This window comes from Hirundo rustica, chromosome 24, assembly GCF_015227805.2.
Source record: "Hirundo rustica isolate bHirRus1 chromosome 24, bHirRus1.pri.v3, whole genome shotgun sequence".
Classification (NCBI taxonomy): Eukaryota; Metazoa; Chordata; class Aves; order Passeriformes; family Hirundinidae; genus Hirundo; species Hirundo rustica.
In genome coordinates this window covers 2141554-2209368 of record NC_053473.1, presented here as the reverse complement: position 1 = coordinate 2209368, position 67815 = coordinate 2141554, and the positions used below count along the sequence as shown (strand labels likewise).

The 67815-nt window shown below is 54.9% G+C and overlaps 6 protein-coding genes across 8 annotated transcripts in view; 3 read left to right on the top strand and 3 right to left on the bottom strand.

The window, feature by feature from the left end:
- Positions 1–9342, top strand: part of KCNA10 (potassium voltage-gated channel subfamily A member 10) — an 11057-nt gene extending 1715 nt beyond the window's left edge. Inside the window, exon 2 of the mRNA XM_040085592.2 lies at positions 7490–9342. Coding sequence (XP_039941526.1) covers positions 7564–9114 — 1551 coding nt within the window. The 5' untranslated portion in view covers positions 7490–7563 and the 3' untranslated portion in view covers positions 9115–9342. The remainder of the gene's footprint in view (positions 1–7489) is intronic.
- Positions 9343–14011: 4669 nt separating this feature from the next.
- LOC120762834 (embryonic pepsinogen-like) lies at positions 14012–18459 on the bottom strand. Its single transcript, XM_040085646.1, has 9 exons — positions 18404–18459; positions 17939–18101; positions 17543–17660; positions 17019–17137; positions 15942–16141; positions 15487–15600; positions 14876–15020; positions 14334–14432; positions 14012–14149 (listed from the first exon to the last, which is right to left on the bottom strand). The coding sequence occupies exons 1-9, from the start codon at positions 18457–18459 to the stop codon at positions 14012–14014; spliced, it is 1152 nt and encodes a 383-aa protein (XP_039941580.1).
- An 8157-nt stretch (positions 18460–26616) lies between these two features.
- On the top strand, positions 26617–28756 carry LAMTOR5 (late endosomal/lysosomal adaptor, MAPK and MTOR activator 5). The gene is made up of 4 exons (XM_040085556.1): positions 26617–26692; positions 27148–27209; positions 27752–27869; positions 28434–28756. The coding sequence occupies exons 1-4, from the start codon at positions 26658–26660 to the stop codon at positions 28492–28494; spliced, it is 276 nt and encodes a 91-aa protein (XP_039941490.1). The 5' UTR covers positions 26617–26657; the 3' UTR covers positions 28495–28756.
- A 1334-nt stretch (positions 28757–30090) lies between these two features.
- Positions 30091–44348, top strand: SLC16A4 (solute carrier family 16 member 4). Of its 2 annotated transcripts, none has more exons than XM_040085393.2 (9): positions 30091–30301; positions 30756–30877; positions 31808–31940; positions 32645–32788; positions 33453–33614; positions 34162–34677; positions 37809–38020; positions 39491–39584; positions 43974–44348. In XM_040085393.2, exons 1-9 carry the CDS (start codon positions 30286–30288, stop codon positions 44126–44128), a joined length of 1554 nt encoding a protein of 517 aa, XP_039941327.1. In that variant the 5' UTR covers positions 30091–30285; the 3' UTR covers positions 44129–44348. The 2 variants fall into 2 exon arrangements, with proteins under 2 accessions (XP_039941327.1, XP_039941328.1); XM_040085394.2 differs by having other exon boundaries at positions 30759–30877; positions 43974–44347.
- On the bottom strand, positions 37995–42610 carry LOC131378699 (uncharacterized). Its single transcript, XM_058423435.1, has 2 exons — positions 41819–42610; positions 37995–39686 (listed from the first exon to the last, which is right to left on the bottom strand). Exon 2 carries the CDS (start codon positions 39156–39158, stop codon positions 37995–37997), a length of 1164 nt encoding a protein of 387 aa, XP_058279418.1. The 5' UTR covers positions 39159–39686; positions 41819–42610.
- Positions 44315–62389, bottom strand: RBM15 (RNA binding motif protein 15). Of its 2 annotated transcripts, XR_005703963.1 has the most exons (3): positions 53418–54125; positions 46184–46355; positions 44315–44606 (listed from the first exon to the last, which is right to left on the bottom strand). XR_005703963.1 is itself a non-coding variant. In XM_040085391.1 (2 exons), the coding sequence occupies exon 1, from the start codon at positions 62387–62389 to the stop codon at positions 59558–59560; it is 2832 nt and encodes a 943-aa protein (XP_039941325.1). In that variant the 3' UTR covers positions 46343–46355; positions 59495–59557. The 2 variants fall into 2 exon arrangements, 1 of the variants encoding a protein (XP_039941325.1); XM_040085391.1 differs by lacking the exons at positions 44315–44606; positions 53418–54125 and adding an exon at positions 59495–62389 and having other exon boundaries at positions 46343–46355.
- Positions 62390–67815: the final 5426 nt, after the last annotated feature.

Here is a 67815-nt window from a genome sequence, read left to right as displayed (position 1 = left end):
GCGGCTGCTTGGTCAGGTTCATAATTTGTTTCCTGGTGCAATTTCGTGGAATCCCAGGATGGTTTGGGTTGGAGAGGTTGATAAAGCTCATCCTGTCCCACCCCTGCCATGGGCACAGACACCTTCCCCTATCCCAGGCTGCTCCAAGCCCTGCCCAGCCTGGCCTTGGACGCTTCCAGGGATCCAGGGGCAGCCACAGCTGCTCTGGGCACCCTGTGCCAGGGTCTCACCACCCTCACAGGGAAGGATTTGTCCCAATTACCTCATCTAAACCTACTCTTTCAGTTTAAAGTCAATTTGTGTGTTTAAATGTAGAGGTTCATCCTGCCCCCCTACCCACCACCCCCCCACCTCCCCCTTGCCTCAGACAAACTTTAACCTCTGCTTTTAAAGGCAAAGAGGTTTCAGGTCTGGCTGCTCCAAAGCCCTGGGCTCTTCTGGAGCTGGAGGAACCCAGGGATTGCCCTGAGCCACGCTGTAATTTCAGTATTTTTTGGCCCCTTTTCCATTTCTCCACTATTCCCACAGTCAGGACTCGAAAGCAGAGGCAGCTTTTGCCAGACCCCGTCATTCCCTGGAAGATCTGAATGATTCTTTCCCATATTTTCATCATTCATAAACGACCAGCATCCCCCCCTCCTGCTTATTCCCTTACAGCTGCACACATTTGCTTGAAATCCAAAGAGTTCAATTTGCAAACGCCTCTCCCGAGGAGGAGGATGAGCCCCAGATTCTGGCAGGGTCTGCCCCTGCCTCTTGTTTTCCTTGCAGAGACGATTCCTGCCCTGCTCCATCGGTGCCAGATGCCCAGGGCACCTCACTAAGCCTCCAAGGACACTCCGTGCTGCAGTCAGAACTCGAATATTAATAACCCCAGCCCTAATCGAGGGCGTGGAAGGGTCTGGTTTTACATATTGCACCCCCCCAAAATCCAGCCCTCCTGATGCTGGGGGACTGCTGCTAATTGAGGGGCACCTCAATTAGCTGGGATGAGAAATAAGAAAAATTCCCTCGGTGGAGATGGCGCGGAGCCACCTGAGCTCCATCCCAGAGCCGCGGGGCTGGAATTACCGAACCCCAGGTAATTAGTGCTGCAGAGAGAGGGCAATTAGCCGAGGCTCATTAGTGCCCCGAGCTGCTCCGTGGCCCGAAGCCGGTGCCGGGCTCACGGCAGAGCCCGGCTCACGCAGGTTTCACAGGAATCTCTGTGGGGCGCCCTTTTGCTTGGGAATTCAGGAAAAAACAAACGAAGCGTCACTGCCTCGTTCCACTGCAGGACGGGACCTGCAGGACCCTTCCAGCCTCCTCCTCGTTCCCACTCTGCTCCTGCTCATCTCCTCATTCCCACCCTGCTCCTGCTCATCTCCTCATTCCCACCCTGCTCCTGCCCACTCTCCTCATTCCCATCCTGCTCATCTCTTCGTTCCCACCCTGCTCCTGCTCATCCTCCTTGTTCCCATCCTGCTCGTCTCCTCATTCCCATCCTGCTCCTGCCCACTCTCCTCATTCCCACCCTGCTCCTGCTCATCCTCCTCGTTCCCACCTTGCTCTTCCTCATCTCCTCATTCCCACCCTGCTCCTGCTCATCTCCTCATTCCCACCCTGCTCCTGCCCACCCTCCTTGTTCCCACCCTGCTCCTGCTCATCCCGTGTCAGATCAAAGGGGCAGGGGTGGGATGAGCTGCTCAGTCTCCTGCACTCTTTCCCACAGGGAAAGTTAAGCTCCCTGTCCAAACAATAATTCAGGGACCTGCTGCCAAAAAATTCCTGCTCTGCCAGCTAATCCCTCTCTGTTTTGGGACAGGCTCGGGGGTGTTTTATCTCCCCTCTGGTGTCAGAGCTGTGCGTGCAGAGCTGCTGAGCGGCGATCCCGTACCAGGACTTGCTGGATTCTGATCCATCGCGGGTGCAGGACACTCTCAGGGGCCGAATTTGTCTGTGGGATAAATCCCAGCGGAGCCGGCGATTCCAGCAGCGGGGGATTAGAGGGAAAGAAGTGCCGGAGGAGTGCCCGGGGCAGCCTGGCTGGAGGGGGCATTGAAATCCTTCGAGCCAAGAAGTTTAAAGTCACCTTGGCGGGATACAAAGGCAGAACTTCCCCGGGGGTGTCCGGGGTGCAGCCGGGCTCCCCAGAGATGAGGGAGTTGTGTAACTGTCCCGTCTCTCGGAGGCACCGCTGTTATTCCAGCCGTCTCCCCCGTACCCGCCTCCCCTGGACCACAAGGCTGCCTTCACTCCAGGGATATCCCCGTTATCAGTGGGGTTTTGCTGAAGCTCCTCAGCCCCAGCACAGCCCAGATCTGCTCCTCTGGATGCTTTTCATGCTCTGCATTTCCCTCAGCCACGCCCGCTCTTTGCCAGGGTGCAGGAAGTGACCCTGGTTGGTTCCAAATAGATTTTTGGAGGGAAAAAAAACCACCGGAACAGGTCAGATTTTGCCTACAGCCCCCATCACTCTATGGTCAAAGCTGAGTGTGGAGGGGAGATGGACACAAGCCGAATGGAGGTGCCAGGAATACAAATTAAATTATTTTTTGTTAATGGATGCCCTCACTGGGACGAGGGTGAATTTAAGGACTGTAGTCTGTAGGGGCAGAGAAATGGTGTATAAAATGATAAAACTGTCCTGAAGGACCGGATCAAAGGTCTGGGTAATCTCCTGTCCCCTTTCCATCGCAGAGGGCTGGAGATGTCTGTGAGATGCTCCAGGCTGGCTCCAAGCCGGGCTCTCCTCCGGGACAGGGAGGTTTAATGTGCTCATTAACGTCATGAGAGGAGAAATAGCTCAGAGGACAGAAAAGGATGCTGGAGGGAGGGAAATCGAGGTGACCGGGTCCCTCAAGAGCAAAGGAACGTCATCGAGGAGGAATTCAGGAATTCAGGCTGAAGCCTGCGGGTAGAAATGTGCCACCCCCTCCTCTGCCTTCCCCCATTGCCTGGGAGGGCGAGGAGGGCACGGGGGAGGAAGAGGAGGGTGGGAAGATAACCTGGCTGAAGGGAGAGGCAGGATCCAGCCCTGGGTGAGGCCAACAGGGCCGAAATCACTCTGGAGCACCCGAGGCCAGACGGCCGTGAGCAGCAGCAGGCTCCGGAACGGAAAGAAATTAAAAATGGGGAAAGAAAACAAAAATCCCGCTTATTTTAACGACTCGTGCCAACCTGCCCGGTCCCGTCCGCCCAGGCTGCTTCTTCCTTTATTAATTAATTCCTGGAGGTGACAGGCCGGGTGGCGCTGGGGTCGGAGCCAGCATCCAGCTGCGCCCAGGCGTGAGGAAGGGCCGCGTCCCTCCTCTCCCTCGTCCCCCACCGATGCCCTTTGCTGGGCTGTGCCAGCTGCACCCGCTGCCGCAACTGGTCCCAGTCACCCCGGGGCGGGGACGGAGATGTCCCACGTGGTGGTGGTGGTGGCACCGTGGCCGTCCCCTCCTGGAAAGGCGCCCGCTGTCCCCAGGGCCACAGGCGAGAGGTAGGTGGGCAGCGGGGGATGCTCCAACCCTCGGGCTTTCCCCTCCCCTCCTCTTTTGAAGGCCATTATTTTATTTTACTGCTAAAAGGCGCCCTTCCTCCTGCCGTGCTCCTCTCCCGGTGCCGGCGGCGTGCGGGTCCCTGTCCCCCCTCTCCGCCTCCCTCCCGGGGGACCAGCTCAGACCTCGCCACGTCACGGACAAGACTTGTCCCCGCTGGACCATCCGGAGCATTATTGGGGATTAAAGGTGGCATCCGCCAGAAGGACACGTCCTCCCCCGCCTCGCCCGCCGGCGGGTGGGGGCAGGAGGTGGGTGGCCGGGGGGCGTGGGGAGAGGGTGTCCCCAGCACGGCACCGGCTCCTTTCCCCATGGAGCCCCGGCTGATTTCTGGGCTCCCGGGGGGACGGCGGGGCCGAGGCTCCTGCCAAAGCCCGGCCCCTGCCAGTTCCCCGGGGCGCCAAAGAGAGGGGAGCCTCCCCAGTGACATTGCCCGCGTTGTCCCGAAGGCGCCTTTCAAGGGTATGGCTGGACTTTTTTTCTCTCATCTCCGCTTTCCCTGCACATCCCTATCCGTGTTTAATAACTCTCTTCCCAGATGCCGAGAGCGTTGGCGCTTCCATGCCCTGTCCAGGTAAGTCCCGGTGGGCTCCGGCGTGGTGGGAAGAAGCTCCTGGCTTCTCATCCCATTCGGGGATGGTGGGGAGGGGAGAGGACGGGGGAGAAGAGGTTCGACACCTCCAATCATCTGGAAAAACCTCGGAAATGGACTCGGCTCGCCACAGGAGCGTGAGGGTGCTCAGAGCAGGGGAGGAGTAGGGGACTGCAGGTGGGAAGATTTCACTGGATGTGGAGAGCCTGGTGGAAAGCACGGCCCCGAGTCCCTGGGATGTGCTGGGTAAAACACAACCTCTCCCTGGAAATGACCTTTCTCTTTCACCGTCGCTCTCCCTCGCGTGGGGGTTTTTTTGTTGTTGTTGTTGTTATTATTATGATTTTCCACGGGCAGGGATTTCCGCTGAAGGATATTAGTTAATCAGATTCTGAGAAGCAGATGTTGGGTGATTTAGGAGGAAAAAACGAGGCAACTTTCTAGTTCAAGCCTCGGAGCGTGGCGCAAAGCTTAGGGAGGATGTTTTGTGGCTTTGGGGTGCGCCGTTAATTTTGGCCTTAATTAAAAATGAGACAGATAAGGTGGTTTGGGGCCAGGTGGGGCACCTCCCTCCAGTGATGGGGTCAGACAGATCAGCATGCTCTGGGGCTTTAAGGTAAGGAAAGGAACCTCAGAGCCCTGCATCCCATGGGAAGCTGTTCCAAGGGCTTGAAATGGAGCTAAAAGCTCTTTTCCATGTCCCAGCAGGGAGAACGAGCCCAACGTTCCCCACCCAGCCCTGCCCGTGACATGTAAACTGTCCCGTCATAGCCCCGTGCCTCAGTTTCCCCAGGAGGGGTGACGCCGGGGGGGTCAGCTCCATGTTCACGGAGGCTCTGGGGCAAAGGCAGATTTCAGCACATCACAATTTCCCCTGTGACAAGAAATGAGATGTCCCCCCAAGCCGGGGCTGGGGACCCTCCTTGCCCAGAGTCAAGGCCTCCTAATGCTCCAAGGACTGAGATCACCTCACGGTGCTGCCTTGGGCTGCAATCTCCCCTTGTGGGTCCCTTCCAACCCGGCCTGTTCTGTGATTCTGGGGGTTTCACGGTCAGTTTTAGCTGCTCAGCTTTGTTCCACTGCCAAGAGAAGTTCCTGTACCTCTGGACCCCTCTGGGTCCTCCCCGTGGCTGGAGGTGCGGTGGGTCAGGTCGGCTCACCCTGCCACTGAACACTAAACTCTGATTCAAACTTTATTTTATTCTGATTTGAAAGTCAGCTTGGGATTTGTATTCAGAAAAAAACCCAAGAATGCAAGAAGGGAACGATGTGGGCTGCTCTTCCTCTTTCCTTTAATACTCATTTTCCCCTTGGAAGTGCTTCATCTGGGCCAGGTTTGTTGCAGTGTCCCTTTCCAGGCCTCCTGATGCTCCTGAAGCCGGGGTCATCCTCAGCTCTGGGTTGCTGCTCTGATGCCACGAATCATCCTGCCAGCACCAGCTACTCACAGAGCCACCCCATGGTCCAGCCTGGGCTGAATCCAGCCCCAAAGAGAGCAGCTGCACCTTGGGCACGTCCGAGCTGGACGCTGCTGGGGCTGGAGGACCCAGGTTTGGAGTCCTTGAGGGTCCCCAGCTTTGCCTGAGGTCACTCTGGGGACAAAACCACGCCGGTGCTGCTGCTCCAGGCATCGGTTCTGTCCCTTGCCCCAACGTGTGTCCAAGAGGGAAATTCGGGACAAACCCAGCCCGAAGCAGCTCTGTAGGCCTGGATTTCTAAGAATAGCCAAGCTTTGAAACCTGGTCTGTAAATAGCTTATGATAAATTATAGGATTTGTCCCCAAATCCAGAATCTCTTCCACTGAGGAGAGAGCGAGGTTGAGCCTTGTCTGGGATGTGGATGCTGGGTCCTGTGTCAAGTTCTGCTGTCAGGGCTGCAAAGCTGAGAGGAGGAGAGGGAGGATTTGTAACAATTCAAGACCTTAATGCCCATTTCTGCAACAGATTCGGGATTTTTGGCTTGTCCCGTCCCCTTTCCCAGCCGTGTGTCAGCAGGGATGGATCCTCTGCTTCTGGGGAGGGGAAACCTTCCGCGCCCCAAATTGCTCCAGTGAAAGAGGGAGCTCGAGGCGCCAGGAGCAGCTCAGACCCCACGGGGGACGGGTCCCTGCCCAGCACAGGGAAGCAAACCCTGTGCTGGGGACCATCCTCATCACAGGACCAGCCCTGGCGCCACTGCTGCTGCTGCTCCGTGGCCTAAATTGTGTTGCTATTCCTGGCAGTTGAGGGCATTTGGGTTTTTTGTCTCCCTCTCGCTGGAGCTGGCTGGGTAAGAAAGCCAGAGTGCCCTTGGTGAGCAGCAGTCACGCAGGGCAGCTCCACGTGTCCTCCTGTGGTGTCTCTTGTCTGGGAAATACATTTGGAGGGGAAATAAGTCAGGGCGCTGAATTTACTTGGGAAGTTCGTTTTGGGGAAAATCTCCACAGAACCTTTCTCTGTTAACACATAATTTCTCTTTGTGCTTCTCCCTGAGGCAGGACAGGTAATCTCCCATAACTTGGCCTGGTCCCCGGGCTCCTCTCTGACTCTGCTGAGCTCAGAATGATGTCGGTGTGTGGGGAGATGTGTGCCTGGGAATATTTGGGGATATGGTGACTGTTCCTGAGCACCTCACAGAGCTGGGCTGGGAAAGAATCCACCCCATGGCCTGAAAGGTGCTCTCCAGGTGATCCAAAGGCTTGGTCCTGAGCTTCTTCCTGGGGCTGGGAATATCAGGTCTGTTGTGGAGCTCTCTAGGATTGCTCTGGAGGATGTCACCCCATCGTCTGCCTGCCCCAAGGCAAAGGGTCCTGTTCCTGCCCCTCCTCCCAGATCAGAGGGGTTCTCCAAGGCTGGTGGACATTTCTTCTCCTGGCCTGTCTCCTCCTGGGCTGCAATCCCCAAATCCCAGTGTGGTTCCTGCTTTGGGAATTGTTTCCAAACAATGGTTGACCCACCTGCAACGTGCCCAGGACCTCCTGGGGTTTGACCCAATGCCTCTCCCCCCTGGATCAAGGGCTGCTCTTAACTTGGGACAGCCGTGTTTAAAACCTCCAAATCCTGCTCTGAGCTTTGGATCCGCACCTGGAAACGGATGAAACGACCCCTGGGGTCACTGGGGAGAGGCTGGGTGGGACTCCCGGATTCACCCCCACCCTCTGCTGCTGCCCGACCTTTCATCCTTGGGTTCTGTAGCTCTTTGGGGGAGGTTTAACAACGGCAAAGCCGTGCCGAGAGGGCGTGCAGGATCCAGAGAGGAACGACCAGCTGGAAGCCATCTTGCTAGTCAACGGCATTAACGCTCCGGTTAACGAACGGAACAGGTTCGTGTGGCCTCGGGTTTGTTTTAACCCTGCACACGCACGGTTCAGCTCTGTGTCCCTGTCCCTTGCAGATCCTCCTAGAGCGGGAGAGGCGCGGGCAGCCGGCGTCGGCCGCGGGGATTTCTGCTGCTGAGCTGATTAGCGTATGATGGACGTGGCCGGTTGGAAGGAGATGGAGGTGGCACTGGTCAGCTTTGACAACGCCGATCAGATCGTGGAGGATCCCTGCTATTCCAACGACCTCAGCCCCGCCGGGCAGTCGCGGAAAGGCCACCCCAGCTGCGCCAACCTCCTGTCCAACCTGCGGATCCTCATCAACAGCGAGAACGCCAACAATGAGACCATCTTCTCCAGGTTCTCCGCCGAGTTCAGCGACCACCTGGTGGGGGAGAGGGTGGGCATGGATGAGGGGGACCAGCGAGTCATCATCAACATCGCTGGGCTGAGGTTTGAGACGTGGCTCAAGACCCTCGACCAGTTCCCCGAGACCCTGCTCGGGGACCCGGAGAAGAGGATGCGGTACTTCGACTCCATGAGGAATGAATATTTCTTTGACAGGAACAGGCCCAGTTTTGATGGGATCCTGTACTATTACCAGTCCGGGGGGAAAATACGGCGCCCGGCCAACGTCCCCATCGATGTCTTTGCTGATGAAATCACCTTCTATGAGCTGGGTGATGAAGCCATGGACCAGTTCCGGGAGGATGAAGGGTTCATCAAGGATCCTGAGACCCTCTTACCAACCAATGACTTTCACAGGCAGTTCTGGCTGCTCTTCGAGTACCCTGAAAGCTCCAGTGCAGCCAGAGGCGTAGCTTTGGTCTCCGTCCTGGTCATTGTCATCTCCATCATCATCTTCTGCATGGAGACCCTGCCAGAGTTCCGGGAGGAGAGGGAGTTTAGGTCCACCCAGGAGCTTTCTAAGAACGTGACAGACACCTTGCTGGCCCACAGCACCTTCACGGACCCTTTCTTCGTCGTAGAGACCGCCTGCATCGTCTGGTTCTCCTTTGAGCTCTTTGTCCGCTTCATCGTGTGCCCCAGCAAGACCGAGTTCTTCAGGAACATCATGAACATCATCGACATCGTGTCCATCATCCCCTACTTCGTGACGCTCACCACCGAGCTGATCCAGCAGAGCGAACTCAACGGGCAGCAGAACATGTCCTTGGCCATTCTGCGGATCATCCGCCTCGTCAGGGTCTTCCGCATCTTCAAGCTCTCCCGGCACTCCAAGGGGCTGCAGATCCTGGGGCAGACCCTCAAGGCCAGCATGAGGGAGCTGGGCTTGCTCATCTTCTTCCTCTTCATCGGCGTCATCCTCTTCTCCAGCGCCGTTTACTTCGCGGAAGTCGATGAGCCGCAGTCCCATTTCTCCAGCATTCCCGACGGCTTCTGGTGGGCCGTGGTCACCATGACCACCGTGGGCTACGGGGACATGTGTCCCACCACGCTGGGCGGGAAGATCGTGGGCACCCTGTGCGCCATCGCGGGGGTGCTGACCATCGCGCTGCCCGTGCCCGTCATCGTCTCGAACTTCAACTATTTCTACCACCGCGAGACGGAGAACGAGGAGAAGCAGATGCTGCCCGGGGAGGTGGAGCGGCTGCTGGCCAGCGTGGCCACGGGCAACGGCAGCATGGAGTCACTCAATAAGACCAATGGGGGTTACCCTCGGGACAAGGCCAAAAAATGATGGTTGAGGGCCTGAGGGACTGGGCACGGTCAGGTGGGATTGGCTGGAAAACGTATCCAACATCTGCATGCTCTGATTTTTTTTTTTTTTTTTTAATTTTAATAATGTGCTGCTGCTTTTCTTTTCTTTTCTTTTTTCTTTTTTTTTTTTTTTTTTTTTTTTTCTAGACCTTTTTCAATCTCTGATTTCCTGTGGCTGTTCAAATAAATACCATCTTTCTTATCTCTCTGCCCTGCCCATCGGTCTGGTGTTTTTTATTTGATGCTCATCTGCTTGACATTTCTCTTCTCTGTCCCTGGTGTCAGAGTGGAATTCCCCACATACAGAGATTTCCCCGTTTACTGGAGAGGAAAAAGGGCAAAATGACATCAAATGCTTGGCTTGGTGACTGTCCAGGGACGAAGGTGGGTCCAGCTCCCTGCTTTGCTTAACCCATTCTAAATTGTTCCTCCCCACCCACCACTTCGGACAAATTCCCTGGCCTGCGACAGCCCTGACTGAAAAATAAGCTGGCAAAGAGAAATGAGAAGGGATATTTTTAGCTGGATGAGTTCCCTGGTCTGCCTGATTAATTAATTTTGGTGGCACAGCAGGGCGGGCAGCCACGGATGGACCCAGGGCAGCAGGTGGGGTTTAGGGGATGCTGACCAGGCGCTGCGGCACGGCCACACCAAAGGTCCAGGGCACTGCAGCTCAGAGCCCACCGGGGTTTCTGCTGGAAAACTGAGCTCTGAGAGAGGGAATGGGATTTCTCCTGCCACAAACGCTCGTTATCTGGTCTACAAACAACCCTGGGGACGAGCCGCTGCGACCTTGTCGCTTTTATCGTCACTTCTGGTGCTGCAAAGGGGGCACAGAGCGATGAGAGCCAACATTTCCCGACAGCTCCGCTCCCTGCTGTAACAAAGCGCTTCTGCTTTCCTAAAAATGCAAATTTCCAGCGGCGCTTTGGATGGGAGCAGCCAGCAACAGCTCATTTTGCCATTCTCTCCAACGCCAGCAGGTTTTCTGACAAAAACATTTTGTTCCCACTTCACTGCTTCACTCGACTTTTTTTTTTTTTTTTTTTTTTTTTTTGCCCTTCATTAAAATCCCGGCTTCTCGTGCAGTGTCTCATCTGCTGTGATGTCCCACACCTGCTGCACAGATGTCTCATCTCCTGACGGATCCCCAGGATCATTGCATTGCAGCGTGCCAGCATCCCTGGTTTGCAGTTTCATTCAGAAAGCAGCGCTGGAACGGGGATTAGATTTACTGCTCCTGCTCTGTCGGAAGATGTGGGTTTGGGTTTGCTGGGGTTTTTCCCTGCGGCAGAAATCCCACAGCCCTGGTGGGAGGGGGTGGTTATTTTGGTCTTAGGGGATTCTGTCTTTCTGCAATGAGATGTTTTGCGCCCCAGGAGATGGATCTGACACGTGACCTGTACAATTCCTTTTCCCTCTGGGACAAATCCCATTTATCACCTGCTCTCCCTGGTGGTTTTTCCCCATCCCTCCACCATCCTTTTCCCCTCCCTGGCAGCCCTCACACCATTATCTCAGACAGGAGAAACTGTCAGAGCTCTTTAATCTCCTTCCTGCTGCGTCCAAGTTCCGTCATCTGTGGGGGACGCTTGGAGAACGCACAGCTGGGCACAGCTGGAGGAGGCACAGCTGGGAACGGCACTCAAGCATTCCCAGCTCCTCTCTTTTCACCCCTCAATCCTCTCCAGCAGCTCTTTCACATCACTGTTTTTATTTCATAGCAGGTTCTTACCCCTTCTCTTCTAGAAAACTTGAATTTTCCCATTCTTTTGTATTTTTATTGCTCCCCTCCCCAAATTCTCTCCCAGCCTCTCTCATTGGAAGCACTTTTGGTGGTTTTTCCTTGGGAAATCACCATGAAAAACTCTGATGAGAAGGTTTGGGCTGGGAAATATTCAGCTGGAGCAGCCACGAGCACATTTCCACTCCTCCTGCAAACATGGACTGTAATGGTGCTGGGATGGGTGGATGGACGGACAGGCGGACAACCTGATTCTTATAAACTTGTAAACTTTATCCTCAAATAAAAGAATAAACGCTTCAAAAATCTGGTAAGCAGAGAATATTGTTGATTTGGACTCAACTTTTTTTGTTCCTGGCCTTGTGCTGCCCCATGGCAACACAGCTCCGGCTGGGAATTGCGTGTGGGAGTGCTGGGACGTGGGGCAATATAGAACCCCAGGGTGGTTTGGGCTGGAAGAGACCTCAGAGCTCATCTCATTCCACCCCTGCCGTGGGCAGGGACACCTTCCACTGTCCTGGTTTGCTCCAAGCCCTGTCCAGCCTGGCCTTGGGCACTGCCAGGGAAGGGGCAGCCACAGCTGCTCTGGAAAACAGATTACAGCTCTCCAGCCCCGTGAGATGAGACAGACTCTGCATTTTGGCTCACACCATCCCTTGTGGGGGGCCAGGTCTGAGGGGGATCCCTGACTGATGCCGTGGGAAGGGGGTCAGAGGCATTAAACCTCTCCAGACACACCAACCTATTTCCAGCTTGCCCAAAAGAGGAGGAAAACCAGGCTATGAATTCCCCATGTCAACACTGATGAAAACCTGCAAGAAACCTCATTTTCCTGTATAATTTGCAGCTTTGTCCTTTCCCAAACACAGGCCCAAAGCTCAAAGCTCAATGAAATCCACAAAAAGCCCTCAGTAACTGCCCTGCTCCAGAGTCCAGCTCTAATGAGCCAATCTGTCATGTCTTCTGCACAGAGGATGAATTCCCACTTCAAATTTTTTACTGCCTCAGGAAAAGCTAAAAGAAGGCAAGAACCCCCTTTGCTTCATCAGAAAGGTCCTGGCCATGTTTTATCCTTGGAGCAAGACAAAAGCTGCGGACAGGTGTGAAATATTCGCAGGTAGGAGCGACTCCCTCCTTTGAGCTGGAGCTCCCGAGAATCCCAGAACGGTTTGGGCTGGGAGGGACCTTAAAGCTCACCCAGTCCCACCCCCTGCCACGGGCAGGGACCTTCCACTACCCCAGGATGCTCCAAGCCCCGTCCAGCCCGGCCTGGGACACTTCCAGGACGGAGAACCCAGGTTTGGCACCGCAGCCACGAGATGGCATCCCAGGATCGGCATTTCCCTGGCACAGGCAGCCCCGGCTTGGTCCCCGCTCTCCACCGCGCGACTGGAGCTATTCCTCGGGTTATTCCTTTGTTGGAATGTGAGCACGGCTGCGGGAAGGGCTGCCCCGGCCAGGGGGATGCTCCCGTGGAGGAATGCCTTTCCCGGGAATTCTCAGCTCCGGTGCAGGAGGAGGATTTAGGAACTGCTCCCTTGTCACCCTGGTTTTTCTGAGTTTTTTAAAGCCCTTTGATTGTTCATAAAAATGGAGTCAGACCTTTTAGCTACTGTACAATATTAGGAGCAGTTTCTACCTTTTTCCCACACATGTAACATAAACAAATCCTTTGTTTTTCATTCCCTGTCCTTTGTTTGCATATTTCTAACCTGAAAACAATTGTAACTGACGGCTGGTCTGGCCAGTTGGCTGAGAGGTGAAAACTCCAAAAGCCAATCTTCAGCCAGACCCACAAATGTATAAAAAGTAAGAAATAAACAGGCAGAGGGCTCTCCACCTTGTTCTCCACCTTGGCTCAGCCTTTAGCTCTCTCTCGGAGGAACAACTCTGCCCTGTGAAATTTCTCGCCTACGTGCGATTGCTTTGCGTATCCCAGCCACGCTCCCCTGGTCCTGCTGCTCCTCCCGGTCTTGTCCGTCCTGGCAGAGCTGATCCCTGCAGGGCTGATCCTTGGGGTGATGGCTCCCACTGCATCTGCCTCGTTTCTTGTTGCTCGTAGTAATGAGAAAATTCCCGCAGTGGAGCTGAGGGCAAATCCCCTGTGCCCAAAAATCCGCGGCTGGGTCACTCCTGTGCTTGGGCACAGCCCCAGGGATGTGTGATCCCAGGGGGATGAGGGGGATAAATCGCACTCCCACCATCCCACATCACATCCTCCTCTACAGCCAGCTCAATTTTAACACAGTGCAAGGAGAGAATAATTAATTTCCAACCCCAAATCATCTGGATCTCTCCCTCCACGTCCCCGTTCCTGCTGGGCATGGAATCTCTGGGCCCCACCAGTGAGGGAGCCTCATTTAGCGATAAATAATGCTAGCAGTCGCTCGTCCCTCAGCACTGCAGAAATGAAGACACAGCAGGGAGCTGGATCTCTCTCCTGGCTTCCTGCTGAGCAATTCCACTGCAGCTGCTCCTGGGGAAAGCGGCAGCCTCCATTTCTGGCAGGGTTGGATATGGATGGAGGTAATTTCCTGCACGAAACGGAACCGTGCAGGTTCTGTGCTTCTGTAAGAGCCTCACCGTGGGAGGCACTGGGGGAAAGCCTTTTCCTGCTCTCTTGGGGGGTGCAAGGGAAATGTGCAGCTGAGCCACATCCTCCTGGGGCCTCCCGGCCCTGGGGTGGCTTTGGGCTGTCAGACACCGCGCAGGGAAAGTGGGAACAAACCCCGTGCCCAGGGATGGGGGGCTACCAGGACAGGAACCGGTGGGACACGGCTGTGGGTCTGTAGGGCTCTGCTCTGGATTGTGTCTGGGGTGGTGAATTCGGCCTCCCTGGGTGGAAATTTGGGGGTTCCAGAATCACCCACTCGTTGTAACCCCAGTAAAGGAGCCAACCCTGACTTCCACCCCTCAGCCCCGCAGCGCTCACAGCTCCCAAGGGCCCGGGGCAGAACTGCCATGACCAAATGGTCCTTGGCCACCACTGGTGCACGCCAGCTCCCCCTGACTCCTGCCATTCCACCAGAAATAAACCTGTAGCCTCCAGCTCAGAGCCACCAACGCTTTATTTGTGCCCAAAGCCGTGGCTGTGGTGGGGTGTGGACAAACCGCTGCTCCCATCCTGGTGGATCTAAACAGCCTTGGCCAGCCCAACGCGGTTGTTGGCCCGGTCGAAGATGCTGTAGTACACCCTGATGAAGACGTCTCCCAAGATCCAGAGGTCCCCAGAGGTGTCCTGGAAGCTGCTCATGCAAGACTCTTGGTCGTGCTGCATTTGAGCGTGAAAAGGCAAATGGGGAATGTGGGCTGGTGTCTCTGCTTGCATCGCTCTGGAGGCCCGTGGCCACCCCTGCCCTGTGTCCCACGGGAGTGGGAGAGGCCAAGGTGACCAGAGAGAGTAGAAGGAGCTTGAGGGAGGCTCCTGCAGCCAGGCCCAGCTGGTTCCCACCTACCTGCTCGGTGTAGGCCAGGGCAGACACCGGGTACTGCACCCCACCGATGACAAAGATGACATCGGGCATGGCAGGGATGGAGCTGCAGTTGACGCTGTGCTGCAGGGGGCAGAGGGAAGGGAAACACATTCAGGGGGTGAGGAGTGAGGGGAGACCTCACCGGGGCCTTCAACCTCCTCCTGAGGGGCAGCTCTGATCTCTGCTCACTGTGCTGTGACAGGCACAGGGAAGGGCTGGAGATGTGTCAGGGCTGGAGATCAGGAAAGGTTCTTCCCGCAGAGGTGCTGGGCACTGCCCGGGCTCCCCAGGGAATGGGCACGGCCCCGAGGCTCCCAGAGCTCCAGGAGCCTTTGGACAGCGCTCCAGGGATGCCCAGGGTGGGATTGTTGGGGTGTCTGTGCAGGGCAGGGGTTGCACCGGATGGTCCTGGTGGGTCCCTCCCAGCTCAGGACATTCTGTGGTTCTCCATCTCGCGGTTCTGTGCATGGCAGCGGCCTTGGCTGGGCTCCGCTGTGCCAGGAGCCTCCAGGGCGAGCTCTCACCTCTCCATAGGAGCCCTGCCCGGCCCCAACCGCGCTCTGGATGTTCCTGATGCCCGAGGGTGGCCCGGCCACGAGGGAGGTGCCGGTGTCGATGATGGCCTGGCAGCCCCCAGCGCACGCGACCTCCTGGCTGTTCACGATGACGCTGTGGGGAGAGACCAACCAGGGGCCATGGAATAACCAGATGGGCCTTAGGGATGGTTTTTACCTCCTTTTATGAGAGTTAAGGCTGGGTAACCCCGAGTGCTGCCTGTGAGCTTGCAGAGCCAGCTGGGAGTGCAGCCACCATTGCAGATGTGGGCACCGAGCACAACCCAGCAGCTGGGACCCACTGGAGCCCAGCAAAGAAGGTTTAAACTCATGATTTTGCTCTCCTCATCACCAGACACCCCCTAAATAACAGGAGAGGAACTAGGCCGTGCCCCAGGCACAAAGCATCTTCATTTTGGGTGCCAGTTACCAGAGCACTGCTGAGTTTGTCCCCCGATCCCTCTGCGCCCCTCAGCCCTGAGGTGTGGATGTCCGTGGAAGCCCCTGGTGGTGATGGGTCCGGGGTCTCTTTAGATTCAGTGCTTTGAGGTGAGCAGAGAGCAAGAGAGCTGGTTTGTCACCTGTCCATGGAGACCTGCCAGTAGCCCTGGTAGGAGACGGGGATCCAGTGGATGGGGCCGGTGAAATAGGAGCCGTCGATGCCCCCGAAGATGACCGCGCTCCCTGCTGCCTCGCTGGATGACGCAGGAGAGAAAAGCAAGGGCAGGTTGGTTTTGCCACGTGGTTCAATGCAGGGCCGTGTGTCCCGAGGGTGAGACTCCGACTCTGTCACGTCCCCGGCGCCGCGGCAGGGCCAGGCCTTTGGAGCCAGGCGCCATGGCAGAACCACACGCCTGGAAACCTTCCCAGCAGTCCGTTAGCCCTCTGGGGAGGCTGGTGGCCCCCAAGCCTTGCACAGACAGACACAGACACAACATCCCACGGCAGCAGCGACAAGGGAGGAGCCAGAGGCAGCAGCAAGCGCCGTGCACGGGCACATCCCCCCTCCCCAGCCCCGCGGGCCCGCACGGCTCACCGCGACAGGTAGACAGAGAAGAGGTTCTCCTGCAGCAAGCTCTGGTTCACCAGGTTATCAAAGACCGGCGTGATGCCATCAGCAGCCAGGTTTGGGTATCCCAAGCCCAGGATCCCGTCGAATTTGACGTCGACGAAGAACTGTCCGGGCTCGGCGGTGCTCAAGCCGAAGAGCTGGTTGGTGTCCACCAGAGAGGACACCTGGGGACAGCGGGGCGCCGTGAGGCCCGGAGCAGGCACTGGGATTCTGGGTCAGTCTGGTGGGGAAGGAGCAGGGCATCCCCTGCTGCAGGTGGAGCGGGAGCTTCAGACAATGGTTATTAAAGCAGCCCAGAAACCGAGGCACGAGGGGCCAAGAGAGCCCCTGGATTTCTGAACCCCTCCTCAGAGACAGGAGCCTGGGGGCTGCTGGAGCCGATCTTAGCCTGGGACTACCTGAGGTTTGAATCCTGCAGCCTCACCCCACAGCTTTTAACGATGGGAAATTGTAGACTTTTAATAAAAGATGAGATATTTAGTAAGAAAATAAACAGACAAAAGATAACAGGTGAAAGATCTCAATCGGAATTACCACACAGGATAAAATTAAAGAACTACAAGTAGATTGCAGCATAACACAAGCAGTGCACTGTAGCAAGGTGCCTGCATTAAAGCTGGAGATAGGAACAGGATTGATTTGGGGCTGAACGCAACCTGCCCCCCAAAACAATGATAATTGTTTGATTGTTTGAACAATGATAATGGGCACAGATTCCTTCACTTAACCCCTGAGGAGTAACTGTGAAGGCGCGTCCCCACTCACGGGAGGAGCTCCACACATTTCCAGGAAAACGTGCAGGAGATTTGTGCCTTGTGGAAGTTTGGTGTGGCTTTTAGAGCACGTCTGTCAGTCGTAAATGCGGCTTATTGTGCCGGATCTCACTTTAACAGCGGGATCTTCGTTGGCAGCTGGGAGATGCCAGCCCAGCGCTGATCCCACGGCGCCCGAATAACTCACTACAGGACAGCTTGTCCTGCTTGGTTAACAAAACCAGTCCAGCCTTAGGGGGGTGGGATGTTCTCGCACGGGGACACTCACGGTGACGGTGTCGGAGCCCACGATCCCCTCCATCTCTCCCGTGCCGTAGTGGATGGACAGACTCAGCCCCGTGCTCTTGTAGGTGGAGGACTGAGAGGGGTCAAACGTCCGGTGGGTTTCTAGGTAAGTGAAAAAACAAGGAATTAAACCTTTGGGCAAGGCCAAGCCTAAGGGAGGTGTGGGAGGAGGAGCCCTGCCGAATTGCTGTTTATTGTCCTGCCTTCAGGGATAATTCAGCTGTGGGCATTTGCTGTTCGTCCTTCCCCTCCTCCAGCAACCAGGGACCCACAGGCATTCCCGTCCCCGTTGGACAGATGGGGAAACTGAGGCAGTAAGCACATCACCCGAGGAATGCAGCTCTGGGCAGGCCCTACACCCCAAATATTCATCGCTCCAGCTCGTTGCGCAGGCGCCATGGACCCGGCTGGGTGAGCCCCTCTCCCCTGGCAATGTCACCCCATGTTCTGGGCTCGGTGGAGCCGTTACAAAGCCAGGACGTGCAGCTGGGCCTGGCTCCTACTCACGGCAGGCCGGGCTGGGGCAGGACACAGAGGGAACCCAGAGGTCGGAGGAGCCGGTGTCGAAGACCACGGTGAAGTCCTGCGGGGGGGTCCCGATGGAGATGGTCCCGTAGTATTCCACCTGCAGGACACCCAGGCCAGGGAGGGATTTTGAGGCATGAAACCAAACCTGGAGCTTCCCCAGGCTCAGTCCCCTTCTCCATGGAGACGTCCTGCTTCCAGCAGAGCTCCTGCAGGACATTTCTCTGTGCAGGGCCACCAGTGTGGTATGGGGTGAAGGATGTGAGCTGAAGGCTTTGGGATAAAGGATTTGGGTTTGATCTGTGCCCAGGAGAGAGGGATGGACATCCCACAAACCTTCCCAGGGCTGTGTCCCTGGGGATTAGAGCCCATACTCACATCGAGGGCGTTCACCAGGGGCTCAGTGGCCACCCTGGTTCCATTGGGAAAAGCATGCGGGAATTTGGTGCCGATGTCGTAGTGGTGATGCTGGAAGAACTGCTGCAGCAAATCCTTCTCCCTGAGGACATCTCTCAGCTTCTTCCCCCTTTCCAAGGGCAGCCTGGCACAGGCAACAAGGAAAAAGAAGAGTGAGATGGGATTTTGCTGCTGCAGCGAGCAGCGTTTGACACCTCCAATGTCCTGATCCAACAGCGGGGGCACAGGAAACTCCTCCAAAACCCTGAGTCAGAGTTTTCCCCAAAAACCCCAAAAGAACCCTAGAAGGCATCCCCTCCCCAGGCACACCCTCACTCTCTGCAGCCTCAGACCGCACCTCTGCTCCTCGGGCCATTAAAAGCCTCCAAATGCATTTCCCCTTCACTTTCCCTTGGCAGCGTGGGCGGTGACGCTGCTGTGACTCACCTGGTGACACCCTGGCAGAGGGCAGAGGCGGCACAGAGCAGCACAAGGAGCCACATCCCGCCAGGACAGCCAGGGCGAATTCCTGCTGGTTTATAAAGCCCCTGCCCACCCCACCTGCCGTGCCAGGAGCAGCCGGGACCAACGGGAGCTGCCCCCTCCCCTCCTTTGGGCACCCGGCCAAGGCAGGTGGCGCCCAGGGACCGAAGGACACAGCAAACATGAGCCACACGTCACCGGGCGGGGGGGAACTGTGCCCCTGTGCCACCCACGGTCCTCTCCTGGGGAGCCCGTGCCCCCCACTAGATCCCAAATCCAAACCCTCCATCCTTCAGGATGATCCTTCACCCTGACCGGGTGCTGCCTGGCTGTGAGCATGGAATCACAGAATTCCAGGATAATTTGTGTTGGAAGGAATTTTAAAGCTCATCCAGTCCCATCCCCTTGGACAGGGACCATGGGCAGGGACACCTTCCACTGTCCCAGGCTGCTCCAAGCCCTGTCCAGCCTGGCCTTGGACACTTCCAGGGATCCAGGGGCAGCCACAGCTTCTCTGGGCACTAGTGCCAGGGCCTGACCACAATTCCTGCCCAATATCCCACCTATCCCTGCCCTCTGGCACTGGGAGCCATTCCCTGTGTCCTGTCCCTCCATCCCTTGTTCTCTCCAGCTCTCCTGGAGCCCTTTTAGACCCTGGAAGGGGCTCCAAGGTCTTCTTGGAGCCTTCTCCTGTCCGTATGAGCATTCCCATCTCTCCCAGCCTGGCTCCAAAGCAGAGGAGCTCCAGCCCTGGGATCAACTCCATGGTCTCCTCTGGAATTTCTCCAGCAGCTCCAGGTCCTCCTGATGCTGCAGACCCAGAGCTGGAGCATCATTTCGGCTTTTCAGTCTGGCACCCGAGGCCGCTGCCGTGCTCACAGCGATGTCCCCCAGGCTGGCACGGGCGGGCCCGGGGGGATTTACTCAGCTTCCCCCGCTTATCTCAAACCCCGCCGGTGCCGGGGGGTGCAAACAGCCCAAGGTGACCCCGAGGCACGGGACCATCGCACGGCATTCCGGCATCGCGGCATCCCGGCGTTCCGGCCCCTCGGAGCCCGCAGCGACAGCGGCTCCCGGAGCCCGGCGCGGGGCAGGGAGGGGCACGGGGGATGCAGGACACGGGGGATGCGGGGCACGGGGGATGCGGGACACGGGGGATGCGGGACACGGGGGAAGAGGGACACGGGGGATGCGGGACACGGGGGAAGAGGGACACGGGGGATGTGGAGCACGGGGGATGCGGGACACGGGGGATGGGGGACACGGGGGATGCGGGGCACGGGGGATGCGGGACACGGGGGATGCGGGGCACGGGGGATGCGGGACACGGGGGATGCGGGGCAAGGGGGATGCGGGGCAAGGGGGATGCAGGGCACGGGGGATGCGGGACACGGGGGATGCGGGGCACGGGGGATGGGGGGCATGGGGGATGAGGGACACGGGGGATGCGGGACACGGGGGATGCGGGACACGGGGGATGCGGGACACGGGGGATGGGGGGCACAGGGGATGCGGGGCACGGGGGATGGAGGACACGGGGGATGGGGGACACGGGGGATGCGGGGCACGGGGGATGCGGGGCACGGGGGATGCGGGGCACGGGGGATGCGGGACACGGAGCCGGCACCCGCTGGAACCGCTCGGATTTAACAGCGCGTCCCCAGCTGCTCCACCCACCGCAGAACCCCGGGTTTGTAGGAGGCTGGGTTTCCTTGCGGAGGGGAGGGAGAAGACTGCGGATTTATTAATCTGCTTATTTATATATTAATTGTTTAATTTCCCGTGGGAATTGTCACTGTGGGCAAAGCCACTCCAGATTTGGGGACTGGGATGTCCCCTCCGCTGCAGGGACACAGAGGGTTTCCACAACGGGAGTGGCTCTTGCAGCGCAGGAGACTGGGAATTTATAAGGATTTATAATAATTTATAATGATTTATAACAATATATAATAGTTCATGATCATTTTTTCTGCTGAAATTTTCCCCGTGGTTTGTAGAGGGGTGGGAAGGGGCTGGGCCATGGCAGCCGAAAAGGCAAAGAGGCTCATCCTGGTTTGGAGCCAGGAAGGAGTTCAAGATGGATTTGAAATGTGGCAGACATCAGGGTGAATTGTAGGAACTGCCTTTGCAACGAAAATCTGCTCCAAGCCAAAAAGAGAGTAATAAAATAAATATAAATTATTGAAATAATAAATTCATTTAAGGAATGATATTTATATATAATGCATAAGTGATACTATAAATTATAAAAGCTAAAAATATCATTATATATTCTGTGTTTTAATATGATATAACTACATGAAACTCCTGAATTCCAGTGAAGAAGAGACTAAAGTAGAACAGAACAGAGAATTGCATATAATATAACTAGATTAGAATAGAATTACAATAAGATTAGAATGGGGAGATAGAATAGAATGATAAGAGAATTACAGACTAGAATAAAACACTGCTAGAGAGGAGAATAAATAGAATAGAATAGAATAGAATAGAACAGAATAGAGAACAGGATATTCCCCTGCTGTTTGGAAATGATCCATGTAACTATTTTAGGTGTGGAATATTCAGACCCTGGTGCATCACCAGGATGTGGCGAGTGTGGGTTTGTGACCCCTCGGCTGTGTCCTGGTCAGAGCCCAGCCTTGTCCTGATCCCATCCCAGCCATATTCCAATTCCAACCCAGTCGTGTCCTGCTCCCATCCATGCCCTGCTCCCATCCCATCCCATCCCATCCCATCCCATCCCATCCCATCCCATCCCATCCCATCGCATCCCATCGCATCCCATCGCATCCATGTCCAACTCCCATCCCATCCCATCCCATCCCATCCCATCCCATCCCATCCATGTCCAACTCCCATCCCATCCCATCCCATTCCATCCCCTCCCATTCCATCCCATCCCATCCCATCCCATCCCATCCCATCCCATCCCATCCCATCCCATCCCATCCCATCCCATCCCATCCCATCCATGCCCCACTCCCATCCCATCCCATCCCATCCCATCCCATCCCATCCCATCCCATCCCATCCCATCCCATCCCATCCCATCCCATCCCATCCCATCCCATCCCATCCCATCCACGCCCCGCTCCCTTCCCCGCCGTTTCCCGGCCTCTCCCTGTCTCTCTGGCTGGTGCAGCCGGGTCACCTTGGAGCAGGAGCAGGAGCAGGAGCAGGAGCAGGAGCAGGAGATCAAACGGAGCCGGGCACTCGCACGTGCGGGGCCCGAGGGGCTCCTGGCTCCGGGATCAAACAGCCCCGAGGCTCCCGGTCACAGCCCGTGTTGACTTTCCCCGTCGCTGCCCTGCCCGGCTTTCCCCCCCTCCGGAGCTTTGCCCCTCTAGGGAGAAGTTAAAAGGATATTTCTGAGGTTTAGATCCCCTGAATGCGCTTTTAAAGCAGCTCGGAAGTGGGGGTTTTGCTAAGCTGCAAGGAAAACCCAGCAGGGATGCAGGGAAGGGGAGCTTCTCCATCACCTTTATTGTGGACAGCTCCAAACCACAGTCAGAAATCTCTAATTAATCTCTATTTAATCGAGGGATTTCCCACTAAATTGTCACCTCCCATAGCTGAAAGCCACTGGGAGATTGGTAATTCCCACTCCTGGGGCCTGGGGATTCCCTCTAGAACAGGAAGAAGCTGCTGAGACGTTTTGTTTCTTCTTGTTGTGGTGGGGTCTGCTGGGAGGAAATAATTTGCAATATTTTCCACCAGAAAAGGTCCAAAAATTAAGCAAACTCCCCAAATTTAGAGCCCATTTCCAAGTTTGTGGAAGGCCAGAGGCAGCTGATAAAATAATGCAGCTTAATAAAGGAAAACCAAACCATAAAGTTATATATTTTTGGACAGTTTTATGAATTATTGTGGGGGTTTTCCTGAATTTTGCCCCCTCTCTATTGCCATGGGACCCCTTCCTGGGGGGGTTTGGGCAATCCATGGTGTTCCCAGTGCCACGTGTGGGTACCACAAACTCACCTGCCTGGGCATGCAACATCCCCATCCAGAGCAGGATTTCCTCTCACAAATAAAAAGCAAAAAAATCCTGATGGTTAAAAAAAACCAAAAAAACAAAAAAACAAGCAACGACCCAAATCAATTCAACCTGGTCTTTGCAGAGTTTTATTTTCACTAAATTTATGACATTTTTGAGGGGCTGAGGCAAGCACGGGGAGGTTTTTGTGAGCCTCAAACACCAAATCCCCACGGCTTCGGCGGTGATGGGAACGCAGTGCCTGCCACAGCCACACCCCCAGGGGGCTTCACAAACAGAAACTGGTGATTAGAGCACCAAAACTCCCTAAAAGCCCTCAAACCTCACTGGTTCCACTGCCCCAACTCCACAGGTTTTCCAGGAGCAGCTCTGCACACTCCCCAAATTAAGCTTTGTGATTAAGTCCTGCTTCTGCCTGAAAGGAAACCAATCAATATATTTTTGGTGGCTTTTTTTTTTTTTTTTTTTTTTTTTCCCTGTAAATCTTGATTTATTTCTTTATTTATTTTTAATTTCTTCTCTTCATTTCTCTTTCTTTACCGTGGCTGGGGGCTGCTGCAGGCAGCAGGAGAGAAGCTCAAGCGACACCCGAGCTTCCACAAGAGATTCCAAGAGCAGAACTGCAAACACACGTCCAAGATCACTTTTAGCACATTTAATCACATTTAATATCCCCTTCTCCTCTCAGGGCAAAGCTCCACAGCCTCACAGCGTGCCTGAACCTCAGATGCTGAGTCTGGAAAATGTTTTCCTGCATCCCAAAGAGCCACATCCGGCACAACACGGCTCCAGGCTCTTCCAAACACACCCCAATGCTCGGGAAAAGCCGTTCCTCGATTCCCCAGAGCTCCTTGGCATTGATTTGATTTCACTGGGGGCTGGATTGGGTCATCCATCAGCAGCTGGAGGAGCTGCTCCCAGGGAAGAAACACAGGGATAAGCCAGGAGTGGATGGTGTTGTCACTGAGACACACAAAGCAGTCACACGCAGACAAGAGATTTTCGCAGAGGTTCCTCTGATCCAGCTCCCAGCTGAAAGAGCGGAGAGAACAGACCCCTTTGTTTATTCTTTTACTTTTATACATTTGTGGGTCTAGCAGAAGATTGGCTTTTTGGGGTTTCCACCCCTCAGCCTCAGTGGCCAGACCAATTGTCAGTTACAATTGTTTTCAGGTTAGAAATATGCAAACAAAGGACAGAGAATGAAAAACAAAGGGTTTGTTTATATTACTTCTGTGGGAAAGGTAGAAAAACTGCTCTAATATTCTACAGTAACTAAAAGATCTGACTCCATTTATGAAAATCAAAAGGCTAATAAAGAAACTCAGAAAAACCAGGGTAACATGGTGTCACAGCGGGAATTCTCATCACAGAACGGATTCATCCAGCAGGAGCCGCAGAGGAGCTGAAGCAGCTCCGAGGACGTGGAAGGGCTGCGGAGGATTTGGGATAATTTGGGCCGAAGCTGAAGTTCTGGGTGTCGAATAAAATGCTCCAACTCCTCACAAAACGAAGCTCCTGCCCCTCTGATTTTTGTTTTCCCTTGTACACAATTGAAAAGCGTAAAAAAGATTAAAGTCATGTCTCCAGCAGCCCTGGAAGAAGACTGGAAGCTGGGTAACTGTAAAAGAAATCCTTTATTTCATCATTAAATCGGCCCCATGAAGGCAGTCCTGAGTCCGTAGCAGCACGCAGAAGCCTTCTCATAAAGTTTCTCCATCCTGAGCAGAAGCAGCAGCAAAGGCATCAGCTCCCTGTGTCCCATGAGCATTTTACCAGCAGCAGTCCAAGCAGAGCACAGCAGCAGCATCGGTGTTTTGGTGAGTCCTGTGTGCGTTCTCAGGTGTGAAAAGTGCGTATTATACGGCTCTACGCAAGATATTTACTGTATGTATTATGTTGTATTGATTGTTAATGTTGGATTAATATTTTGATGGTATGGTAAATGTAGTGATTTTAGTTAAAATGTAGTTTTTATGTACCATCCACAGGAAAAAGTAAATCTTTCAGAGAAAAAAAAGAATTTACTACTTCCTTATCAGAAGAGACCAACTCCTCCTGCCTCGCTCAGCCCTGAAGACGCCATAGACATTAAAGGAAAAAAGTGACACTGAGCAGAGAGAATTCTTCGTTTGAATGGAATTTATGCAGCATGTATGAAATGTATGAATATTCAACATTGCTTTTGCTATTGCTATTAATTACTATTATTGCTAATAAAGCGATTGCTTTTAAGAGATAATCCTTTGTTAACAGGGTCCTTCTCTGGAGCTTTTTGCTCGCGGAGGCACCCAGATGTCTGTTACTTTGTTTTTATTGTCTCGTATTGTCCTAACCCTAATTGTTCAAATTTTTTTTTACTCTAATTCTATTTTTATAACCATCTTATTTACTATTAAACTTTCAGAATTTTAGAACAAGTGATTGGCGTTTTTCACATCAGAGCGGTGCATTTATTCTAATTTTAGCCAGTCAGGCACAAACACAAACTCTCCACGGAAGTGTCGGACCTACCCCAAGCTAAAATTGACGTGCGTTACTTTTCGTAAATTCTTACACAAACTCTACATAAACAGCTCCGCCCGTTCTGGCTGAGAATGCGTGGCACCGTTTTCGTTATGTCTGGAGTTTATCTATCCTCGCAAAAGGCAGCGCCACTAAACTTTTAACTTCTCTTACTTCAAATCCTCCCTTCATTTAAAATTGAACTCGCGTTTCTACTTCTGTGTGGATTTGTGTCGGGAGAGCAGAAGCAGCGAGGGGTGAGCTCAGTGTCCATCCTCCCCGCAGGGACATCGCCCAGCTGAGCTCAGAAATCCCGTATTCCCAGAGTTTTTATCTCATCCTGACCGGGGACAGATTCCAACAGCTCGGCCTCTCCCAGCCCAGGCAGATGGAAAACTTTGGGGAATGGGGAAACTGAGGCACGGATGCCAACGCTGCCCCAGCTCAAAACCTCACCTGGAAGCCCCTGAAGAGGGGGATGGGGGCACTCTGAGCACGGAGCAGGTCCCGTTCTGCCCCCCAGGATGACCAGAGGGGCTCACGGCACCCCCAAACCCTTCTCTGGCGCTGGGATGGCGACACAAGGAGAACCTTTGGGATTGCCCCGAACACCCCTGGCTCCAGGCACCGAGCTCCCAGCACAAACCCATCACGGATGAGGAGCTGAAGGGAATTACAGCTCAAAAAAAAAAAAGCACGAGAAGCCACCAGAAAGTAAAATTTTTGTATTTGTGTCCCGTGTTGCTTCCTAGGAGTGGGGGAAACACCCCACAAACAAAGGCGGTTTCGGTCCAACCCATTCCCGTGGGCTGCGGTGCGGCAGGAATCCCCTGGAGGCTCGGGATTGGGGCTCTTTGTGCTCCCGGCTCGACCAAAGAGAAAGAAAAGTTAAAAAAAAAAAAAAAAAAAAAAAAAAAATTAAAAAAAAAAATTAAAAATCAAAATCCTGCTGCACTTCTCTTGGCCCATCGATAACATTTTAATTTCCCGAGCTGACAAGCCAAGATCCACGGCCAGGAGCAGCCGGGATCGGCTCGGCGGAGCCTCATTAGCGCCGCGAGCTCCGATCGATCCATCAATCAATCAATCAATCAATCAATCAATCAATCACTGCTGCTCCATAAATCCCCTCCCGCTGCCGCTTTTGGGGGGGTTCTCTATGGAAAACCTCTCTGAGTGTCACTTTAACACCTCTGTGCCCCATGGGGGTCCCGGTCGTGTCCCCGCATCCCAAACCTGCATCCCGGCCGTGCTCCCGCCGCGGGAGGATGCTCGGGCCGGGGAGGGGGCGCAGCAGCACCGCTAAAGCTCCGCTTGAATTTCCTGGGGCTCTGCAAACCCTGGGCAGCGCTGCCGGGAGGGAGGGGACGCAACTGAGCCACGCTCAGGAGGATAAAGCGGAGAAAACGCGGAAAAAAACCCAACAAACCAACTATCGCAACTGCGCCGCGTGCTCTGCGGGAGAACACACCCAGGGAGGGCTGATTTGGGGGTGCGGGGTCTCTGCGAGTCCCCCCAGAGCCGGGCACGGTGCCGGGTGAGGCGGCAGCGCCGCAGCGGGGTCCGGGAGGGTCCCGGCAGCCGCGGATTTGATTTGGGGGCGTCCCCGGGGCACCCCCCGGAACCGAGCGCGCTCCGAGCGCTTTTGGCCCTGCGGAGCCGCCGTCGCGGGGTCACGTGGGCGGTGCCGCTGCCCGGGGCGGGGCGGAAGCGGCGATGGAGGGGACGCTGGAACAGCACCTGGAGGAGACGTGAGGGGACCGGCGGGACCGGGAGGGACATGGGGGACACGAGAGGGGACCGGCGGGACCGGGAGGGACATGGGGGACACGAGAGGGGACCGGCGGGACCGGGAGGGACATGGGGGACACGAGAGGGGACCGGCGGGACCGGGAGGGACGTGGGGGACACGAGAGGGGACCGGCGGGACCGGGAGGGACGTGGGGGACACGAGAGGGGACCGGCGGGACCGGGAGGGACATGGGGGACACGAGAGGGGACCGGGGGGACCGGGAGGGACGTGGGGGACACGAGAGGGGACCGGCGGGACCGGGAGGGACATGGGGGACACGAGAGGGGACCGGGGGGACCGGGAGGGACATGGGGGACACGAGAGGGGACCGGGCGGACCGGGGGAGGCGGGGTGAGGGGAGCTGGGCCGGCCCGGGCCGGGGTCCCGGCTGTGACCGCCGCTGTCTCCCCCCAGCATGAAGAGCCCGGCCGTGGTGGGCGTGCTGTGCACCGACTCGCAGGGGCTCAACCTGGGCTGTGAGTGAGCGAGCGCCGCCGGGGGAGGGCACCGGGCCCTCTGTGGGCTCCTGGGCTGGGGGCCAGCGGGTCCTGCCCGGGGGGCGCCGGGCGCTGCCCATCTCCTGTACGGGCTTCTGAGGATGGGGGCACCGCGGGGACACCGGGCACTGCTCGGCCCCTTCAGGGGCTCCCAGGGGTGGGGGGCACCTGGCACTGCCCCACGGGGGTCCTCGGGTTGGGGTGCCCCAGGTCCTGTCCCTTCTCCTTCGAGGGCTCCCCGGGATGGGGGCACCAGACCGGGCCCTGCCCCGCTGCCCTGCCCCACCTTCGGGTGTCCCCAAGGGCCACCACCTGCCTGTGCCTCGCAGGAGAGCGGAGCCAGCTCTTCCTGACGCCTAAATCCAGGCTTTTTGGTGGATGGAGAGGAACCACGTGTGGAGACGCTGCGTCAGCCCCCGGGGAGGGAAATGTGCCGGGCAGGGCCTGGGGGAGCAACCGGGGCTCTCCCAGAGCGCTGCCCTGGCTCGGGGGGGTCCATCCACGGCGTCCCACCCCTGCAGGCAGAGGGACCCTGTCGGATGAGCACGCTGGCATCATCTCAGTGCTGGCCCAGCAGGCAGCCAAGCTCACCTCCGACCCCACCGACACGCCCGTGGTGTGCCTGGAGTCCGACAACGGGTGAGCTCCCAGTGCAGGTGCTGCTGCCTCCCGGCTCTGCCTTCCCTGGAGTCACATCCTGGAGCAGCTCCTCCTCTGCGGGGGGAGACACAGCCTTTGGATTCATGGATTATGGATTAACAAGGAGCCCCCATCCCGAGTCTGCAGGGTCTTCCTGCTGCAATCCAGTCCATGGGAATGGACCGAAACCGCCTTTGGTTGTGGGGTTTTCCCCCACTCCTAGGAAGCAACACAGGGATTTTAAGAGGAAGGAAATGTAAAAGGAGTGGGAAACCCTTCAGGGGGTGGTGGTTACTGCACCTTGGTCGCTCTTCCCCCTTGGGATCCCTGTGGATAACAAAGGCTGGGATCCCTGTGGATAAGGAAGGTTGGATCCCTGTTTATAACAAAGGCTGTCAGAGCCAGTGGGGCAGCAGGGGCATCTCCATTGCTGCTCATGGAGATGGAGATGGAGCAGGTCTGGGATGGGCCTGGGGCTGCTCAGTGATCCCCCTGCCCACTTCCCAGCCCCACCAGCTGCTCCTGTCCCAGCTCCCCTCCCTCAGCTCTTCCTCCTTGCTGTAGGAACATCATGATCCAGAAGCACGACAGCATCACCGTGGCAGTGCACAAGCTGCTGTCCTGAGCCCTGGGGGCTGGCGCTGCTCCCGGCCCCTGCTCCCTGCACTGCCACCCTCCCTTTGGAGCTCCACACCCTGGATGAAGGCTCTCCCTCCCCTCTCTGCAGCTCCTGGGCAGCTGCCCAGGTCTCCAGCTCACGTTTCAGCCCCTGTGCTGCTGAGGATGAGCCCTGGGCACAGCCCCAGGCGCTGTGATGGGCAGATCCTCCCCGCTGTACGTGGGGGGCTTCATTTGTTGGAGAAATCAATAAATGACCTGTAAAAACCCTTCCTTCCTTCTCTTTGCTCCGGCTGGGAGAGCAGGGTAACTTCTCCCACTCCCTTCATTAGCATTTCTCTGGAGAAACACTGGAATTGGTGGAATTTCCTCTCCTCCAAGAGAAAAGGTACAAATGCTTTCCGAGGAATTTCTCCTAGGAAACATTTCGAGTTAAACATTCTGTGGGAGTCACTTGCTCACTGTGCCTTGGGTTGAAGTTCAAACCTGCACGTGCTGGTCCTGCCAGGGCCCTGAGAGCTCTGAGGGGATCTTGGCAAGATCCTCACAAATCCAGGCCCCTCTCCCTCTTGCAGGTTTGAAACGCCGCAGGGAAACAATCCCACAAAAAGATGGGAGAAGCTGCTGCACCCCGAGGGCTCCTGGGTGCTGGGGAGGGAAAAGGAGCTGGGCGGCAGCTGCAGGAAGGGGAAGGGAAATTTCACAGCAGAGCATGAGGTAAAACTTGGGCTGGGTCAGGGTGAAATGTCATTGTCACTGCTCTGAGTTTACTCCTCAGAGCAGCTCCGCTGGGCAGTGACAGTCACGGGCTCAGGCAGGCTCCACACTCCCTTCCAGCTCGGTGTTCACCTGGAGCAGAGCCCTGATTTTGGCGTATCCAAGCTCTGGTGGCTCTGGGAGTCCTTCTCCATCCCATCAGGCTGGGAGCAGCTGGAGCTGGAGTTTCCCCCCGGGCATCCACGCAAGAGCTCTGAGTGCAGATGCTGCTGGGCCTGTGCCCCGTCCTTCAGGCCCTGAAACCACGCTGCAAATCTCATCCTGCTTAAACAGAGCGCAGTGTACACATGAAAAATCCTCCTGTGGGGAAAACTCCTCACAGGCTCCAGCAGAACGAAGCAGCTTTGTGCATTCTTTGCCAGAGAGCATCAGTGTCCCTCAGGGATCCCAGTTTTCTCCGGGAATGACTGGGGTGGCAGCCCAGCCGAGAGCAGGGCAGGAAGCGGCAGGGCTGTGTTTACCCGGGGTTTTGGGCAGGTTCACAGCGGAGCAGGGAGCCAAAGCCGATCCCGCTCCGATCCCAGCGCCGCCCCGGCTGTGTCCAGCTGGAAACACCAACTTCTGCAGCCTGTCCGCTCCCCGGTGATGCGCCGAGCGCCGCGCAGGACGGGCAGGGACGGGGCTCCGCTCCTCTGCAGCCCCCACTGCCGCCCCGGCTCTGCCCTGGCCAAATGCGGAGCTTCCCCGGAGTTGGAACTTCGCAGCTTCCCCCCTCCTTCTCCGTCCCAACAGGATTTGTGCTCCAAACGCCGCGGGTTTCCTGTTCCCAGCTGGGGAAGGGGAGGGACTCCCGGCCTCGGGGGGAGGAGGAGGAGGAGGAGGAGGATGGGCTCCGTCCCCCGGCGCTTGCCAGGCTCCGTGTCCTGCTCAGGACTGGCACCATCACCCCCACGGGACGGGAATGAAGGAGCGGACTCCGGGCTGCCGGGTCGGGAAGCGGGGAGTCAATCTCTGGAGCAAATGAAGAGACTCTGAAGAGATTCCCCTTTGCTCTCGACTGTCCTGCGGAGGATTTTCCAGCATGCAGCAGCAAGGCGGTAAGGAAAACTTCCAGGATCAACATCCCCAGGAGCTGTAGGGTCCAGCCTCGCCCTCGGGCAGGATCCTGCCTCTGCCACCGGCACGGGGTGGGTGAGAGGGTGGAAGGGAGAAAAGCTGAGCACGATGGAAGAGCTTCCCGGAGAGCTCCGAGGTGGATCCAGACCGTGACCCGCGGGCTCCTGGCACAACCCAAACTGCTACAGCAGCAGCAGGGCACTTGCCCACCCTGTGGTCACAGTGATTTGGTGGGAATGAGAAGGGGCACTGAACTGTGTGCAGACGGGGATGAGGTCAGGAAGGTTGGTGAAAGCATCACCCGGGTGAGCGGGGTGTGGTGCCGGCCCCAGCAGCAGCACACGGGGCTCCGCGGCAGCGCTGCCGGCAGGGCAGTGGCTCCTGAATGGAAACAGGAGCGTGGAAGGTGATAACGTGTCCTGACGTTCTCATCAGCAGGGGAGAGGAAGGAGGATGAAGAGCTGGAGGCTCCCGAGGCTCCGTCCGCTGGGAAGAGCCGAGGCAGAGGAGCAGCAGCCGCAGGGTGGGCGTGGGGAGTGGTGTTCCACTTCTTCCTGGTGAGCAGGGAATGATCCGAACCCTCCCCGAGCTGCGCAGGGGAAATCTCAGCCTCTCTCGGGACGGGACAGGCTGATGCCACCCGTCCCAGGGCACAATCCAGCCGTTCCCTGTGCAATGCCTCCGCCTCTGTGACGGACAAGAGGAGTCCCCTGCCAGGATAAGATGACTTTTCCCTGCTCAAACACATCACCACGGGGGGGTCAAACCCCAGAGGAGTGTCCTGTCCCTTCGGCAAGGGCACTGAGGTGGAGCCAGGGAGCAGCACCACTCTCGGGGACTCTCTGGGAGGACCAGACACCTCAACACCACTTAAAGCCACTAATTCTCTGTGCTCCAGGCTTTATCTTCCCCTCAGGGATAAATCAAGGAATTGTGAAGCCTGGAAAAGACCTTTAAGGTCACCGAGTCCAACTGTAAAGAAGGCACCATCCCCCAAGCTAGGAAACTCTCCTCACTTCAAATCCACCCCAATTAACTCGCTGCCAATCATTAACCACTTGCCACCAGGGAGACAACAGGAGTTAAAATTAAGGACACAAACTGTCTGTCCTTTGCCCCTGTGGCAGAAAAATCCCAGGAACCTGCCCCAGATAACGTCCATCCCTACTGTCCTCATCCCCTCCTCAGCTCCCAGTGATCCCCAAACCGATCCACTGCTGCAGCACTAAAAAATAAACTAAAAGGTAAAGGTGTCCTAGGAGAGTTTGAGCTCTAGAGTTGCCTTGTTCCTTTCCTTTGGAAAGCTTGCAGAGGGTTTTCTGAGGGTCTGAGCAGGGCCACGCCAGCGCACGCTGCTGGCATTCCCCAGCGCCGCTTCGGGTGTCGCAGGTGCTTTCTCCCACACCGCCACAAAAGAAGCAGAAGGAAAAGCTTTTCCCCCCTCCCGAACCCCTGTGGCACCTGACCTCCACCCCCTCTCGATTCAGGTCAACGTGCTCGTGATGGGGATGCTCAAGACCTTCGGGATTTTCTTTGTGGTTTTCCGAGAGGAGATGGGAGCGTCCTCGGAGCAGGTCGGCTGGATCGGCTCCATCATGTCCTCCCTGCGCTTCCTGGGAGGTGAGCTGGTGTCCCCAAGGGTTGGAGCAGTGCTGCAGCCTCGGCTCCCTCCGACCTGGGCACTCTGTGGATCCAGTTCCCATCCCAGACAGCTCCAGACTGGCGTGGGCAGCCACACGTGTCTGAGCAGGAATGTGCTCTGAACACCGGGCCGTTCACACGGGACAGTGGGAAGAAACTGGAAATTGGGAAGAAATCCTTTCGTGTGAGGGTGGGTTGGCCCTGGCACAGGGTGCCCAGAGGAGCGGTGGCTCCCCCTGGATCCCTGGAAGTGCTGGATGGGGGCTTGGAGCAACCTGGGATAGTGGAAGGTGTCCCTGCCATGGCAGGGGTGGCACTGGATGAGCTCTGAGGTCTCTTCCAACCCAGCCCATCCTGGGATCCCCTGAACCTCGCTCTAAGTTCATTGCACAGATCCAGAGCAAACAACGCTCTTGTCCCAGCTGTGGAATAATTTGTGCCTGCTGTGCTTGAAGAAGGAGCCTCAGGAGAGCTCCAAGTTTGAGCTTTGCTCCTCCCCTGCCCCATTCCCGAGCTCCCAGGGCACAAAGCCTCTCTCCTGAACATCAACCCATCCCCACCCCGTCACCCCCTGCCCCGAGGCTGCACATGGAGCGCTTCCCAGTGGTCCCAGTGAGGTCCCCAAGCCCTGCCAGAGCAGCTTTTGTCACTCCCAGGCTGAGCTGTGTCCCTCTCCCTTGCAGCCCCGCTGGTGGCCGTGGTGTGCCGGCGGCTGGGCGAGCGGCCAACCTCCCTCCTCGGGGCCGGGCTGGTGGCCGGGGGCTGCCTGCTCAGCACTCAGGCCACCAGCGTCCCCTTCCTCTGCTTCTCCATGGGATTCCTGCCGGGTGAGATGCCCTGATCAGCAGATCAGCTCCTTTAAACCTGGGGAAGGGTCTGGAGGGGGAGCGGCCAAGGGTTTGTTCAGCTGGAGGAGCCTGAGGTGATGAGGGGCAGGAGCCGGGGAAGCGTCAGGATCAGGGAAAAGTTCCTCCCCCAGAGGGTGCTGGGCACTGCCCAGGCTCCCCAGGACTGCCAGAGCTCCAGGAGCATTTGGAAAATGCTCTCAGGGATGCACAGGGTGGGATTGTTTTGGTGGGATTCCCGTGGGTCCCTTCCACCTCAGGATATTCCGTGATTCTGTGAACCTTCAGTGCCAAAGCATCCCCAGCTCCTTTCACACACTGTGTCAGCTCCCAAAGCTTCACGCTCAGAACAAAACACCAATTTCAGCATTCCACTCCCAACTAACCTTGATTATTTTCCTGCACCTACATAGACCCTGGCCCTTTTAAAATCCCTTACAAAAGAGCAGAGCCTCCAATCCCCCCAGACACCGAACCCCACCCACCAACCCTCGCTCTCCCCTGACTGTGAGCGCAGAAATCCCCTCCTTTCGGTCTGGGACCGCTGCAGAGGCAGGGACTGCGAGCTTGGGCTAGAGGGACACGGAATCCCGACACAGGAGTCCCTTTTTGGGGCAGGGATTTCTCATTTTCGCCCTTCCCCCAGGGATGGGGTTTGCCTGTCTGTACCAGGCGGCCGCGGTGATGACGGCCAAGCGCTGCCGGGCTCGTCTGGCCTTCTCCAACGCCCTGGCCCGCTCTGGGATGGGGCTGACATTCCTGATGGCTCCCTTCACTCAGCTCCTCATCGAGCTCTACGCCTGGCAAGGTGAGGCATCTCCTGCTCCTCTCAATTCCTCGGCTCTGGGAGGGTGCTGGGGGAGATCTGGGCAGGGCAAGAGGCTCTTTTTAAAAATTCAACACACCCAGGAACAAAAATTCAACACCTCTGCCTCTTCTAGGATAGTTTGGGGGCATCTTGTTAATAATTAAGCACTTAATCACTCATTAAAATCAGACTCAGAGCACAGACCTCGGAAATCAAAAGCAGAAATCCCTGCTTTGACTGTGGTGTTTCAACACCATCTTGACGGTCCATCGTGACTTTAAATGAGGAAAAGCAAAACAACCTCCCACATCCCAGAGGTAGCTGTGGATTTGTTCTGTGCATCACAGCAAAACGAACTTCCAGCTAGGAAAAACGGGAATAAAAATCCCCGTTTTGTTAGCTCCTCCATAAGGAGAAGGAAAACCCCCTTCTCATGGCAGAGCTTTTCTCCGTGGTCAGTGAAAACCTCACCGTGTTCTACAAAGGCCGTTTCCTGCTGCTCCTCCCTCTCCAATCCAAGAACAGAACACCTTTTGCCTTCCCTCAGGTACTCTCCTGATTTTTGGAGGCATCATGTTGAACCTGGTGCCTTCCAGCATGCTGCTGTGGCCCGTCAGCCCCCAACGGCCCCGGGGCTCTGCAGGGGCAAAGAAGGATCCAGAAACTCCTGGTGGACGTTTAGATGGAAGCACTCACAGGGAATTACAGCTTCACCGTGCACAGGAGGCTCCCGCCGCCGAGAGGCTGGTGATGCCCCGTGGCAGAGACGGCTCTGAGCCAGCAAATGCCTCGGGAATGCTGCAGAAACCCACCCTGGAGAGCTCCTCCCCAGAAACATCCTCCGAGGCCAGGAGAAGCCACAAACCCCTTGCAGCCGCCCCAAAGGAACCTTCTCAGCCTCTCCTGGACTTGTCCCCGCTGAAGGATCCCGTTTTCTTCGTTTTCACGTGGTCTTTCCTGTTCAGCCACTTGGCCTATTTCGTGCCCTTCTTCCACCTGGTGGCCAGAGCCAGGACGCTGGGCATGAGCAGCAGGGACGGCTCCTACCTCATCGCTGCAGCCGGTAGGCACGGGCACCCTGGCAGGGAAACACCCTGGGGACCTGACAGGAAACACCCTGGGGACCCTGACAGGGAAACACCCTGGGGACCTGACAGGGAAACACCACGGGCACCCTGGCAGGGAAACACCCTGGGGACCCTGACAGGGAAACACCCTGGGGACACTGACAGGGAAACACCCTGGGGACCCTGACAGGGAAACACCCTGGGGACACTGACAGGGAAACACCCTGGGGACCCTGACAGGGAAACACCACGGGCACCCTGACAGGGAAACACCCTGGGGACCCTGACAGGGAAACACCCTGGGGACCCTGACAGGGAAACACCCTGGGGACACTGACAGGAAACACCCTGGGGACCTGACAGGGAAACACCCTGGGGACCTGACAGGAAACACCCTGGGGACCCTGACAGGGAAACACCCTGGGCACCCTGACAGGAAAACACCCTGGGGACACTGACAGGAAACACCCTGGGGACCCTGACAGGAAACACCCTGGGGACACTGGCAGGGAAACACCCTGGGGACCCTGACAGGGAAACACCCTGGGCACCCTGAGAGGAAACACCACGGGGATCCTGACAGGAAACACCCTGGGGACCTGACAGGGAAACACCCTGGGGACCCTGACAGGGAAACACCCTGGGGACCCTGACAGGGAAACACCCTGGGCACCCTGAGAGGAAACACCCTGGGGATCCTGACAGGAAACACCCTGGGCACCCTGACAGGGAAACACCACGGGCACCCTGACAGGGAAACACCCTGGGGACACTGACAGGAAACACCCTGGGGACCCTGACAGGGAAACACCCTGGGGACACTGACAGGGAAACACCCTGGGGACACTGACAGGGAAACACCCTGGGCACCCTGACAGGGAAACACCCTGGGGATCCCGACAGGGAAACACCCTGGGGACACTGACAGGGAAACACCCTGGGCACCCTGACAGGAAACACCCTGGGGACACTGACAGGAAACACCCTGGGCACCCTGACAGGGAAACACCCTGGGGACCCTGACAGGGAAACACCCTGGGGACACTGACAGGAAACACCCTGGGCACCCTGACAGGGAAACACCCTGGGGACACTGACAGGAAACACCACGGGCACCCTGACAGGGAAACACCATGGGCACCCTGACAGGAAAACACCCTGGGGACCCTGACAGGGAAACACCCTGGGGACACTGACAGGGAAACACCCTGGGGATCCCGACAGGGAAACACCCTGGGGACACTGACAGGGAAACACCCCGGGTTGTGCCCAGAAATGTGTCCTGGCATGGATCCCCCTGGCAGAGGTTCAGCCCTCGCCCCTTTCTGGGAGGTCCTCCCAGTGCCAGCTCCACGGGATCATGTTGGGGTGATCCTGCTCCTAATGAACCCGAATTTCCAGTCACAAGATGCTCGGTGTCCTTCTGGAGCCTTCCCCAGCAGGATCCCTGCTGTGCTTAAACCCACAGGAATCCCGAGGTGCATCCCAAACCCTCTGGGGTTTGACCCAGGAGGGAGAAATTCAATACTGGGGAGAAAACTCCCCACATGAAGGTGGATCCAGGCATTTGGATTTGGCACATCCACCTCCAAGTGGGGATAAAACAAAGCACGCTCCCCCAAAAAACCAAACCCATGCCCGGTTATAAGCCGGGATTAACGCTAAAGCCGTGCTGGGATAAGAAAGTGGCTGCAGCCTCAGTCAGCAGCAAAGGTTTTATTGTACAAAAATACATTTTATTTCTGCGGTGCTGGGCAATATTCAGCAGTGAGGGGTTGTCCAGGCGTTAGGAGAGGTCAGGAATGAATGGGACATTTGGAATTAGGAGTGGGAGGGACACAGGGCTCAGTGGGACATGAGCTCACTCGAGAGCTCCTCGATCTTTGCTTCATAAAAATGCACCAAGAAATGTAAAATAACAGCTCTCGGAACCCAAACTCTCAAAACCCCAACAACTAAGAGGGTGCTGAGCCTCAAAAAGGCCCGGGGTTTCTGTGCTTTTTGGGTTTTTACAAAAATTAAAATGGCAGGTGCATTTTTCTTCTTAATATTCAGCTTTTTCTCTTTGGCAAGTTCCTTTTTCCTGATTTAGGGCATTTCAGAGGTGTCTGGGCTGCAGAGCTCTAAGCAAATTTTTCCAGAGCACTTCGGTGCCCTTGGGAAGAGCAGCACGAGGGAAAAGGGGAAAAAAAAAACCCCAATTCATGGATTTTGCAAGGGCCTAAAAACACCTGGAAGCTTTTGGCATTTTAGAATTTTGTGGTCACGTCCTCACAATGAGCAGGGAGATTGGGATGTGACACAGCCGGTAACAGAAATAAGCAATATTATAAAAATCGGTAAAAAATAATAAATATAATAATTTAAAACTGTATAAAGAAACATATCTAAAAAAAAAAAAAAAAAAAAAGTCTAAAAATAATAATAATATAAAAATACCAATAATTAACGCTATAAAATAAATATAAGAATAAATTATATAAGGGTATAAAAATAAATTATATTACGGTTAATATAAATAATCAAGTGTAACATTAATAATGTATAACCGTGCTATAAATACATGATAAAATATTGTAAAAATAGAACTATATTAGAATATAGAATACATAATATAGTATTATATAAATAGTAAATTATAAAAGTATAAAAATATTAATAAATATAGGAATATGAAGAGAAGTATAATTCAACTATATGAACTAGTTAATTATAGAAAATAATATAGATAATAGAGGAATATGATACTACATACTAGTTAATTATAGAAAATAAGAACTAGTTAATTATAGAAAATAAGAACTAGTTAATTATAGAAAATATGAACTAGTTAATTATAGAAAATAATACAGATAATATAAAAATATGATACTAGATATATTATGATTTTTAATAAACCATAATAGAAATAACAAAACAATATGAATAATATAAAACACTCTAAGTACCAATACGTATGCTACAAACAATATAAATAATCATATAAAAGACTATAAAACACAGCTAGATTTATAATCCCTGACACATTTATATGAAGTTAACAATATAAACATCTAGAGCTCAGAGAATTTCAGCCTCGCGCTCAGCCCGGCGTGCGCCGAGGCTCCGAGAGCTCCTGTTCCCTCAGGCATCACGGAGATGCTGAGCCAGCTGCTCTCGGGCTGGCTGGCCGACCACGACTGGACCAGGAAATACCACCTCCATGCCACCTACCTGCTCCTCAGCGGCGTCACCAACCTGCTGGGGCCGCTGGCCACCACCTTCCCTCTGCTCCTCGCCTACACCGTGGCCTTCGCCGCCTTCTGTGGAGGCTTCATGGCCCTGGTGCTGCCCGTGCTGGTGAGTCCCAGGTGGCCCAGAAATGCCTGGAACGCAGAGAGAGCTGCAGCAGGATCCTGCTGGAGGCCATGGAGGTGTTCCCAGGGCTGCAGCCAGGCTGGGAGAGCTGGGAATGCCCAGAAATGCCTGGAACACACAGAGAGCTGCAGCAGGATCCTGCTGGAGGCCATGGAGATGTTCCCAGGGCTGGAGCCAGGCTGGGAGAGCTGGGAATGCCCAGAAATGCCTGGAACGCAGAGAGAGCTGCAGCAGGATCCTGCTGGAGGCTGTGCAGATGTTCCCAGGGCTGCAGCCAGGCTGGGAGAGCTGGGAATGCCCAGAAATGCCTGGAACACACAGAGAGCTGCAGCAGGATCCTGCTGGAGGCCATGGAGATGTTCCCAGGGCTGCAGCCAGGCTGGGAGAGCTGGGAATGCCCAGAACCGCCTGGAACATGCAGAGAGAGCTGCAGCAGGATCCTGCTGGAGGCCATGGAGATGTCCCCAGGGCTGCAGCCAGGCTGGGAGAGCTGGGAATGCCCAGAAATGCCTGGAACACACGGAGAGCTGCAGCAGGATCCTGCTGGAGGCCATGGAGATGTTCCCAGGGCTGCAGCCAGGCCGGGAGAGCTGGGAATGCCCAGAAATGCCTGGAACGTGCAGAGAGCTGCAGCAGGATCCTGCTGGAGGCCATGGAGATGTTCCCAGGGCTGCAGCCAGGCTGGGAGAGCTGGGAATGCCCAGAACCGCCTGGAACACACAGAGAGCTGCAGCAGGATCCTGCTGGAGGCTGTGCAGATGTTCCCAGGGCTGCAGCCAGGCTGGGAGAGCTGGGAATGCTCAGCTCGGAAAGGAAAAGGCTCCAGGGAGAGCTCCGAACCCCTGGCAGGGGATCCAGGAGAGCTGGAGAGGGACAAGGGCTGGAGGGACAGGACACAGGGAATGGCTTCCCACTGCCAGAGGGCAGGGATGGGTGGGAGATTGGGATGGAATTGTTGCCTGGGAGGGTGGGGAGGCCCTGGCACAGGGTGCCCCTGGATCCCTGGCAGTGTCCAGGAGCAGCCTGGAATGCTGGAAGTGTCTCTGCCACAGCAGGGCTTTGAGGTCCCTTCCAACCCAAACCAGCCCAGGATTCCCTGATCCAGGCAGGGAGGCACCATTAGAATTTGGCATTTCTTTCTGGAAGGCGTTCAGAGTTTAAAACTCCTTCCTCAGAGTCTGGGCAGCCAGAGGGCAGAGAGAAGCATCTCCCATCCCAGTAATTTCCACACCCGCCTTAAGGAGGCGAACGGATTCCAGGCTGGATCAGACCTACAGGCGGAGGGCAAAGTCCTTCCAAAGCTGCAGCTGAAGAGGGAATTCCCCTCAAAAAAAAAAACCCCACCCCAAATCATCTCTTGTGCTTTAAAAAATAATAATTAAAAAAATCAATTAATCTCCTGCGCATTCCTCTGAAGCCAATCGCTAATTATCCATTTTGGTTTCCGAACAGGTGGATCTGGTGGGTGTGGAAAAGCTCCACAGCTACCTGGGGTTTGCTGCCTTCTTCGCAGGGATAGCAGCCATGGGAGGACCCCCTCTAGCAGGTAAGTGATGTCACATAAAACACAACACCCACCCCAGAAATCCAGGGAGAAAACACGCTGCTGCTTCGCTCTCCTACAGGGATCCATCCCAGGATGGGTTTTCTGTTCAAAGGGAGAGGAAAAAAAAAAAAAAAAAAATCAAAAAAATCCTATTTCAGAAATGGATTTTTAGAGGTGGGCAAAGTTTTGCTTGGGAATTTGCAAAATCCAACCAGCAGCTTGGAAAATGCTGCCTGGAATATTTAGAAGATGCTGCCTGGAATATTTAGAAAATGCAGTGAAGCCGCAGGTGCACAGCTTAGCCCTGACCACAGCAGGGTAACGAGCACTTCACCGCGGATTTTACTCCCAACGGTGTTAAAATAACACTGAACTTGGACAGGGGGGACTGGAGGGGAAGCAAGGAGAGGAAGGGAAAGCAAGGACAAGCTCAGCAACATTCCCACCAGGCAGAGGCACTGGAACATCAGGACAAGCCGCAGTAATCTCTTGTTTTGACAGAGATTACACAGCTCAGCCACCAGAGCTCTGGGCCCAGAGATAAGGAGCACGAAAAGCCTTTGCTCTTCTCCCCCTGCCAGGAAACCAAGGCAGCTGGGAGGATTTGGGAGATCTCAAGTGCTTAGAAATGAGTGTCCAGGCTCTCCTCAGGAGCAGGGGATTGTTCTCCTCCAGACAGCTTGGCCAGGACAAAGCTGTTCCTTTCCTGCAGCCCAACAGTCCAACTGTCCCCGGGCAGAGCCCCAGCGTGGGCAGCAGGGCAGGGGGACTGTGCCCCTGTGCCCTGCTCAGGTGAGAGCCCACCTGCAGAGCTGCTCCAGCCCTGGGGAACATCAGGAGAACCTGGAGCTGCTGGAGAGAGTCCAGAGGAGGCCAGGGAGATGCTCCAAGGGCTGGAGCCCCTCTGCTCTGGAGCCAGGCTGGGAGAGCTGGGAGTGTTCACCTGGGGAAGGGGAGGATCCAGGGAGAGCTCAGAGCCCCTGGCAGGGCCCAAAGGGGCTCCAGGAGAGCTGGAGAGGGGCTGGGGACAAGGGCTGGAAGGACAGGACACAGGGAATGGCTCCCAGTGCCAGAGGGCAGTGGGATATTGGGAAGGAATTGTTCCCTGGGAGGGTGGGGAGGCCCTGAGAGTGCCCAGAGAAGCTGTGGCTGCCCCTGGATCCTTGCAAGTGTCCAAGGTCAGGATGGACAGGGCTTGGAGCAGCCTGGCACAGTGGAAGTTGTCCCTGTCCATGGCAGGGGGTGAAATGGGAGGGAGCTTTAGGGTCCCTTCCAACCCAAACCATCATTTTTTGTTCCCTGCCCTCCAAATCAGCTGCCCCCAGCCTGCAGAGGCACCAGCTCGGAGCTGCCAAGGATCCTGTAAATTCCAGCTCCGTGCAAAGCTTCAGCAACGCTGCTCTTCCAGCAGCCCAGGAAAAGAATTTACATCCTTAATCAATACCCCTGGGCTGCTCCCGCTCTGCCCGTGGCTGCAATTTCAAGGAGCCAGAAGGTTTTACTGACGACGAGCTCCCCGCTGTCAGGGCGAAGCACAGCCTGGATCCCAGATCCCTGCTGCTGGCACCAGGGCACAGGCAGCACAAAGCCACCCCTCAGCCCCAGTGCATGCCCTGCACGGTGACACACAGCAGCAGCAGCAGCTAAACACCTGGGCTGGCTCTTACCCAGGCTCACGCTGCAGTTCAGTTTCCATCCACCCGCAATGTGGAGCTGCGCTAATGAGAAGCTTTTTTTTTGACTTTGTGCAGTGGGTTTGTAAAAGCAAGCAAGGCTTCCTGCAAAGAGCTTTCCAGAGAGATCAGGCTTAATGCAGGTGGGGTAAATAAAGGCCAAATAAAGCCAGGAAGCAAAACACTTCCTGATCCATCTCCTTACAGGCAGAGCGAGATGGAAACGATCCAGAGCTCAGGGTTGGGATCCAAGATAAATTCTGCAATTTTCTCTTCCAATGCAGTTTGAAGCGTGAAAACTGAGTGAGACCAGAAACTCCTGGTGAAGTGTCCAAAACCATCAGCTCCTTGCAGAATGCAGGATTTAAATGGGCCATGAAACCCCAGCATTTGGTGCTCTCACCTCCCCAAACCCTTGAGTTTAGAATTACAGTTTTATCAAACCCAAGCGCTTTTAAGCAGTGGAAATTATAATGATGATGGATAACGAGAACTGCAAAGGTTAAAACTGCCTAATTTGCATATTAGACCAAAGCCTAATGCAAGGAAAAGGTGACTTACCTACAAATCTGTTCAGCTGAAAGCCCCAAAATCCAGGGGCAGCTGGCAGGACCCACAGGGAAAGCTGGGATTCTCCTCCAGAGCTCCCATCCACTGGCACCTCTGGATGCTGAACAGAATAAACATTATTTTGGCAGCCACGAGCAAGCTGAGGAGGGAAGGGCACAGTTTATTTCCACAAGCAGCACAAATCACTGACTCAAAGTGCAAAGGAGCTGAACCAAAGCGCGTAATGCAAATTCCAGAAGAGATTCCGGCCCCCAGAGCGTCAACTCCACTCCCAAGAAATTTGGGTGGTGAAAGGATGGAGTCACCCAAAAGCGCTGCTGGCACATGCATTCAGAGGTGTTCTAAATTTCACCTTCACCTTCCCACTGAATTCTGCTCCTCAGGGCACCAGGGATAAATAAAACTTGTGATTAAAGATCAGCAGCACCATTCAAACAGCCTGACCCAGCTGGCAGCACCAGCAGGGCCGGGAATGTTTTGTTTGGATCACATTGGTGCCTGGGATTTACCAGCATTCCTTAGAAAACTGCTGCTTTGCTGGGGTTTGAACGCCACAAGCTCCTAGCTCAGCTTTCTGCAGCAGCAGTGATTGTTGTTTTGGAAAAGAATAGGGGAGCACAGAGACTGGAGTCGCTTCCAGAGGTTGGGGTGTGATGGAAGTTGATGGCTGTGCTGCCAGTGAGGCAATGCCGGTAAATCCCGCTGTGCCTAAATCCTGTTCAACACCAAAAAAAACCACCAGGAAATACAAAATTTCCAAAAAAAAAAAAAAAAACCCAAAAAAACCCCCAAATTATTTTATTTGTTAACATATTAGTAAAATATATTAATACGTTAACAAAACGTATTTTATGGGGAAAAAAAAAAAATTTAAACAAATATCCTGAAGGATATTTTAAGGAATGCAATAAATCAGAGCTCAGCTGGAGCGCTCTGTCCTGTTCCTCTCCCAAATAACTACGACAGCATCCCTTCTCCTCTCCAAATCCCAGAGACTTCCAGGCAGCAAACACAGAACCCCACCCCGGCAATGCAGCACTCCCCAAGAGCCTCAGGGTCATGGCAGAGGCCCCAGAGCAGCAGAGGGGCTGGATCCCCGAGGAACAAACACAGGCACTGCCCCCGAGGCAGCAGGGAGCCAAGAGAAACCAAAAGCAGCTTTTCCTCTGCTTTAGAAATGCTTCCTGCAGCCGTGGAAACGCTCAGCGGGGAAACGTCGCTGCGTCCCAAACCCCGGCACGGATCCCGGGTTTCACCGGCACCTTTCCCTCGCTGTGTCCGTGCCCAGGACCTCAGGGTCCATCCTGTCCCCTCCTGGCTTTAAGGATGCCAGCCTGGGCCAGACCTGCTGGTTGGGTACACCCCAGGAGCCCGTGGGTGTCTGCACCCCGTGGGTGTCTCCGGGGGAATCGTATCTCCAGGGCAGCAGCAGGTCTGGCTCAGCTGATCCCACCCATCCCCACACCACCTTCGGGACTGGATCGGGGTTTTTCTGTGCAGCAGCATCTCCCACCACCTTGCGGGTTTTCGATTCAAAGAGAGGAATTCTCCACCTTTCAAAGGGCTGCCCAGACCTGAGATGATTTGCCTCCAAACCCGACACTTGGAGGTCACTTTAAAAGGCGACCTTTGTCCTCCAGAGATTCCTGAGGCTCAGCGGAATTCAGCTTTTCCTTTTAAGTCCTCCCAGAGCCACTTTTATCAAGTTCACTTCCAGCTCCTGGCCTGGGGTGTCTCCTGTTAGACAAGGTCTGCTCACAAGAAGACAGGGCTGGAGCACACAGGGGGTTTGCAGCCCAGATGTTGCAAATACCAGCACGTGCAAATCATCCCCTCAATCCAACGGGATCTTCCAGCAGCCACTTATTTAAACAGGGGGAAAAAAATAAAACGGGGGTTAAATTCAGTCAAATTAAACACCGCGTCCGCCACGAGGATCAAAGTTGGCTCGGGGAAAAATGACCTGCATGTCATTTCCTTGCAGGAAATGCTGCCCAGGAAGAGTTAAAATAATTTAAGGAAAATATCTGAGCAATTCTTAGATGAGCACACGCGTCCTTTGCCTCCCGCCCACCTCCCCAAATGATTTTTTTTTTTTTCACTGAGAAAAATCCCTCAGCTTTAATAACAACCTTCTCTCCTGCAGGGTGGCTCTATGACTACACCCAGACCTACGTCTGCTCCTTCCTCTTTGCTGGAGCCTGTGCTCTTATCTCACCTATTTCCTTCTTCTTCGAGCCTTCAGCCCAAAAATGGAAGCTAAAAAAAGCCAGTTTGAACAAGAGCCCCAGGTCTGGCTGAAGTTTTAAAGGCTGGGCTGTGATGGCATCTATGCTGGGAAAGCCGCTGCCCATACTGGGAATTATCAACAGCAGCAACGCTGAAAACTGGAATTTTTGGATGCCAGATTCAGTTTGTGTACCTGGATGTTTCTCCTGATTAAATCCATCTGAGAAATGCGGTGTGTGAAGCGTTACCTGACGGGAGAAATGCAGCCCAGGCCTGGGTTTTGCTGTGCTTTGCTGCTGAGCTGGGTTTTTCTGCCTCTTGTTGAATCCGCAGCCTGTCCTTCCCCACTCACCTCGTGGGAGCAGCCAGGGAGCTGAGGCAGAGAGATTTCAGCTCCTGTTCTCACACAGACAGCCCTGGGGAGGGACAGCAGCTCAGGGTGGCACTTCCATCAGGATCAGGTGCTCCAGGAACCCCTCTCTCTGGGGGGAGGATGCTGCAGCGGGGCCATTCCACCTCCCAGCGCCGTTACTGCCACAGCACAGAGGACCTGGAGGGTTTTTTAATCAAAAAACCACTTTTGATTAAAGCCAGAGCCACGGCGCAGCCACGTCAGAGACCAAAGCCACCCCTCTCCCCAAGCATCCAGAGAGCCCCAGGGATTCCGTGCACACACAAAGGCAGCTCCAGGGCTGAGCCTGGAGTCAACCAGCACCCCACAGATTGAACTTGGATGGGGTAAGACACAACACAGGAGCTTTGACTTCCCCTCCAGCAGTGAAGGTGTGAATTTTTGCATTATCACCAGGCATTTGCAATTATTATGTCAGCCTGGATTGCGACTCGTTCCAGCCATTTTTACTTTTCCCTTTTTTTAATTATTAATTATCCTATTTTTTTCTTCTCACCCCTTTTATTCCTCATCCCTTTTTTGATATTGAGGCAGCCAGAGAGTTGTTTCCCCTGTAGAAACACTCCTTGAAACTGCGAAACGTGTTATTTCGAGCTCAAAATTAGATGGTCGATATTTAATAAAAAGCTACAGAATATTGTAACAGTTTCAAGGAGCTCCACCACTGTCACAGGTAAGAAAGTCCTTCCGTAGATGATGGGCCAAATCCAGCAGTTACACATTTAATTACACAGTGCCAAAGAAACTGTGCTGAAATGAGGGGAAAATTACAGGGAATGGGGAATAGCAGTGCTACAAAAAAAATCATTTTTCATACGCTGTTTCACAGCTTCTCCCAGGAATCTGCAGGCAGAAAATGCAGATTCAGGAATGGTCCCTTTACACTGTAACCATCATCCCTTTACAGCTTCAACCTCAGCATCCACCGCCCCCTGGTTCGGATGGAGCAGTTAACATCTGCACCCAGGACAGCATCCCGAGCATTTCTGGCTAAGATTATTATTTCTGAAGTGTTTAAGGCACTGGGAGCTGAAGGGGGTGAATGGGTGCCACATTCAGCCAGTCCTGCACTGAGGCCTCAGCCAAGGCCTGCTGCAGCAGGGACGAAGCTTTCAATTCAAAAACGCGGGTTTTCACCTCTTGAAACAATCAAGTTCCTCACTCTCACCAAATCAAACACTGCCGGCTGCTGTAACAGGAATTACGTGGCAGCCTTGGCTTCAGGTTTTCCAATCCTAAAGCTTTAAACCCCCATTTATTCTGCATCTCCCGAAGGGCAGCTGAGCTTTTGGGAGTGGGACCAAAGGGAGCCACAGCAGCAGCTCCTCACCCTGCTGCTCCCACTCCACACAATTCCAACACCTTTCCCTCTGCTCTGCTCTCTCCCTCTGCTCAACGCAAGCCCTGTGATATTTTCACCTCTTCTGCCACCACGAAACAACTTGGCAGGGTGTGGTGTGCACACCTCCCCTCCAAACCTCCAGGCTCTTAGGGAGAGTCCTGCCCTGTCTCTCCATCGGACCAATGGCACCGATTCCTCACCCTTATTTAGCAAAATGGGAGTGCTTGTCCCCGCTCTCTTCCATCTGCAGAGGAGCAAACAGCTCAGGAGCTCCCATTTCCCACATCCCAGCCCATGGATGGGCACCAGCAGCCTTCATCTGCCCCCAGAACAACCCTGCACGGGCCAAGCGCCTTTCTCCAGCCACAATTACCTCTTGTCTATCCAAAACTGCTGAGGAAATCGATGCCCGCAATGAGAGACTCCTGCCAGGAGCCCTGCACCATCCTGGGAGGGGAGTGAAGAGTCTTCAAACCTTTGTCTTCCCACGGAGCAGGCCCAGGGTAAGGGCTGCAGGTCACACACGTCTCTGCTCACACCTCGTGCTGGGGAGGCAAGCACAGAACAGCTGCTTCAGTTCCCCTGGCAGCTCGGAAAGCCAAAGGCGTTTTATTTACAACACGTGCAAGAGAGGAAGCAGCAGGGAGCAGGATGGGAGCATCTGCCCCAGGAAGGTTTTCCCCATCCCCCTGAAGTCATCCCGCAAATCGCCTCCTAAAGCTGTTTCAGCGCAGCGCAGGGCGCGACAGGGCGTGTGGAGAAACGCAGGAGCTGCTGGGACACTAACGAGGTTAAAAGCTGCAGGCTGAGGTGGACTAGAAAATCCATTCTGTCCCTACACCCTTCACGGAATCCCAGGATCTTTAAGGTTGGAAAAGCCCTCCTGGCTCGTCCAGTCCCCAGCCCAGAGCGCTCCAAACCTCCCTGGGCAGCCTCTGCCAAGGCCTGGCCCCACGCTTTCCATGGGGGAATTATTCCTGAAAATTTTTCCCTTACTCAAAGGGAAATTTCCCTTACTCCCTCGCTCATCTGCAGCAGTAGAGAAAATCAGCAGGAATAGCTAAAAACGATCCTCAGCATAAAAAATGCTTCATTTAAAGGCAATGCCCTCCCAGCTATCCATCCTGGTCCTGGGAAAGCAGCAGAGAACCGGATCCCTCCTGCCTTCCAACCCTCGTGTGCCTCACATCTCCACACTCTGCACTGGAAAGAAATCACCAACAACCTCCTGGATCTCTCCAAGAAGATCATTTCACTCACAATAAATCAAACCCCTCGGAAAAGCAATGCCAATCTCAGCGCCGTGCCCTGAGCCACCTGGGGAAACATTTTTCCTGCCCAAGCTCATCCTTTGCACATGGGATAATACGTCATGGCCAGCTGGATCTCGATGGGAAACAGCATTTGGAAGAATTTGACCAGAATTCGTTGGTTTAAAATCTTCTAAAATACAAGGTGCAGAGAAAGCAAACACCAAAACAATTCTCCAAAGATCCAGCGACCTGCAGGGAACCAGAGCTGGCTGGAAGGAATCTGAGTGAGCAAAGGAACCCAAGAATAAACCTCCAGTTTGCACTGTACCCCAACAAAGAGCTGGTGCAACACCTAAAATTATTGGTTTTTTTCCAAAAAACCAACAATTTCACTGAGATAATTCGTTTTCTGAGCACCGACAGACAGAGGAGTGATACTCCGAATCCTGATGAATTTTAGCACCATATGCTTAAGAAAGCAAGAAGAAAACATGGAAGTGGCTTCTCCAACAAGACATGGCAGGGAAGGCTCACCCCTGGGTTGTGCCATCCCAACAGCCGGGCTGCAGGGGTGCCATCCTTCCTGGGCAGGAAATCCCGGCCCATTGCCAGCCAGGGATTTACTCCCAGGTGTAAGCCTGAAGGAGGAGCCTGAGCAGCCTCCAGGACCTGCTCCCAGTGCCCTTGGCAGGATTGATGGATGGGGTGGGCACCTGCTGGGTCTCAAACCCGCTGCAAGCGATGCCAGGATCAAAAAGCTGCTAAGGCTCAGCTCGGGGTGATCAAAGAACTCGGTGCAATCAGAGATCACTGCAGCCCCATTCCCACTGGAATTGTTTGGTATTATTCATTTATACAGTCATTGTACATCCCTGAGCGTCCTGGCTACCCGCTGCAGGTTTCCCTTCCTTGCTCTGTGTTCTGGGTCATTGAAAGGAAGGACAGAGCTCCTGGAACGTGGATTTAGGCATTTGAAAGTACACAAAATAAACCCCTCCCTGCCCCGCAGCCTCCGTGGTCAGGATGTGCCCTTGATAAAAAAAAACCATAATCTACTAAAAACCACAGCTGTGACTTTCCCAGCACTCCTCAGATGCCAACAGATAAACCCAGGCACTGGACACAGAGGAAGTTGATCCTGACGTTTATCATATAATAAGGAACAATCTTTATCTGGCAGTGAAATCCCCTCCAAGGGCTGGGCCGGGATTATTTCGGTTGTTTCTCCCTCTGGGTTTGCTTGGAGAGCTGCCTGGGAATCCCACACCCCCTCAGGGGCTGAGCCCAGGCTGAGGGGCAAGAACTCAGGGTTTGACCCAATCCCTGGGATCCCCTTTGAGCCCTTCCAGGGGTGGTTTGAAGCCAAACCCACTGCCAAGCCGCTCCTCTGCAGCACTGCCCCGCTCCCAGCACACTCCCTAACCACAGGGGGGAAAATCTCCAGCGTTTCCCATTTGAAAGGGGAACAAGAGGCTTTCTCACAGCTGTGGCAGCACAAAACACAGCCCAAAGTGCCTCAGCTGCCACCACTGCCGAGCTCGCTGTGTTTTACCTTAAGCCACATGAAAAGAGCCAAAAGCAGTTTAAAATAGCTGGGTAAGGATACGACAACAGAGCATTCCAGCAACAGGAAACCTGGCTGCTCTTCCCTCGCCCTGTTTGGCACACACCCCGGGGCCCGGGCTGTTTGCTCGCCCTCGCACACGCCGATAACAGGAACACTTTTTTTTTTGGTGCTGCTTTCCCTCCCTGCAGCCGTGTTTACCATGCAGAGCGTTATGAGGCTGCAATTCAGCAGAGCCTGAATGAAAAAGTTTCACTTCGGAGGAGCTGAAAGCCTTCGTAAGAGGTGGGAGTTCTTTGGAAATAATGAAAGTCTTTAGAGGTACAGTAATGGTTTTCACTGAAGTCCGTGGGAATTTATCAGACTCTAATGAACAGAAATTAGAGCAGATGTTGAAAACCCAGAAGTTTTAGCTTTAGCTGAGATCCTCATGGGAAAACTTTCCAGCCTGCAGAAACCACAAAGAGGATGGGAGCTCTTGCTCATGGCCATGGACAATTCCGGAAGTAATTAATGGGTCAAAGTCTCTTTTCCAAAGCAGACTTTGCCTCTGAAGCCACCACCAAGCTTTGCAAAACTTTCCCCTACAGATATCCCTCACGTGGGCAAGATAAAGCCAGGATTGTGCTCTGGAAGAAAGAGGCAAAGGGCATCTTCACAACACCCCAGGGATGAGGAGAACACCAATAAACTGAGCTCCAGCCCCTCAAGCCTTTGGACAAGCTGGAAAGGAGTCAGAGGGATGGGATTTCTGTGACTGGGCTCTTCCAAAAGAGATGGGATTTCTGTGACTGGGCTCTTCCAAAAGAGATGGGATTTCTGGGACTGGGCTCTTCCAAAAGAGATGGGATTTCTGGGACTGGGCTCTTCCAAAAGAGATGGGATTTCTGGGACTGGGCTCTCCCAGCAGGGATGGGATTTCTGGGACTGAGCTCTCCCAGCAGGGATGGGATTTCTGGGACTGAGCTCTTCCAAAAGAGATGGGATTTCTGGGACTGGGCTCTCCCAGCAGGGATGGGATTTCTGGGACTGAGCTCTCCCAGCAGGGATGGGATTTCTGGGACTGAGCTCTTCCAAAAGAGATGGGATTTCTGGGACTGGGCTCTTCCAAAAGAGATGGGATTTCTGGGACTGGGCTCTCCCAGCAGGGATGGGATTTCTGGGACTGGGCTCTCCCAGCAGGGATGGGATTTCTGGGACTGAGCTCTCCCAGCAGGGATGGGATTTCTGGGACTGAGCTCTCCCAGCAGGGATGGGATTTCTGGGACTGAGCTCTTCCAAAAGAGATGGGATTTCTGGGACTGAGCTCTCCCAGCAGGGATGGGATTTCTGGGACTGAGCTCTTTCAGCAGGGATGGGATTTCTGGGACTGAGCTCTTTCAGCAGGGATGGGATTTCTGGGACTGAGCTCTTTCAGCAGGGATGGGATTTCTGGGACTGAGATCTCCCAGCAGGGATGGGATTTCTGGGACTGAGCTCTTTCAGCAGGGATGGGATTTCTGGGACTGAGCTCTCCCAGCAGGGATGGGATTTCTGGGACTGAGCTCTCCCAGCAGGGATGGGATTTCTGGGACTGAGCTCTCCCAGCAGGGATGGGATTTCTGGGACTGAGCTCTCCCAGCAGGGATGGGATTTCTGGGACTGAGCTCTTCCAAAAGAGATGGGATTTCTGGGACTGGGCTCTCCCAGCAGGGATGGGATTTCTGGGACTGAGCTCTTCCAAAAGAGATGGGATTTCTGGGACTGGGCTCTCCCAGCAGGGATGGGATTTCTGGGACTGAGCTCTCCCAGCAGGGATGGGATTTCTGGGACTGAGCTCTCCCAGCCTCGAGCTGCTGTTGGGGTGCAGCTCTGGGTGCCATGAGGAACAGCAAAGCTGCTCTCAGACACCTGAGAGCTCAGAACATGCTGTGCCTCAGAGCCAGAGGGGAAAGCTGGGCTGGCACAGGTGGAACATGAGGTCTTAGAATCACAGAACCCTGGAATGGTTTGGGTTGGAAGGAATCTTAAAGCTGATCTTGGTCCTCTCCCTACCATGGCAGGGACACCTCCCACTGTCCCAGGCTGCTCCAAGCTCCGTCCAGCCTGGCCTTGGACACTTCCAGGGATCCAGGGGCAGCCACAGCTGCTCTGGGCACCCTGTGCCAGGGCCTGCCCACCCTCACAGGGAAGGATTTCTTCCAATATCAACCCCAAATTTCCCCTTTTTCACATGAATCCACTCCCCTTTGTCCTGTCACTCCGGTTCCCGATGAAGAGTCCCTCCTGTATTCTTGTACAGTCTTGTCTTCACCCCCCCAAGAGGAGCAGCAGGAGAAACATCAACATCCTCTTTCCTCACCACGTGCTCCCCACAAACCTCAACGGCAGCAGCTCGGGTGGTTCAGGACCTCATCCTGCCCTGAACCTCTGCCCAGGTCAGAGCTGGAGCAACAACCAAAGCAATCCCTCGGCCAAGGGGGCTGCAAACACCTCCATGGCCCAAAGGACATCTCCTCTCCGTGGGCAAAGAGCTCAGCAACCACCCTGGGAGAGCTCCCTCACTCAAACCCTTCTGCAGCCCTCGTGTGCCCCCAGACACACATTTGTGTCCTCAGCCCCATCTAAGATGTGCAATTGTCCAGCCTGGAAATGCAGCACATGCATCTGAAAGGAAACACTGGCTGGAGGATGCAAGCGCTCGCCTGCAGAAACGCCAGGGAAAGCTGCCAGCTCGGGGCTGGGTCAAGCTGTGTGCATTGCTAAACCTTGGCCTGACCTATCACTGGATCTGGGGACAGGAAATACTGAGGAGAGCTAAAAATCTCCAGCCTGATCTTCAGATGCAATTGCAGAACTGCGTACGAAGGTCAAGGCAGGCAGATAAGGAGGTGAAACAGCAGTGACCCACAATTAATCTACAGCTCATGTGCTCGTCGTGGAGCCAACCACATCCCATCCCCACCCTGGGACAACACACACGAGCTCAAACCCAAGAGCCTGGGCACAGGAGCCGGGCTGGGAGGTCACAACTCCTTAATGCACAGCAACAGCAGCATGTTTGACAGCATCCACACCCCCAAACGAGCTCCAACGTTTAATTAACACATCCCTGGAGCGGGATACAGAGGGGGGAAAAAGAACAGTCAACCTTTGTGCCACCATCCTCTGCTCCTGCCACCTCCATCAGCACGTGGATGAACAGCAGGAAGCTCCTGTCAAAGCCACCACAGCACGTGCAGCTGAGCCGCTCCCTGAGAGCTCACTCTGCCTTAGGAGCTCAGCTCACCCAGTGCTCAAGGCAGCTCTAATTGCACTCAGGCACGGGGCTCCGAGCCAGGAACCGCAGGAGACACAACGGGAATCACAAAGACATCAGCCCAAGAGTTCTTCCAGTGCTCTGCCTGTTTGACCGAACCCTTTTCGGTCTTTGCCCCGGAGCCGGGGACGCGAGGCGGGAGCGTATCCTCCAAGAGCATTTGCCATTTCAGAGTAAACCAGCAGCGTGAGGCCGACACAAGCTCGTTATTGGCCGAGAGCAGAATCTGGGCCATCTGATGGTTTAAACTTATTAATTCAGCTGCAGCTGGTAAAAGCACAGTCCTAAAAAAATGTGTGAATTCAAATAACCGGCTCCCATCTAATCCGCTCGCCTCGCGCTCTGCTGCAGTGCAGTTAATTAAATGGTTCTCGTTATAAATCCACTTTCCCCAGAAGTCTCATTAGCCAAATTAATATGATGCATATAGAGCACTTAACCCTTCCAAGAGACTGCTTTTAACAACATCCTGGCTCTACCTGGCCACTGGAGCACCCCTCGAAGCCCTTCAGAAGGCTGAGGGACAGACCCAGCACCCGAAAAACAACTCGTTAGCACAAAGCGACCGCAGGAGAACCGTCCCACAGCACATCCCACCACACCTCCCAGTCCCTGCAATAAATGCATGATGAAAAGGAGACAGGGAACCATCTCCCAGTGAAACAGATTGAAATCTGACTCAGGGAGGCAGAACTCTGCTGGAACAGCCACGGACACTTCGAAGCACTTCCCTAAAAGAGGGATAGTGCCCCAGCGCTGACACAAACACCTGGATACCTGAGCAGGTGACCAGCTTGCCAAAAAGATCCCCTTTTTTGGGGTACACTGGCAGATCACCCATGTCCTGCCAGCATCGAGCCCCCGGCCCAGGCAGAGGGGCTGAAACACATCTCCCATTGCTGCCACCAGCCCCACACCTATTGCACAACACTTCAAAGGAGATTCAGAGGTTGTATCTCAACAGCACAAGGAACACATTGCAAAAAGTAGGAATTTTTAACTACAAATACCAACTTCTAGAAGAAAAGGCATCTCCTGAGTCTCCCCTCTCCAATACCTTTCCCTCATAACCAGCAATAGCTACAATTGCTCCCATTTACAACAAAAAGCTTCACTGAAATTATTACACCAGCATCCCACCAACACGGAAAAATTTGCCCAATCGTTGGCTTGGCTTTCCTTATCAACAAACACAAATTATAAACGCTACTCTGGGTTAAAGCAGCGTTAATTCAAGCAGTTCATGAAGTCAAAATAACAGCTCCAGCCTGCCAAGCTGAGAACACGTGCACGGCCCTGTTTCCTAACGGGACCCCCCAACAAACAGGGAAGCAAATCCAAGAGTGGGCTCCTCCGCTCCCATTCCCGAGGAATGACCGAAGGAAACACAGTTAGTAAGCATCAACAAACTGGAGAACTCAAGACAACAAAAGGCGAACAACAATCTTCTTTTACATTCCAAACTCAGTCCAACCTCTTTCCGGCCCCTTACCTGTCTCAGGGGTTTACACAGCGCTTTGCCCCGGGAACTGACACCTCGCAGAGCACAACGGCGGCGTCCGTCGGCCGAGAGGAATCTTGCAGCCAAGCAAAGATCCTGCCCGGCTGCAGGGGGTCATCCACGGAGGTCAGAGCACGCCAAGGCAAACAGGGCAAGCTGCCCTTCGAGGTGTCTCCACGGCACGTCACGAGGATTCTACCACGAGCACGAGGCGGGAGCTCCTGGAGCCGGCGACGCAGCGGCGGCGGCTTCCTCTCGACGGCCGCGGTCCTCAGGGCGGCAAACGCGGAGCTGCGCTCCCACACGGGAACATCCTTCCGAAGCTCAGGAGGAGCCCCCGGGACAGGAGAACTACGGCACACAACGTTTTTTTTCGGGCCGCCTCCGGCTTTTCCTCTCCCCATCTGTACTACAGCGGGAGTGAGTGGCGCGGAGCGCGCGGCGGGGCCGGGACGCGAGCAGGGCGCATGCACATCCGAGGCGTGTGGAACCACTGGCTTCAGAACCGGTCAAAATTAAGGCACTGAGACACCACGCAAAGGTTTAAAATTACCGCCTCCAGCTCTCAGGAACTCTTCATCCGTTCAGCACTAAAACCCACAACTGCTGAAAAGCCCCTGGAGATGGAGGAGCGCCTCGCGTGCGGCAGGAAAGGCTTTATTAACGGCATTTAAACACTTTTAAGGACTCATTTCTCTTTTTCTTTTTTTTTTGGCAATTTTTGGTGCAAAGGTTTTTACGTGCAAGATTCAAAGCAATCTCAAAACTCTTTTTTTTTTTTCTTCCAAATTAAAAAAAAAAAACACAAAAAACCCAAAAAAACAACAACAACAAAAAAAAAACCAAGAATCAAAACTAAAGGCAAACGTGTTGGGTGAACGAAATAAATCAAGAGAACTTAAAATTCAGGAACTCCAGCTCTTCCGACCAGCGAAGCCCCAGACTTGGCCACCGTTCCGAGGCGCAGGGCGGTCGCTCCCCCGCTTTCTTGCGTGCCAGCAGCAGCACCGCTGCCCCGTCCCGCTGAGGAGAAACGCAGCAAGCGACCCCTCCGTCACTGCAAACGCGGGGGGCCGCAGCAAGGCCATCAGATACAATTCTTCTGACTGGTACCACAGGTCGATCAACGCGAAAAGTGTCGGTGCTCTCTCTCCCTGCTTCTTGCTCAAGACCCACAACTATCAGCTCAATTGGGCAGCAGCAGCAGGAACCCCTCCGCTGCCGACACAGGGGCCAAAACGTTTGTCGTCAATTCACTTCCAGGCAGAAAAACCATTTTCCTCAAAAGAAACAATTTATTTAGAATGAAACAAAATCAGCTCAACTGTGAGCGCATGTTTGAGTGACAGCTACTTTCAAGCTGTGTGAGCCATAAAAAGGGTATTCCTTTACTTTTCCAGCAATCTTGTGTACACAGCACAAAGCAAAGAGGTCATTTTTTTTTTTTTTTTTCCACTTAAAACACGGGCATCGGCATCACAATAGCAGATACACAACTTTTTTTTTTTTTTTTTTTTAAAGCTGCCATTTTAGTAAAATGCACAAATACTAAACAGATAAGCTTTCTTCCACCAGGAGGCCCATGTAAATTCCACATAAGCCACAGCTTCTCTTCCCAAAGGTCCATTAGAGCTTGGTATCCCATGCGGTTGTCTTCTGCAGTCCACCAGATTTGCTTGCAGGAGGGGGAAAAAAAACGTTATTTCAATACAAATGTGTACACCAGCTTTGGGGTTTCCCCCTCCCTACATTATACAGATGAACATAAAGATCTACGAGGCCTTTCTGAATATTCTACCCGGACTTCAAAGAGCACCAATACCACCCACGGCCGTGAAACCTCGGAATGAAGTCGCCTTCTAGGGATAGATGCAAAACAAGTAGTGCAGGGCTTCTTTTGGACCAGGATTAAACTAGGCTTACAGTACTGATGATCACTCAGCTCGCAATAACACTTGATGGGGCACATTGAAATCATTAACCAGGAGAAAAACCAACCTAATTCTGGCTAATTCGGTTGATTTTCCTCACTGGGTATTTCCTGAAGGCAACTTATCAACAAAACCATGAAATGTAGTGTTACACAGCTCTTCTGCTCCCGTTTTGCTGCGCAGCTCTAACAGCAGACAATGCCAATGTTAAAAGGTCAAATCAAAGACACGCCCAAGATAATTTAAAATTGTTACTATTCAAGTCGTATCGCCTAGCCATCGTTTCCACACAATCAGAACCGCGGGAAGATGAATATTCAAACGAACCACTCTCTGCACCGCCCGCTCTGCTTTCAGCCTGATACAAAAACCACCTCATCGTTCAGTCGATCAATCATTGGAATATCTGTCCTTCGGTGCTTTTAAAAATAAACAGGGGGGCAAGGGGGAAAGAACCCCAAAAGCTCTAGAGCCACATGGCAATCATTTCCTCCCCTCGGGGTACACAGCACTCCCCAGGAGCGCTGCCCTCAACACTGTTTTGCTTAGAGCCAGGAACCACCATTTTCCAAGCCATTTTTCCCTGAGTCCTCAAGCGTTTTTGAACTTGGCTTCACAATTTTGATGCGCTCCTCCTTCCCGTCAATACCTCAGGCCTTTCACCTCAGTTATCATCAACCAGAGGGTTCCGAAACCCACGCAAGAAATTAAAACCCGCTCTTCACAAAACTCGGCTCTCCGCAGAGGCCGAGAAAATCGTCACCAAAATATTCCGTCTTTAACATCCTTGCAGGAAACAAAAGAGAGAGAGGGCAAGGTTTGTCTGCCTGGCAATAGTGGCCTTTTCTCTCTGCGAGGCTGACAAGGATGTGTTGGTATTTGCGCCCCTAAAACCTCTGGATTGAGGATAACCTCGGTGTTCCCGTGGCAGCAGCTCGGCGGGAGCAAACAAAGCCGCTGGCCGGAGGCCAAGGAAGTTGCGCAAAGTTTCCAATTGAAAGAAATAAAACAACAAACTAAAATCTCAAACAAAGCTACGAGTCATTTGAGGTTCTTTCCCCCCCAAGCATAAAGCACAAGGATGAAATGATTCAGGAAAAGGACATCCTTTTTCCAGGCTAATTCAACGCACTAACGAAACAGAAGAACCACCAGCTGCACACAAGGTCGGGAGGGAATACTGAGCTCTCGCCAGAGCAACGTAACGCCAGACACAAGGAGAGAGCCAACAGCTGCTACGTCTGGGTTGCTCTACACACAGTGGTATCACCCACGGGCTTCTAAACCTTCAGCCCTGGCCAAGCTGACTTCAGTGGACAGCTGTTCCCATGGGGAACTCCTCGGACCAAGGAGGAGAGCAGAGCCTGCCCCGCTGCGCCGGCCGGGACGGCAGCGCGGGAACTCAGCGCTGGCAAAAGAAAGCTGCCAAAGTGTTGCCACAAGAACCCTCGAAGGGTGTTAACATCCTTGCTTACAAAACAGAGCAGCGACCACAAATAAACCAGATCCAAAGAAGTGGGTGCTCCATTAAATAAGGAACCAGGAAACCTGGAGTCAAACACAGCTCAGCTGTTCCTTCTCGCCCTCCAGCACAGCACAATTTAACAGCCGGTGGCAGGTGGAACCACCGCGATTTTCCAAGGGAAAATGGAAGTGCACCTAGCGTGCTCTTCCCAAAAGGCTTCCCAAACCAAGCTGGCTTTGACAAGCTACGTTGACCCCAAGTTTTATGCGTTTTTAAGCAGGTGCCTGCTGCGGATCAGCGGAACAAACGCTGCTCTCCGTGACTTTAAATGTCCAAAGCAAACTTTAGTGCTTTTTCTCTTCCCGGTTTTGGGCAGATTTAAATTCCCAGCTGTTCAATCTGTTTCCTAGAAAACTCTTGCAAGCGATTTCTGTGAGATGAAATGAGAAAACTCCCTCTGAACGCAAGCAGCGCTTGCAGCATTGATCACGTGCTGACACACAACAGGCACCTGCTCCAATTAAAACATTCTTTGCAGTAAGTGGTGAACACGCTGTATCTGCTTAAACACAGTGATTTGCATTTTCGGTGTCATTCCCAAAAATTCTCGTTGTTAATAGTAAGCTGAACAGCTGAACTCTGCCATCTCTTACATTCACGTTGAATGAAGGACAACCCAGGAATTCTGGATTTTACCCTCAAATTTAAGAGCATTAAATGAGGCTTTCACCTTTTCATGCAGAAAGAAAAGCAGCTATAAAAACAAAATCTGTGTTTAAGAGATGCTGCCACATTGGAATTCTCAGTTCACCCATGATGTTTGGGATACTGGATCCACTCATTCTGGGCAGATAAAGGAATCAAAGCTCTCTTAAACCACAGCCATCTCTGCCAAGTGGTTCAGTAACAAAAAAAATTCCTATTTTTGTGACAGAAACTCAAGCAAGTTCAGTTACACCCTTAAAATACATTCAAGACATTTCCTCCTTCATCTCCCATTCGCATCCTATTCCACACTTTGAATTTGATTTTTGCTGTGCACGTTATAACAGAAATTAACTCATGCCTGTATCAATTATCCAAGGAATCTCTTGGAGCATGGACTGAGCGAGGCAGCATCGCTTCTCTGTTGCCCAAATCCCTGAAAACATGGCTAAGTGCAAGACTACATTCTGGGTTTAAGTGCAAGATTACAATTTTGGGGCCTGTAAAGAGACACAGTGAGATTTACACTTCAGTTTAGAAGCTGCTGCAACATCCTTTTGGTTGGTAAACAGAGTATCATGGAATTACATCCCATCAGGGTTTGAGAGCCCTTCTTCCCTCCTAAATGCCTGGATTACCAAAAGTGGCTGAGACAGCTGGAGAAAAGTGCCCAATGATTAGGGAAAAATAAGAAAAAATTAACTATGTTCTTTGGGAAAAAAAACCAAAACAACCTGCAAACTGTTTCATCCTTGAATCACAGTAACAAGAGCTCAAACCTCGGCATCTCAGAGTATTTTTAATATTCCTCCAGGATGCTAACACCACTTTACTCCAGGTGCCCATGACAAACCCCATGCAATGCCCGCTGCACGCTGTACCTGAAAAGTCCCTAGCAGACAGCAGTTCCTTGCTATTAACAAAGAGGTAAAATGTTAATGAGAACTTTTATGTAATTAAATTATCACAGAATGAAAAGCATCTCTGGAGAGAAGCACTTACTTGCTCAGTTTGCACTGTGGAACCAGACCCCACTGAACCTGCAACTGTTGGAAAACAAAACAAAAAAACAAAACCAAAGGGAAAAAAAAAAAAAGAAGGCAATAAAACCAAAACCTCACAATAGAACTCAAGTTCTCCTTAAAGCACCTCCTTGTTTCCTGCACACCAGAGTGAGCACAAGACATTCCTGGTTTGCAACAAAGTCCTCAGCTCTTCACCAAACCTCCTCACTGCTACAAACCCAAAGTGCAGATATGGGATACACTGGGAAATCAGGGAAATACACCTGGTAAAAAACCCAGTTTCAGTGCATGCACCTGGGGGGCTGGATGAAAAAAGGAATCCCTTTCCAAAAAGGAATTCAGTGTTCTGCTGCGTACCCGAGAGCAGCTGCTGCTCACCTGAAAAACGTCAACCTCGAGCCACGCGACTCAAAAACAGGGAAACCACTGCGGCTCCCGAGGGAAAGGATCCCATGGGCCAAAGGGCCGCTGGCCTGAGGCCAACATGGAATTTCAAGGGCTCAAAAGAGGAGCTGACACCAGTCTGTTATTAAAGTGTGGTTTCCCACTTCCACTGAGTGCTTCAAATCTGATCTGTTTGGTTCAGAGCTCTCTCGAGGACGAGCTCTTGGGACTTGCTTTAAAATACATGAAATGAAAAAAGGACATGAATCTAAATTAAGAAGACAGGAGTTTTTCTTTCCCCCTTCCCCCCCCCTCCCCCCCCCCAGTTTTTCTTATTTTTTTCTATTTTCTGTAAATCAAAGCAGGCTGAGCCTCCCTGCTGTCCCCACCGATAGGGAATTCTCAAAATATCCTATTCACGCTACTCCTAACCGACCTCTCTGGCTTCTACCTTTATAGAAAAATGTAGTAACAGAAAATCGGGCTGGGAAAATCACCTACAAACAAAGATCTATTTAAAATAACAACAGGGCTGGCTAAGGCTGTATCCCATAGCACCTGGCACACGCTGGAGGGGCTGCATGGAGGAGTAGGCAGGGTTGGGAACAGAACACGAGGGCCTTAGGACGCCCCACGGACAATGATCATGACCAGATAGTCGTCCTCTGATTTGGCCAATGCCTTGGCCGTGGAGTCCAGGAACTGCTGGGAGAAATCGCAGGGCGGAAAGGCGTGCAGGACCCCGCTGTTCTCCTTGTCTTTGTTCCCCCCCACAGGAAGGCTGATCACCCCAGCAGCCTGCTTTTGCTTTAGGTAGGACACCAGATTCCTGAGCGGCCTCTGCGTGGAGGTGGTGGCGGCCTCGGCGGCCCCGGCTGCGGAGCGGGCGTCCGAGGCGCCGGGCACGGCCAGAAGGATGGCGTATCCCTTGGGACCCGCCACCTTGATGCGCCGGTTGACCTCGTCCAACTTGGGCTGGTCCAGACGGAGGCGTTGGGTGATCTTGAGCTGAGCCACTTTCCCCCCAGTCGCTCCCTCCACGAGGAGGCTGCTGGCGACTCCGAGGTCCCCCTGGAGCAGGTGCATGTTGGACGGGAAGTTGCTGTTCTTCAGCAGGAGCATCCCCTGCCAAGCCAGGCACAGCTTGGGCGCTGCCCCGGCCTGCGCCGCTCCGTCCTGCTGCTGTTTCTGGGGAGGAGGTTTGAGCCGGGAGCCTCCGCCGCCTCCCTCCGCCGCCCGCTCGTCCTTTTTGGCCGGACTTTTGCACTCCTGGGCGGCGGCGGCGGCGCGATGCTTGCGCTCCCGCTCCGCCGAATTCTTGCGGTCTCGCTTTTCGTTCTGCCCCCGCTCCAGGCTGCCCCGGCGGGACTCCCGGATGGGGGAAGGTCGCTCCAAGAGGAGCAAGCGGGATGAGCGCTCTGGGTCGTTACCGTAACGCTCCCGGCCTCCGAGGAGATCGGGGCTGCGGTCCGGGGGAGAGGTTGTGGCCAAGCAGTGGCGCTTTCGGGAGGAAGAGGAGCGCTCGCTGTCGGGGGAACGGTCCAAGTGCCGGCCTCCATCCTCTGCCAGCCTCCGTTTCCTAGGCTGATCCCTACTGCTCCCGCCCAGCTCCCTCTCCCCGCGGTCCCGCTCCAAGGACCACCCATCCCGGCGGCGCTCCAGGCTTTCCAGCGGGTCATAGGCAGCTGCTCGATTACTCCGGTCCCGCACAGGGGGCGGCGGGGGCACCCACTCTGTCTCGGGATAAAGGTCTCTGTCACGGTCTCTATAGAGCAACGGTGGCGTCCTGTCCCGGGCCCCCCGGAGAGGGTCGGGGGGGGCTCCCCGGTGAGCCCCAAAAGCAGCCGCCTCCGCCACGAGCTCGTAATGAGCCGGGGGCGGCAAGGGCAGGGGCTGCAGGTAGGGCTGCTGGTACCGATGCTCCGTGTCGGCAAAGTCCACGCGGAGCCGGCGATCCGGCCCCCCCAGGGGGAAGCCCCGCATGTGGGTGCAGGCCGCCTGCGCCGCGTCCAGGCTCTCGTACTGGATATAGGCCCAGGAATCCCCTTTGCGGTAATCGATGGTGCGGATGGTGCCAAACCGATCAAACTCCCTGGCCAGGGCGGCCAAGGGCACCCAGGGCCCCAGGCCGCCCACCCAGAGCCGGGTGGTCGGGGTGGCCTTCCCGTACCCGATCTTGATGGGGTTGCGCAGCAGCACCTTCCCTGACATGGCCAACTTGGCCCTGTGCGCCATGTCCAGATTCTCGAACTTAAGAAACCCGTAGGTGCTGGTCTGCCCGCGCCCCGGCCTCTTGATGTCCACCTCGGTGATGACCCCGAAACGGTCAAACGCTCGCCGCAAGTCCGACTCGCTCACGGTGATGTCCAGGTTGCCCAGGAACAGCGTGCGGTTGGCTCTCTGGTCATCCTCGGGGCTGATCTCCTCCTCGCCGGCCGCTCCGGCGCCTCCTCCTCCTCCTCCTCCGCGGAATCCCCCGGCCGCCGCCACGCCGGCCACGCGCTCCAGCCCGTAGGCCGGCCGCACCCGCGCCTCGTAGAAGCCGCCGTAGTCCCGCTCCCTCTCCAGCTCCCTTGGCAGCGGCGGCGGCGGCGGGAGCCGGCCCAGGGCGAGCTGCTGCAGCCGGTAGTCGCGGTATCCCAAAGCTCCGCCGCCGCCCGCCGGGGACAGCGCCCGCTGAGCGGCCCCGGCCGGCGGGTGCCGCACGGCCGCCGCCACCGCGCCGACCGCCGCCGCGCCGTAGGGAGACTCTTTGTCCAGCAGCGCCGGGGAGCGGCTGCTGCGCCGGCGGCCACTGCCTCCGCCGACATAGACGGCCTCGATCTTGAGCGGGCGGTCGTAGAGCACGAGGCGGCCGCGGGCGTGCTTGGCGGCGCGCGCGTCCTCGGGCCGCCGGAAGTTGACGAAGGCCACGCGCTCGTCGGCGGCGCCCGCGCCGGGCGGCAGCCGGCTGATCTTGACGCTCACGTCGCCGAAGCGCTTGAACTCGTGGAAGAGCCCGTCCTCCACCGCCTCGTCGCTCAGCGCCGAGCCCAGCTCGCTGATCTTCAGCGTCTTGTACTCGCCGCCGCCCGGCTCCGACGAGGAGGACGAGGAGGAGGCGGCGGCGGCGGCCGCCCGCGATTCTCCGCCGCGGCTGCTGCTGCTCCGCGACGCCTCCGCGGTTTTACCGCTGTAACCGTGCCGGCCCCCGCCGCCCGCGGCCGCCGCCGAACCGGTCTCGTACTCGCGGCTGCCGGCGCGGCCGCCCTTGTCCGCGTGGGCGCCGCGCCGGCCGCTCCCGCTGTTGCTCTCGCTGGACGCCGCCGCCGCTTTCCCGCCGTTGGAGCCGCCGCCTCCGCCGGACGAGCCGCTCGGCTTCTTGCTGCCGCGCGAGGAGGAGGAGGAGGACGCCGAGTCCTCGCCGCCCCGGGAGCGCTTGGCCTTGGCGGGCGAGCGCTCCTTGCCCTTCATGGCGGCGGCGGCCGCGCTCCCGCCGGGCCTCCCCGACCGCCCCGCTCACGCACCCGCCGCCATCTTGGGAGCCGCGCCGGCAGCGCGCGCCGCCCCCCCCGCGCCCATTGGCTGCCCGGGATGGTACCCTCATCCATTGGCTGCCGTCGCGGGGAAGCTCCGCCCACGGCTGGGCGCTGCGCGTTCCTATTGGCTCGCCGCGCTGTCGGTCTGACGGTCGGCCCCGTGCTCCCGCGGGGGGGCGGGAATTGTCGCCGCCGCGCGCCTCCCTGTCCCCCTCGCTCATTGGACAGTTAGAAAGGGCGCCGTGATCTGATTGGACAAGGCCGCCTGTCAGTCGTGGTAGTTCAACCATGGGAGCATTTTAGCTGCCCATTGGACAGTGGACCGAACATACCTCAGCCTTTTGATTGGCTCTCCTACCTGCCAGCTACAAAAACCGTTCTCCGTCCCCGCCCCGCTCTTTGCCATTGGCTCTCGCTTAGATGTGGGTTCCCGTCGTGCCTTTCAAAATCTCGCGTGTTGCTCTTTCCCCGCCCCTTTCTTCATTGGTCACCAGTCAACCATCGCCCTACTCTGATTGGTTGATCCCTACGCCGCTCACGGAAGAGCGCGCACTGCCCCCCAGCTCCACTCCTGGTTCATCATTGGGCGAGAAAACGTCCCCAGGCGTCTGATTGGGTGCAGACAGACAGAGTGCTGATTGGTTAGTGAAAAAAATCAATCAGGTTTGTTCTGGCTCTGATTGGCCCTCGCGGAGAGGGGGGCGGTCCCTGGCAGAGCTCGCGGTGCGGCGGCGCCTGAGGGATCAGAGCGCGGCGGGCTGTGGTGCGGAGCGGAGCTGTGCTGTGCTGGTGTTTGCTATACCTCCCCTCAGCCCGCCAGCGCACCCACCGCGCTGGGCTGAAGCTACCGGGGGGGAGAGGAGGAAGCTGGGCTGCATTCAGCGCCTGCCTCACCCTCTCCCTGTTTCCTTGTGCGTGTCCGCATCAGGGAATGCAGAGAAACGCTCCCGGCGGCTGCGGGAGCTCCGCAGCTCTCTGGGGCTCCCCAGGGCCGGGCCCGCGCTCCTCAGCCGGGTTTGGAACCTTACATAGCTGCAGAGGCACTCTCGGAGCGCGGTCCCTCCTTGCTCGGGGCCACCAAAACCGCTTGAAGTATTTCCCATTTACAGCTTCACATCCCAGTGGTTATCCTGATACGTTCCTGCTTTCCCCAGCGGTCCCATGTTTCCTTGGGGAGTTGGAGCTCGGCGATAGGGAAGAGGTTTGGGTTCGGTCTGAGGTGAAGGAGCCTTCGCGGCCTCAGTGCCGGGGAATCCCCGCTCCCGTGGAGCAGGAACGCCTCTGATCCCTGTGTTCTGTGAGGGTCTTTCTCTAATCCCTGTATTTTCTGACGATCCCGCTGCCACCTGGGGGCTCTGGGCGCTTCCTCGTCTTTCTCCCACTCTGCTCTCCCTGTGGGAAATGTAGATGAGAAAAAGAAACATTCGAAGGGGGGAGAAGGCTGGGGCAGGGCAGGGTCCCACAACCCTGGTGGAGCTGCTGCCCCTGCATCCTATAATCCCATAAAGCATCACCCTAAACCCTAATTTCCCCCAATAAAACCATAATTTCAGCAGCCAAATTCCAATTTCACCCTCACCCCTCCAATTTCAGAACCAAACTCCAGCTGGATTCCCCCAACCTCCGATTTCGCACTCCAAACCCTCATTTCTCCACCCAAACCTGAAATTCATGCCGCAAATGTTAATTTCCCTCCCTAAGCTCCAGTTTCACCCCCAAGCCCTGGTATCACCCCCTCCTATTCCATCCTTCAACCCCCAATTTCATACTCAAACCACTCATTTCACCCCTTAAACTCTAATTTCATCCCACCATAACCTAATTTCACCCATCAAACTCTCATTTAATTCTTCCAAACCCTAATTCCAAAATCCCAAATCCCAATTTCTTTGCCAATCACGAAATTCACCGCAACAGATCCTGAATTTATGTCCTAAACCCCTATTTTCATCCCCCTAAGCAATAATTTTGTGCCAACAAACCCTAATTTCATCCCATAAACCCTGATTTCATCCCACAAACCCCAATGTGATCCCATCAAATTGTAGTTCCCCCCCCCCAAAATCCAATTTCACCCCCAATTACTATTAAACCCCACCAAACCCCTGCTGCATCCTCTCAAACCCTCCAAACTTTAATAACGCTCCACAAACCCCCAGTTTCACCCCCAAACCCCAATTTCGCCCTCCAAACACTTAGATTCACCTTCTAAACCCCAATTTCACCCCACCAAACCCCAGTGTGATCCCCCCAACCCCCAATTTCACCCTCCTAATCGCTATTTTCACTCCCTGGGGCTAACTGGAGAATTATCCAGCCGTTCTTCTTATTCTGCCATCTGAACGCTTCGAAATCCCGCAGTTCCTGGGGAGGAATTCCCTGGAGCTGCGTCGGGGTGGGGAGGACTCCGTGGAAACCCGCGATGCCCCAGCTCCTCTGGGCTGTGTTTGACAGTCCCAGGCTGAGCGGTTGGAAATCAGCGGAGCAGGAGGCAGAACGTTCCCTCCCGTCTCTCGTGTTACCCCGTGGAAATCCGATCGCTCCCAGGAGTTAATCCAGCGCAGGGAGGATGGGAGCTGATTGTTTTAGCAGCGCCCATTAGGTTGTGCCTGGCCCTGCCCTGTCGTCTTCTGGCACAGGGACAGAGGCTCCTGAAGCCGTGGGAGGGTTTCAGTGCTGGGGAAAGGGCTGATGGTGAAATCCTGCGAGGTTGGAAAAGCCGTCCAAGACCATCGAGTCCAACCTGTGCCTGATCTCCACCCTTGTCACCAGCACTGGGTGCCACCTCCAGGAGTTCCTTGGAGGCCTGAAGGGATGGAAAACCTCCCCAGGCAGCCCCTGCCAAGGCCTGAGCGCCCTTTCCATGGGGAAATTCCTGCTGCTGTCCACCCTGAGCCTCCCCTGGCCCAGCCTGAGGCTGTTCCCTCTCCTCCTGTCCCTGTTCTCAGAGCCCGACCCCCCCGGCTGTCCCCTTCTGTCAGGAGTTGTGCAGAGACACAAGGTTCCCCTGAGCCTCCTTTTCTCCAGGCTCAGCCCCTTTCCAGCTCCCTCAGCTCCTCCTGGGGCTCCAGCCCCTTCCCAGCTCCGTTCCCTTCCCTGGACACCTCCAGCCCCTCGATGTCCTTCTTGTCACGATGAACCCAACTCTGACCCCAGGACTGGAGGTGAGGCCTCAGCGTGCCAAGGACAGAGGGACAATCCCTGCCCTGGTTCTGCTGGACACCCTGTTCCTGATCCAAGCCATCTTTGGCCTTGCTGCCCCCCTGGGCACCCCTGGGCTCGTGTCCAGCCGCTGTCACCAGCACCCCCTGGTCCTTTCCCAGCTCTCCAGCCACTCTGCCCCTGGCCTGCAGCGTTCCGTGGGGGTGTTGTGACCCAAGGGCAGGACCCAGCACTTGGCCTTGTTGACCCTCACACCACTGGCCTCAGGCCATGGTCCCAGCCTGTCCAGATCCCTCTGCAGAACCTTCCTGCCCTCCAGGAGATCCACAGACCCACTCAACCGTTGTTTGGGAAAAGGGTGCCCTTGATCCCCTTATCCAGGTCACAGATAAAGAGATTTAACAGGACCAGCCCCAATTCAGAGGCATGGGGAACCCCCCTGGCGACTGGCTGAAAGTGGATGTTGAATCACAGGATCCGTGATTGGTTTGGAAAGGACTTTCAAACCCATCCAGTGCCACCCCCTGCCATGGGCAGGACACCTCCCACTGTCCCAGGCTGCTCCAAGCCCCATCCAACCCAGCCTTGGGCACTTCCAGGGATCCAGGGGCAGCCAGAGCTTCTCTGGGCCCCCTGTGCCAGGGCCTCCCCACCCTCACAGGGAACAATTCCTTCCCAATATCCCATCCATCCCTGCCCTCTGGCAGTGGAAAGCCATTCCCCTTGTCCTGTCCTACCAGGCTGTTGTCTCAAGTTCCTCTCCATCTCTCCTGGAGTCCCTTTAGTCCCTGGAAGGGGCTCTGAGGTCTCCCCAGAGCCTTCTCTTCTCCAGGCTGGGCATTCCCGGCTCTCCCAGCCTGGCTCTGTTGTGGAGGTGCTCCAGTTCTCTCAACAGCTTCATGGCCTCCTCTGGACTCACTCCAACAGTTCCACACCCTTCTGATGTTGGGGGCAGCAGAACTGGATGTGCCACGCTATCTCAGTACAGACCTTGGAGTGACTGGAATTGTGTTTGGAATACAGACTGATGTTCCAAACTGAGATTCTCCTGTAGGACAGCCTGAACCCAGCAGGGATTTCAGAGCCAGGCCTGAGGTGACATCGGGAAGCTGTGGAAGGCAGAGTTGGGTGGATGTGATCGGATGAAGGGACACAAAGATGTGCGCAGGTGGAGCCGTGGCTGATCTGTGGATCTGTCACACGGGTTTGTCCCAGCTGCTGCTCCTGGCTGGATCCAGCTGCTTCCTGTGGAGACTGCTCAAGGATAAAGCTCAAGCATTATGATTTCCCTCTGGGAAAGTTGTTGTTCTGTCAGGATGGTGGCATTTTACAGCAATATCTCCCTGCCAGAGCTGCTAGAAAAGGTTTTGGAGGCTGGGTTGGAGTTGACTGAGGAATGAGACCCAGCAGCCAGCATGTTTTAGGGAGCACAATATCCCAGTGTACAATAAGAAAGCATCGCTGCAGTCTGGATCAGATGCCCCCACACCCTGTGCAGCGATCCCTCCCCTCCAGGTTTTCTCCTGCATCTCCAATTGTGTCATCTGTAGGATTGTGGAACCCCAGGCTGGTTTGGGTTGGAGGGACCTTAAAGCTCATCTCCAACCTAGCCCAGGTTACTCAGAGGGGCTGAGGAATCACTCAGCGAGGTGAGAGAAAAGTGCACAGAAAACCACAATGTGCCACGTTTCAGCTTCATCTGAAAATTTTTTAGATACGTCTCATAAAACCTGGCACAGCTCTATGGCTGGAGAAGAAACGCATCACTTTAACAACAAGTGATAGAGACTTCTGTCTCCAAGGTCCTCTCCTCTTCCCAGTGGAGCCTGGGGTTGGGAGAGAAAGACAGGGATTAAAATTCCTCAGCAGATGAGTCACAGGGTAAAAGACACCTTGGGGGGGAGCACTGGGCCACATCACCACAGGAACGGGCCCTCCTGATAGACATTTAATCTGATTTCACTCCCAAACTGCTCCTTCCAAGGGGAGAATTCTCCTCCTGGATTTTTCCACCTCTGCAGCAGCTGCTGGTGATGTGGATCGCTGTGGACCTGTATGGATCTCTGTGGATCTGTATGGGTCTCTGTTTGACAGTGCCAGTGTGTTTTGGAGCAGGTTTGGCACTGGGAAAAGGCAGCACAGCATTGGGAAGGAGGTCTGGAGAGGATCACGTTTGTCAGGCCATGAAAAACGATCTGG

Bases quoted from the DNA above. Each gene is read 5' to 3' on its own strand.
- LOC131378699 (XM_058423435.1), bottom strand. From the start codon at position 39,158: ATGGTGCCTCCCTGCCTGGATCAGGGAATCCTGGGCTGGTTTGGGTTG.
- SLC16A4 (XM_040085393.2), top strand. The intron at 33,615-34,161 runs GTGAGGCATCTC...GCCTTCCCTCAG, and splicing joins CGAGCTCTACGCCTGGCAAG to GTACTCTCCTGATTTTTGGA. The intron at 34,678-37,808 runs GTAGGCACGGGC...CTGTTCCCTCAG, and splicing joins CTACCTCATCGCTGCAGCCG to GCATCACGGAGATGCTGAGC.
- LAMTOR5 (XM_040085556.1), top strand. From the start codon at position 26,658: ATGGAGGGGACGCTGGAACAGCACCTGGAGGAGAC. The intron at 26,693-27,147 runs GTGAGGGGACCG...GTCTCCCCCCAG, and splicing joins GAACAGCACCTGGAGGAGAC to CATGAAGAGCCCGGCCGTGG. The intron at 27,870-28,433 runs GTGAGCTCCCAG...TCCTTGCTGTAG, and splicing joins TGCCTGGAGTCCGACAACGG to GAACATCATGATCCAGAAGC.
- RBM15 (XM_040085391.1), bottom strand. From the start codon at position 62,389: ATGAAGGGCAAGGAGCGCTCGCCCGCCAAGGCCAAGCGCTCCCGGGGC.
- LOC120762834 (XM_040085646.1), bottom strand. From the start codon at position 18,459: ATGTGGCTCCTTGTGCTGCTCTGTGCCGCCTCTGCCCTCTGCCAGGGT. The intron at 14,433-14,875 runs GTGAGAGCTCGC...TGCCCCCTGCAG, and splicing joins GGCAGGGCTCCTATGGAGAG to CACAGCGTCAACTGCAGCTC. The intron at 14,150-14,333 runs GTAGGTGGGAAC...GCTCAAATGCAG, and splicing joins CCCTGGCCTACACCGAGCAG to CACGACCAAGAGTCTTGCAT.